Source organism: Staurois parvus, unplaced genomic scaffold (genome assembly GCF_062004578.1).
Source record: "Staurois parvus isolate SC_StPar_1 unplaced genomic scaffold, SC_StPar_1.0 ptg000064l, whole genome shotgun sequence".
NCBI classification, from domain to species: Eukaryota; Metazoa; Chordata; class Amphibia; order Anura; family Ranidae; genus Staurois; species Staurois parvus.
In genome coordinates, this window is record NW_028317860.1 from 3,601,502 (window position 1) to 3,673,590 (window position 72,089).

The window sequence follows — 72,089 nt, forward strand, 5'->3', positions numbered from 1 at the left end:
TTTTTTGCCACAAGTTTTTGGAAAACTGTAGAAAGAAAATATGATTTGTTTTTTTACACATAGATGGCAACTAAAAATATATTTCTACCGCACAGCATGGAAATATTTTTAATTGCACCCGAAAATACATTCTGCTAAGTATGTGGATACCACATGGGAGACTTTTTGCAGCATTAAGGGGCTCAAAACCCACCTTCAACTATTTAAAGTCATAAATTATGCATCTAATTTCCAAATTACCTATAATATTTTTGGAGGCCCTGGAATTCTAGGACAGTAGAAACACAGACAAAATTACCACATTTTGGAAAGCAAACATCAAAAATGTTTTTAAGAGACATAGTAAGTGCTTTGAATATTTCATTTTTTGACACAAGTTTTTGCAAAATGGAAAAAGAAAATAATTTTTTTCACAACTAATTAATTTATGAATATGATATTTGTAACAATGGGCATATGGGCATACTTAGAATTACGCTACAAAATACATTCTGCTACTCCTCCTGAGTATGGGGATACCACATGCATGAAACCTATTTGCAGCATAGCTGCATGTAGAGGCCCAAAATGCAAGGAGCACCTTCAGGCTTTCAAGGTGCATAAATTATGCATTTAATTTTCATGACTACCTATTACAATTTTAGAGGCCATGGAGTGCCAGGACAGTAGAAAACCCACAAAATACCCAAGGTATTTTATAACAAACATCATAGGCATACTTAGAAGTACACTCCAAAACATATCTCTTGATGAAGGGGATACTACATGTTTGCGCTTTTTTCATAGCAACTTCACTTAGAGGGGCCAAAAATACAAGGCGCACCTTCAGGCTTTCATGGGACATAGCATAAGCTATGCATTTAGCTTACTCACCCCTTATCCCATTTTGGAGGCTCCAGAGCACCAGAACAGAATAAATACCCACAAAATGAAAACATTTTGGAGAGCAAACACCACAAGGTATTTGTAAGAGACATAGCGAGTCTTTTGAAGACTACATTTTTTTGGCAGAAGCTTTTGGAAAATGTGGAACAAAAATAAATACGTACTTTTTCACAAAACGTTGTCACTTTATAAATATATTTCACACACATAGCATGAGTATACTTAAAATTACACCCAAAACACAATCTGCTACTCCTCTCGAATATGAGGACACCACATGCGTGAGACTTTTTCAATGTTTGGACTGATTATGTACCTGACATTGCACCTTGTGTATCACAAAACTCAACCTACATTGTATCAAAAACAGTGTTTTGTACTGTAATGCTTGCCTCTGTGAGAGTGGTCAGTTAATTTAATTTAGTGTAGCTTTACCTATAGCAGCCCCTGTTTCTATAAGCCATGCAGATCTAGCCTATAGTCTATTCCCCCAGGAATTATACACAATGCTCTGTTCACTGGCCAGGAAATATAGGTGGCTGAAAAAAAGGTGAACAAAAAGGTACCTGTACTTCCAGGAGTGCAGTTATCCGTGGAGGAAATCTGGAACTGGTGTCAAACAGTAACATGGTCAGTGGGAGAGCCAGAAAGGTCACAGGCATCAGGCAGAGATGTTGTCAGCAAACAGAAATTTAAATTGGCCTAGGCGACAGGCAAAAAACAGGCCAGGGTCAGTTAAGGCTGCAGACAAAGGATTGGCCCAGGCATCAGGTGGAAACATGTTTGAGTAACATACTAGGGTCAGGTCAGGTGGCAGGCAAAGTTGTGGTCAGTAGTCAGGCAAAGGATCAGTCCAGGTGGCAGGCAGAAATGGGATTGATAAACAAGCTAGGGTCAGTTCAGGAGGCAAACAGTTAAGAAAACAAGCAAAAGATTGGTACACAGGAGATTAAATATCTACAAATTGCAGCTCACCAGGCACATAAGAAACAGCTTCACCATAATATTCACCTTCACATTCAACAATATTTTATTGTGGTATGGTAGCGATGGAAGCAGTCCTTTATGTAGAAGCCAGGTTGTAATGGACAGTGAGAACAATAGTAACGCATGTTATACTTTATTCCGTCTTTGGTTCATATAGGCTTTCTTAGGGGGCACAACAACAGTGTGTAGAGAGCTTCATGGAATGGGTTTCCATGGCCAAGCAGCTGCATCCAAGCCTTACATCACCAAGTGCAAGGCAAAGCATCGGATGCAATGGGGTAAAACACACCGCCACTGGACTCTAGAGCAGTGGAGATGTGTTCTCTGGAGTGATGAAGTGTGCTTCTCTGTCTAGCAATCCGATGGACGTGGCTGGGTTTTGCGGTTGCCAGGAGAATGTTACTTGCCTGACTGCATTGTGCCAAGTGTAAAGTTTGGTGGAAGAGGGATTATGGTGTGGGGTTGTTTTTCAGGGGTTGGGCTTGGCCCCTTAGTTCAAGTGAAGGGAACTCTTAAGGCATCAGCATAACTAGACATTTTGGACAATATCATGCTCCCAACTTTGTGGGAACAGTTTGGGGGTGGCCCTGTCCTGTTACAACATGACTGCCCACCAGTGCTCAAAGTAAGGTCCATAAAGACATGGATGAGTGAGTTTGAGGAACTTGACTGGCCTGCACAGAATCCTGACCTCAACCCAATAGAACACCTTTGGGATGAACTAGAGTGGAGACTGAGATCCAGGCCTTCTCATCCGACATCAGTGCCTGACCTCACGAATGTGCTTCTGGAAGATAGATTAAACATTCCCATAGACACACTCCTAAACTTTGTGGATAGCCTTTCCAGAAGAGTTGAAGCTGTTAAAGCTGCAAAGAGAGGGTCAACTTAATATTGCACACTGGGATTTTAAGACTGGGATGCTATTAAAGTTCATGTGCGTGTAAAGGCAGGCATCCCAATACTTTTGGCAATATAGTGTATATTGGCATATGGGGAATTAAAAGTGTAAACCAACACAACTACAATTTAAATATTTTTTTATTCCCAGGTTACCATAGCATAAGGCTGAGATATTGAGATGTTTGGAACGAGCAACAGGCTTTCACTCACATGGTCAGGCATAAAATGTATTGGGACTACTGGCAATGAACCCTTGGGCATACAGGTTACATTTCTCCACAATTACATGTAATAATTCTTCAATTGAGAAAAAATACAAAAATTTAAAGGGAATAAAACTTTATTTTTCCACATGAATATCTGTGTTGTGCTTTAAATGAGGAGGAATGACAGGAGCTGCTGAAGTAGAGGGGAGCTACAGTGCTGTAACACCCCACCACTTGTGCATGCCATTTCACCAGGATGTACTGCACTGCTGGCCACTACACACTGTTGGTAATGCCTGCTGAAATTCAACAGGATGTTTGATGTTGGACCCCTTCATGTTCTGAATTAATATTGGCTGTTACTGAACTGTTGCTTTCCACAGGTTCATACAGGTTGTCCCTCACCCCAACAGCTTCCTAAATTCTGAAGACACTACTTTGATGAGTGACAAAATGTCTTCAGCTCTACAGGTTGCTTTCCATTGAATGTCACTAAAAAGCTATACCCTAATTTAAATAAACAAGAACTTTCACAGATTTCATTCTTATATATAGTATGTTAAGCCAGCAGATTGTGCTCTACAGTTTGTTCACTGCCATTTCATTTTTTTAGTTCTTTACCTAAGTTCTTGAGAGAGGTTCTTGGGAAGGAAAGAGGGGAGAGTGTTGCTTGGGGTATTATTTTAGGGCAGATTTTTGCTTGGAGGGAAAGGGGTTTGTTTGGGGAATTTGTTTTTTGAGGTCCAATGTATGCTAGGGGTGGGGGAATCCACTGAATTTTATATTATACATATACCCAACCTTTGCATTATGTATAATAAATTCTCTTGATCTCTGCAGTTGCTGGTTGATAAGCAGTCCTTAACAAGTCAGTGAAGTTCTTCTGTAATGTAGACATAGACGATAGTGATAGCTCTATATAAGAAGGACGTTCAAGTCAAACTGAGACTTTTGAGTTTATATACTAAAAGAACAGATTTCAAGGAGTGTAAACTGCATTTATTTTCTTACATACTTCCCTGCTACATTTATATACTTATTCCAGTGTTTAACTAGTGCATGGAAAGCTTTGGCAAGTTTGTCAATACACCTGAAGCATCCTAAGATAGCCTACTTCACTATGTCATCATTGTGTTCACCGTTTCCACAGAAAGATTTGTGTCTTGCGTAATTTCACAACAGGTTATGCGCTGATTATCCAGGATCAGGAGTTCCATGTGAAAAATGTTCACAGAAATGACTGCTGTGGGCTGGGAACCACCACGGTTGGGATCATCACTGACGGTTGTATGGCCATCGTTGAAACCTTTACACCAAATGTCTTGCTGCAGCTCAGGATCTTATCACAATACTGTGCTTGAAGTTTTCTGTAGATATGCACAGGTTTTACGCCTTTGTTCAGAAGAAACTTCATCATCACACGCTGTTCCATGCACACACTAACACTGTTGTCTGCCATCTTCATTAACGGTTGGACATGTGTCTTGCCTATCAGTAATAGAACACACTTGCCATTTACCACTGCGTGTAGTACCACCACCCTAGCATCCCTTTTTAGACATGTAAAATTAAAAGTCCCAGTTTGACTTAAATGCCCTTCGTAGCTCCATTTTCTACATTCACCATGGCACCATTCTCCTTATTTGTTATTCTTCTCAGGGTGCCCATAGATGCAAGAGGTCTGTCACAATCCTAGTATTGACCCTAATCTGTAGCCTGAAATGACAATTTATGAGAAAATAAAAATAACATTTACTGTTTGAATTAGACATGATTGAATACTAAATATCTGCTCTGTCAACAACTCCCTATTTCTGAGATCTAAGCTGAAGTATTGAGGAGAATTTGTGTTTAGAATAAAATAATTGCCTTCATCCTCTAAATGATGTATAAAAGATTCCAGTCCAGTGCACAAGTCATTTTAACAGAAGGTAAAAAACATAATTGTACTATTCTGATTTACTAACCATACTAATACTACACTTAATATTTTATTTCCTTTCAAAAGTGCAGATGAGGAAGCTTCTTGTTAATCAGTAGGAACAAATGTAACACATAAAAAGACTCCAATGAATGCTTAATATCATAAAGCAAACATTAAAATGCATTACAGTGCATTAATTTGACTTTTCAAACACTAATTATCATTTTCTGAATATGCTTATAAAGAAAACCATATCTGGCGAAATAAATTGAATTTGTGCACTCTTCTCTGTATTGTAATTAAAAAGAATGTGTAAATTGAAACCATATATATTTCAGGTGTGTATGTAAACAAAGTCAGTAAAGTATAAATAAAATTACCATGACATGTGTGACATAAACCACTTTGGAAGCCAAAAACCGAACCCTTAGCCTGACTGATTCTCAACTGATGAATCATGAGACTGGGCTAAGCATGGTGGCCACATTCTTATCAACTATTTTCAAATGTTGGTAATCTCTACATGTTGAGTGGATTGATTGCTAAGTTCAGTATCTTTGCATAAAGTTCCAAGTCTATTTACCTTCCTTCATTGGTTTACTTAGGGAGGTGTGGGGCACAGTCCACTCCACAACATGTGCTGAATCTCTGGGGGTGTTGTGGCCACATAGTACAGTGCTGCATCTGTTCCACTGACAGCAGCAATTCAGAGCTGCTTCCCTGCTCTGGTCATATGACACAGCTGAAGAGAGGACTTCCCCTCACTCTGAACTACTCCTGAATCTGGTGAGTGAGTTTAAGGGAGGGGTGAGATCTGTAGTGAGGGTGCAGTCTGCACTGGGTGCCAACTCTCTGGTGGTGCTGCGGGCCCCAACATTTCTTTTTTGTGGTGCAATTGCATGAAGCTTCAGTGCAGCACTGTTTTTTTACCCTTGCAGTGACAGCTCAGGATCCTTCTGTGCTGTGATGATATGAAAGCCGAAGGGAGTTTAAAGGAAGGAGGAAATATGTAACAGGGGGCCTGTGCTGGGGGTGGTTTCTGTAATGTGGTGTCTGTGCTGTGGGGGTGTCTACTGAGAGATCTGTGCAGAGTAGGGCCCGATTTAGACCTTGGTGGGTCCGGGGCACTTCTGGTTTGGTGAGCCCTTCATACACAGAGTCGGTTTACATTCTCCATGACAGTCACAAATTTTTAAAATGCATGATACAGCATCATTCTGGGGTCACGCGTGCACACACAAATGCAGTTATAGGCCACCTTCCTTAAGAGCATAGGCACTCTATAGCATTGATTTACTAAAGGCAAATAGACTGTGCACTTTGCAAGTGCAGTTACACTGATTTTCTCCAGAACCTTGTAATTGCACTAAAGTTCTGCCTATTTTCATCATTCTTCAATCTTATGCAAGAAAAATGCTTTATTTTTACTTCTCCTTACACTTGATTGGGATTCTTTTCTTTTTATACAATCTTTATTTCTCCATTATGAATTCACAAACAAGAAGAACCATACAAATATACACATCTGCATGTTGCAAACCAAAAACAGGTGGGTAAGGTGTAGAAGTCTCTTAATTATCAACACAATACAATGAAATAACATTTCTAAACAAGGTAAGCAAAACACAAATTATCCCCCATCACAGATTGCATAGCTGTTTAACTCTCATTCCCTGTTCTGTTCATAACGTTACATAGTCTGGCTGAAAAAAGACAAAAGTCCATCCAGTGCAACAAAAAAAAAATTATAGTCCTATACCCACAGTTGATCTAGAGGAAGGCAAAAACCCAGCAAAGCATAATCCAATTTGCTCTTGCAGGGAAAAACATTCCTTCCTGATCCCCCGAGAGCCAATTGGATATTTCCTGGATCAACGTTACCTATAAATGTTAGTAACCAGTTATATTCTGTGTATTCAAGAAAGAATCCAGGCCTTTTTTAAAGCAATCCACTGAGCTGGCCAGAACCAACTCTTGAGGGAGTCTATTCCACATTTTCACTGTGAAGAAACCTTAATGTATTTGGAGATTACATTTTTTATCCTTCAGACATAAAGAGTGCCCCCTTGTCCTCTGTGATGACCTCGGGGTGAATAACTCTACATCGAGTTCACTATATGAACCACTGATGTATTTATACATGTTGATCATGTCCCCCCTTAATCTCCTCTTCTCAAGAGAGAATAAATTCAGTTCCTCTAATCTTTCCTCATAGCTGAGTGCCTCCATGCCTCTTATCAGTTTGGTTGCCCTTCTCTGTACTTTCTCCAGTTCCCTAACGTTCTTTTTGGGAAATGATGCCCAAAATTGAACTTCATATTCCAGATGAGGTCTTACGAATGATTTGTACAGGGGTAAAATGTATCTGTCTCTCTGGAGACTATATTTCTTTTAATACAAGAGAGGATTTTGCTCGCTTTAGAAACCGCAGCTTGGCATTGCATGCCATAATTAAGCTTGTGATCTACCAGAACCCCCAGATCCTTCTCCACCATTGATTCCCCCAGTTGTACCCCCCCTAGTATGTATGATGCATGCATATTCTTAGCCCCCAAGTGCATAACCTTACATTTATCAACATTAAACCTAATTTGCCACATAGTTGCCCAATTAAACAGTGCATTGAGGTCGGCTTGTAAGTTGGAGGGTCTGGGATGGTCTAAGGATGTTATTTCACTGCAAAGCTTGGTGTCATCTGCAAAGACTGAAATTGTATTTTTGATCCCAGACCCTATATCATTTATAAATACAGCAATACCTCAGTTAACGAACTTAATTCAATACAAAACTCTGGTAACGAACCAAATTGGTCACGAACCAAGGCAAATTTTCCCATAGGGTTCAATGTAAATCAGGTTAATCCGTTCTGACCCCTATGAACATGGTCAAGAACCAAATTTGGTCACCAACCAAATCAAATTTTCCCAAAAGGTTCAATGTAAATAAGGTTAATCCGTTCTGAACTTTTTTTTTTTTTTTTGAACCACAAAAATATGAAACAATCAGTACAGTATAGTATGGAGAGAGAACAGGAAGAGGGTGGGAGGTGGTTATTGCTCATATTGTTCACAATCTGTTCCATGAATGCATGAGGGGTCTGGGAATGGTACACTAGTAGTGGCTTAATCTTCAGATCAGCACTTGCATTCGCACACAGCAAAAGGGTCAATCCGTCCTTCATGGACAGTACCTTTTCCTCCTGCGTGATATAGGTTCTGTTCGGCATCTTTTTCCAGAAGAGCCCTGTTTCATCACAGTTGAACACTTGTTAAGCAACGTATCCTTCTGACTTTATGAATTCCGCAAATTCTTTCTTGTAGGCTTGTGCAGTGGCCTTGTCAGAACTGGAAGCCTCACCACATCTTGTCACATCGTGGATGCCATTTCTCTTGTGGAATTTTTCAAAGCACCCTCTACTGGTTTTAATTTCTTCACTTGTTGCACTTGTAGAGGGTTTTTTTTGCAGTAAATCACTGTGCAATTTCTTGGCTTTTTCACAGATCATAGCTTCACTAATGCTATCGCCTGTCAGCTGTTTCTCATTCAACCACACTAACAAAAGTTTTTCCTCCTCTTTCTGCACTTGCGTCCTCTGCTTGGTTAACATCATTACTCCTTTTGCCACATCAGCTCCTTTGATGGCAGCTTTCTTCTTCAAAATAGTGGAGATTGTTGACTTTGTTATCTTGTACTCCAAGGCCAGATCAGTCACACATGGTCATGCTTTTCTACAATTTCCTTCTTCAACTCAATGGTTATTTTCTTCACGACCTTATTCTTACCATTCTTGCTTTGCACTTATTTTACCACCATGCTTGCTCTGTACATTTTTGTCACCTTCATTACCACTCTGCACGTTCTTGTCACCTTCATTACCACTCTGCACTTTCTTTTCAACAACATGCTTGCTCTGCATTTTCTTGTCACCTTTATTACCGCTCCACACTTTCTTCTTACCACCATGCTTGCTCTGAATTTTCTTTGGAGCCATACTGGATGTTCAGTACAGTACGTGCTATAAATCACACAGAAAAGCTTTACAGCAAGTGTGCACAGGGATGTACAGTACAGTATGTGCTAAAAAGCACACCAACCTGGGGGTACACCACTGACAACCCTAGCCCATTCAGAGATTGAATAATTAGCCACTACTCTCTGAATACGATCTTTTAGCCAGTTTTGTATCCACTTAAATACTGATTTTTCCAAGCTTGTAGACTTTACCTTACACATTAGCCATGTGTGGGGGAACTGTGTCAAAAGCTTTTGCAAAATCCAAGTATACCACGTCCACAGCCTCCCCTGTGTCCAAGGTTTTGCTCCAGCAAGAACTCATCTATGTGGTCTTTTATTAAACTCTTCAGAACTACAGAAGTTAAACTAACAGGTCTATAATTACCTGTTAAAGATTTTGACCCCTTTTTAAATATGGGCAGCACATTGGCCTTACACCAATCTAGTGGTACTATGCCGCCAGTCATTAAAGAGTCCCTAAAAAGTAGAAAAAATTGGCTTTGAAATGACAGAGCTCAATACTTTAGGGACCCGTGGCTGCATGCCATCCGGTCCAGGTGCTTTATTCACCTTTATTCTGTCTAAATATTTCGGGATCATATCACTTGTGAGCCAATGTGGATCATCTGGAGCTGTGTCAATACCATGCCCGTTATGAACAAGAGCTCCCCCCTACTCCCTTGTATACACAGAGCTGAAGAAGGTATTTAATAAATTTGCCTTCTCTTAGTCCCCAGTCACCCACTCTAGATTATTTTGTAAAGGGCCTACATGCTTGGACCTGACCTTTATACTATTCGTTTTCAATTTTTGCGACCTATTTTTCCTTTTTGCATATTCTTTTATATTCTTTGTGATGTTTAAACAATGATAGCATTCCTTCATTTTTATATTTAATAAACGCTCTTTTCTTATTATTTTTTTAGTTTTTTTAACTTTGGCCATAAGCCACATAATTTTGATTTTTAGCCTTTTTGACGTGTTGCTCATGGGAATATATTTTGCAATGTGTTCACATACATTTCTGTGTTGTGTTCATCGATGCCAATATTCCCTCCCAGTCTAAGGCTTGGAGAGCAGCTCTCAGCTTTGGAAAATTAGCTCTTTTAAAGGTGAGCATTTTTATTTTTCCCATATGTGTTTGATGTTTACAGCTAACAATAAATTAATTCATGTAATAGTCACTGTTACCCAGATGTTATTTTATGTGGACATTCGTAATAAGCTCTGCATGGTTTGAGATTACCAAGTCCAGCAGAGCATCATTCCTAGTTGGGGCCTCTATGAACTGTACCATAAAATTGTCCTGTAGTAGGTTTATACATTTTTGCCCTTTAACTGTTCCTGCAGTACAATTGCTCCAATCAATTTCCGAATAGTTAAAATCCCCCATTATTATTATTGTCCCAGTCCTTACAGCCCTTTTGATCTGTGCAAAGAGCTGAGTCTCCACATCCTCATTAACACTGGGAGGCCTATAACAAACTTCAATGATTACCTATGTAGTAAGCACCCCCATGTGCAGTTCCACCCATAATGCTTCAGCCTCATCACACTCTCCATCAACTAGGTCTTCTTTCACACTCGCTCTGAGATAACTTCTCACATAGAGACAGATACCGCCACCTTTTATTTTTACCCTGTCTCTCCAAAAGAGAACATAGCCAGGAATATTAATGACCCAGTCATGTCAAGAATGAAGCCAAGATTCAGCAATACCAATTAAATTATAGCTCTCTTCAGGCACCAAAGCTTCCAACTCACTTATTTTGCTTGGCAGACTTCTGGCATTGGTGAACAAACACTAATTCATTGACACCTTATGCACATGTAAGTAAATCTAGGGTTCCCACTTAGCCTGAAACTTTTCCAATCTCATGCTATGGATGTGCACCCATTTCTCAGCTTCCATAATTTTATTAATTGTTTTACCTATTGTTCCATAAAGGGAATCTATGGCTGTTTAAAAAAAAAACAGGTTTAACCTCCTAGCAGCGTCTAATAGATGGGGGACTATACTCTTTTTGTATGCCCTGATAGAGCCGATGCCATGGAAAAGGCACTCTATGGGGTCATCTTGAATTAAAACTGCAGTAATTTAAAAAATGAATTTCCTAATCCCAGCCCAAAATGGAACTCTTTACCACCTTGAGATCATTATTATTATTATACAGGATTTATATAGCGCCAACAGTTTGCTCAGCGCTTTACAATATAATAGGAGACAATACAGCAACAATACAGTTCAATACAAGAGGGATAGGAGGGCCCTGCTCCTTGGAGCTTACAATCTAGGAGGGAGGGGCTAGTGGTACAAAAGGTAGTAACTGTGGGGGACGGACTGGTTGGAAGAGTAGAAGATTCCATTATTTGCTGAGGGCAGGAAAGGCTTCCCTGAAGAGATAACTTTTCAGAGATTGCCTAAAAGTGAGCATAGTAGGCGATAGTCTGATAAATTGGGGTAGAGAGTTCCAGAGGATGGGGGAAGCTCTGGAGAAGTCCTGGAGAAGAGCATGGGAGGAGGAGACAAGGGAGCTAGAGAGTAGGAGGTCTTGCGAGGAGCGGAGAGTACAGTTGGGGTGATATTTAGAGACAAGATCGGTGATATAATTTGGGGCAGAGTTATAAATGGCTTTATACGTTATTGGTAATGTTTTGAATTTTATCCGTTGGGCAATGGGAAGCCAGTGGAGGGATTGGCACAGAGGGGTGGCATATACAGAACGGTTAGTAAGGTGGATGAGTCTGGCAGCAGCATTCATGATAGACTGAAGAGGAGATAGCCTGTGATGAAGTAGGCCAATGAGGAGGAAGTTACAATAGTCAAGGCGAGATATAACAAGGGAGTGAATACGTTTCTTAGTGGTTTCCGAGGTTAGGGACGGGCGTATCTTGGAGATGTTATGGAGGTGAGGTCTACAAGATTTGGACAGTGAATGGATTTGGGACTGAAAGGACAGATGGGAGTCTAGGATTACACCTAGTACCATGGCATGAGGGGAGGGACTGATGATTGTGTTATTGATCTTGATGGAGAAGTCAGGGGAGGGGGCAAGGGCTGGGGGGAATACTAAGAGCTCAGTTTTGGAAAGATTGAGTTTGAGGAAGTGGAGTGATATCCATGCCGATATGTCACTTAGTAGGTTAGTAATGCAAGAGGAGACTGAAGGGGTGAGGTGAGGGGTAGAAAGATATAAATTGTGTGTCATCAGCGTAGAGATGGTACTTAAAGCCATAGAAGGTTATCAAGTGACCAAGAGAGGAGGTGTAGATGGAGAAGAGAAGGGGTCCAAGGACAGAACCTTGAGAGACCCCTACGGAAAGAGGGAGTGAAGAGGAGGAGGCAGCGTTTTAGGTAATGCTGAAGGAGCGCTGCGATAGGTAGGAGGAGAACCAGGAGAGAGCAGAGTCTCTGAGGCCAAGAGAGTGGAGTTTTTTGAGGAGGAGGGGATGGTCAACCGTATCAAAAGCCGCAGAGAGGTCAAGAAGTAAGAGTATGGAGTAGTGGCCATTGGTTTTAGCTGTTATAGATCATTAGTGAGTTTTAGTAGGGCAGTTACAGTGGAGTGTAGTGAGCAAAAGCCAGACTGTAAAGGGTCAAGAAGGTTGTTGTCAGTGAGGTGGGAGCTCAGGCGATTGTAGACTAAGCGTTCTAGGAGTTTAGAGGTAAATGGCAGCAGGGAGATTGGTCTTAAGTTGTTCAGGTTGGTGGGGTCCAGGGAGGGCTTTTTAAGTATGGGAGTGATGTGTGCATGCTTTAGAGGGGAGGGGAAGGCACCTGTAGAGAGGGAAAGATTGAAGATGTGATTGAGGGAACATAGGATGGAAGAAGAGGGTGACCGTAGTAGTTGTGAGGGGACAGGATCCAGGGGGCAGGTAGTGAGATGGGCTTCTGAGAAAACCTTAGTGACCTCTTCGGTAGTATCAAGGTCAAAAGAGGAAAGTGTTGAGGGAGGTTTAGTATAAGGTATGCTAAGTGGGATGGATGTCTGTGCAGTGGTGATGCCCCTACGAATTGCGTCAATCTTGTTTTTGAAATGATTAGCAATCTCGTGAGCAGTGAGTGAGGTACTGGGTGGAGGTGGAGAAAGTAGAGAGTTAAAAGTAGAGAAGAGACGACAAGGACTGTATGACAAAGAATTAATAGGAGTGACAAAGTAGGCTTGTTTGGTAGTATGAAGGGAGGAATTGTATGTTAAGAAAGCAGATTTATATATGGTGAATGCTTGTTGAGATTTGGTTTTACACCATGATCGCTCCAGCGCATGACTATGTCGTTTAAGATTTCTGGTGTCGTCAGTCTGCCAAGGTTGTAACGGTTGGGGCCTGATGCTTTGTGTTGTTAGAGGAGCAAGTGAGTCTAATGTGGATGAAAGCGAACTGTTGTAGACAGCAGTGGCCAGGTCAGGGCAGGACAGGCGAGAGATTCTGTCATAGAGTTGGTCAGTTGCAGAGTGGAAAGGAGCAGGATTCAAGTTGTGAAGGTTTCTGCAGGTAATTGTTTGCCGCTTTGAGGGATAGGTGTTTGAAGACGAGGACACTGTGAAGGTGATGAGATTGTGATCAGAGAGAAGAAAGGAGGTGTTTGTGAGGTTGTAGGGAGTACAAAGATGGGAGAAAACAAGGTCTAATGTATTCCCATCAGAGTGAATGAAGGACTGTATACATTGTGCTAATACAAAAGATGAGGTTAAGTTGAAGAGTTGGGATGTAGCCGGGTTGTTGACATTAATAGTGATGTTAAAATCTCCGAGAATGATAGTAGGTAGTTCAGAGGAGAGAAAGTAGGGTAGTCAGGTGGAGAAATCATCAAGAAAGTGGGACACCAGTCCAGCAGGCCGATAGAGCACTGCAATCCTTAGGGAAATGGGAGAAACCAGCCGGATGCAGTGAGTCTCGAAAGAAGAGAAGGATAGAGAGGAAGGGTTAGGGAGGACTTGAAAGGTGCTCAGTGGGGATAGAAGCAAACCAACCCCACCACCTTTCTGACCACTGGGTCTTGGTGAGTGGGTCCAGAGAAGGCCTCCATAGGAAAGTGCTGTGGGAGAAGAAGAATCTGCTGCTTGAAGCCAGGCTTCTGTAATTGCTAGTAGGTTAAGGGAGCTGGAGACAAAAAGGTCATGGACAGAGGTGAGCTTATTACAGACAGAGTGGGCATGGCATTCCAGAGCACACATGAAAAAGGGAGGGTAGTTTTTGGGAGCATGGGGACTGATATTAAATTGAGGAGATTGCAGCTATTCCCAGAAGAAACAGGATGCCTGGTGTGGGGGTGAAATACTGGAGGACCAGGGTTTGGGGAGATATCCCCAGAGGTTAGGAGAAGAAGATGGGTGAGGAAAGTAACATGGGAGTGGGATGTACACGAGTGTACATGCCTTCCAGGTCTGGTGTTTGGGTCAGCAAGAGAGTAAAGTATCAGCAGGAGGTGATGAGAGCAGTAGTAGGGAGATGGTAGCAGTGAGGGTGAGATGTACAAGTTTTGGAGTGGAGCAGAGGGGTAAAGAAGTGAGATTTTGGGAACGCAGGATAGTAATATGAAAAGGAGGAGTAGAGGGGACATATTAAAAGGTACACAGAGTGGGGCTCAGACTTGTAGGAGATGTTTCCCAGGGTGTTTGCTTGCAGTCTATCCAGCATGCAGTAGAGTTTCTTGTTGTTGTATCTTCCTGCTGCTTGAGTTATCCTGCTTTAGTTAAACTGCTGTGTTCAACTGATTCTTAGCACTCTATCAAAACAGCACTCATGCAGAAACAGCACCCCATCTGTGACTATGCCCCCTGATCTGTGACCAAACCCCATGAGCTGATCTAAATTTATAGGGAGATGGTCAAATGAGCACTCTTCTCCGCCCCAGTTACGAACTGATAAGGATCACATGAATTGGGGATGGATGTTTCTCAAACACAGACCAGACACAGGCCAGAGTCATAAAAAGAGTGCAACTAGAGGTGAGAACTAATCAACATCGACAAAATATATATACACTATTTGTTCTGAAATTAAAAGGAGTCTATGCGTTATTGCAGTTTACAGTGGAGAAAGCAGATAGCAGCATTTACCCAGAGATAGCAGGAGTCTATGCGTTGTTGCAGTTTACAGTGGAGAAAGCAGATAGCAGCATTTACCCAGAGGTAGCAGGAGTCTATGCGTTGTTGCAGTTTACAGTAGAGAAAGCAGATAGCAGCATTTACCTGTGAACAGCAGGGGAGCCATGATTAGACTGCTGTGTTCAACTGCTTCTTAGCACTTTATCAAAACAGAACTCATGCATAAACAGCACCCCATCTGTGACTGTGCCCCCCGATCTTTACCACCTTGAGATAAGTTTATAATTGGTCTCCTGAATCTTTGTACAGATACAGGAAGTATGTACCAGTCTTAACATGTTACCTCCCTGTAAGTCTGTAAAAATACAGCCACAGCAAAAATGTTGTAATTGATAATATCTCCAAGCATCTAATGGGAACTTGTCATACATCTCCCTAAGTTCCCCCAATGGGCATAGTTTTTTTAACAACAATAATTGTTTGCAAGCCAGATAGGTATCATCTACATAATAAATACAATTTTACACAGTACACTTTTCTTTAGAATATTAATTCTCCCTAGCCAAGAGAAACAAGCTTTATCCCAGTCGGCCAGGACATCCATAAATATTTGAAGAAGATGTAATTTTCTTCATAAATCTGCTGTCAGATCGATACCTAGATATTTAATAGATCGTTTATTTCATGTAAAAGAAAAAGATTGTTTTAGAGAATCCTCTATATACTGGGGTAAGTATAAAGGCAAGATTTCAGATTTATTAGAATTTATTTTATTATTGGATAAGGCCCCAAATTTCTTTAAATCCACCATTAGGTTAGGTAGTGTTATTAATGTGTCAGTGATATAGAAAAAAATATCATCCACATATGCAGATGATTTTGGTCTATGGAACCCACCTTAAACCCATGAATCCATCTGACCTTGCACAGTAACGCCTCTATTACCAAGGCAAACATCAAGGGTGACAGAGGACATCCCTGCTGAGTGCCATTCTTTATCCCAAAAGAGGGAGAGAGGGTACCATTAACCTTGACCTTGGCAGAGGGCTTCCCATGTAAGGCCATAATCCAGCCCAACCTTTTCAGCCCAAGGCTTAAGGCAGTCAGGGTATCTGGAAAAATACACAGTCTACCCTGTCTAATGCCTTTTTGACATCTGTATACAGGAGTAGACTGGGTGTGCTTGTTTTTTGTGTGGAGATCCAATGAGCTAAGTGGATAGCTCTTATTGGGTTATCCTTAGCTTCTCTGCCCCTGATGAACCCAGTCTGATCCACATCAATCAGGGATGGTAAGTAAAGCCTCAACCTAGAAGCTAATAGCTTTTCTAAATTTTTTACATCTAGGTTTAAAAGAGATATTGGGTGATAGCTCGCTTATGATGTAGGGTCCTTGCCCTCTTTATGGATGACTGTTATATAGTCCACAAGGGCCTCTGGTAAGATGTTATTATGTTTAGTTAGAATTAAATAGAATTAAAATAGTCATACGTATAGGGAAGCAAAAGTGGCAAATGTTTACCATACTAGGTACTATTAAAGCCAACTGGTCCAGGTCTTTTCCCTTTTGGGAGATTCTTAACAGTGTCCTCCGGTTCTTTCTGAGCAATTGGTTTCTCCAAGGAAACAACTAGTTCTGGAGACAGTTTGGGTAATTTATCTCTGCTAAATTGCTTTTTCTATTTTTTTTTTTTTTTTTGTAGAGGTATAAGGGTGTTGTATACTGTTGAATATTTTGGAATTTTTTTCTAACTATGTAACGTGATTTATTGAAAATAAATAAAATAGTTATTAAAAAAAAGAAACAGCTTGGCTATCCTAGTTGAGTGGAAAACAGGTTGCCCATCTGGAGAGACCAATTTATGAACATGATACATCTCCCTCCTCTTTCTGAAAGCATCTTCCCAGATTTATTACTATGCTCATAGAACCTATGAGTGCAATACTTCATTTTTTTTAACCCGTTGATCTAGGAGCCGTGACAATTTATCACGTATTTCATTGAGACAACTTTTGTATCTCCGGGGAGTGGGAACATTTATGTACATTTTCTGATTGCTGTATCTCAAGAGATCAAAACCCCTCTGATAACTGTTTTATACCCTTCCCATAGCATCTTTTTGAAAACTTCATCTGTATTATTGATTTCAAATATGATGTAATAGCATCAAGGCCAAGGCCAAGGGGTCATCCAGAATTTTGTCATTCATGCGCAGGGCCTTTCCCTCTTTATTCTACCTGGGGATCCAATTGTAATTGACACAGAGGTATGATCTGACAATGTGATTTGTTCAATAGACATTCCTTCTAGATGATCTAAGTAGAATTAATCAAACTAAATCAAATTAATTCTAGAATACGTCTTGTGGACTTTGCAAAAATATTGCAAGGTCACATGAGATAATGCTGCTTTTCCAGTTGACGTACAGTATCTAGTTTCAGATTGGAGCTCAGATTAAAACAGCCAATTTAGAAAGAACCCCATCCATGTATGTTATTTGAAGGGTGTTGGGAGTACTTAACCAGGAAATGACAATGCTTATGAATAGCTATAGTGACCCCTCTGGCTTTAGGGGTCAGTGATGTGCTTAAATACCATTGACTAAACATATATAAAGGCAACTTAGGTGTAGAGGAGGGCGTAAAATGTGTCTCTTGCAGCATTACAATCTGAGGATTCATACACTTCAATTCTAACCAGATTTTCTTTTGTTTATTTGGGGAGCATGTATATTATAGGAAATAACCTTGATAGAGGCCATCATAGATCAATTGGTAGGGCGGAAATAATCCATGTAATAAAACTGTAACATGCCCCCCCCCCCCGCCCCCAAATAAGTAAGAAAAAAATGGAAAAAAAGAAGAAACACACTGCATATATGCAATACCACAGTCACCAAGTAACACCAAAAGAGAAAAAACTAAGGTCTCACATAAGATCTGATTTCGGGAGATACATTTCAGGCCCCAGCGAGGGTCCCAAATAGACCAAATTCCAGGCACAGGAGTTATACCTATAGGGAGTGTAGGTAGAGCCATAAATGAGTCCCCTTCCCTCCCCCAGACTAAGACAGACCTACACAGAAAAAGAATAAAAAACAAGCAAAACTACCACTCCTCTTGGAGCCCAGCCACTTTATACCTGTGCATTCTACAATGGTATGAGGACCATTGTAGAATGCACAGTGCTGCGTCGTAAGCAGTTTGGATGGGGTTAGTTTCAATAGACCTGATGGTTTTTGGATGGAGGTCCACTGCCCTACTGACACATCCACTGCTTTACTGACACCATCCACTGCTTTACTCACACCACCAGCTGCCCTATTGACATTTCCACTGCTCTACTGATACCATCCACTGCCCTACTCACACCACTCACTGCTCTACTGACACCGTCCATTGCTTTACTCACACCACCAGCTGCCCTATTGACATTTCCACTGCTCTACTGATACCATCCACTGCCCTACTCACACCACTCACTGCCCTACTGACACCGTCCATTGCTTTACTCACACCACCAGCTGCCCTATTGACATTTCCACTGCTCTATTAACACTGTCCTCTGCTCTACTCACACCATCCACTGCCCTACTCACACCATCCACTGCCCTACTGACACTGTCCATTGCTTTACTCACACCACCAGCTGCCCTATTGACATTTCCACTGCTCTACTGACACCATCCACTGCTCTACTCAAACCACCCACTGGCCTACTGACATTTCCACTGCTCTACCAACACCATTCACTGCCCTACTGACTGAAAACGTTCATTTTTAAGGTAGGCTAAGTTCATTTTTATAGTGACATTTATTTTATGGGTAGAAGAATTCTTTTATTTTATTTAACAATACCCATTTAGGCCCCTCCGACTATTAATGCAATTTAGCCACACCCACTGTTTGCAGCAGTGCGATATGTTCACCACATTTCTACTTTCCTTGGGGCACCCAGGGCTATCCAGGGTATTTTACAATCCTATAGTGTATACTACAAAAAAAAATTCCATGCAGGGCTAAAGTATTCTGGTTTAGTTTGAAAAAAAGGTGCCATCCCTACTCGGGCCCCAACCTGCTGTTTAGTAGCAAGTACAACTTGTTGGTAGAGGCCCAGACCCCCAAACCAATGAGTTGTTAACTTACTGTATAGTGCTCAGCAGTCAGGGTGCCCAAGGTCTTGAATCCTGCCCATGAAATCCTGTAATCCCTGCATGTGTTCTTGCCCAGCATGTATAGAGTTAAACTCTTTCAAATATCTCTTCAGCTCAAGCTTAAGCTCAGCTTGTTTGCCTGACTGCTTTACTCTGTGATAAGAAGCCGACACATGCGCACTTGCCTCAGGGGAGCAGAATTGCATGGAAAGCTGAATTTCATGCTACACTAATCAATGTTGCCAACAATAAAAATGGCAGCCAACCTTTTTCGCTACAGGGCATTTCTGCAGCCTGTACAGAAACCCGTGCAGACTTTTTATTATCTCTGTTTGGAGGTTCCTATGTAACTGTGGTTTTACCGCTATGGTGTTGCATGTTTTTTTTTCATATTTTTGCATGTTATGCACTGAGCCATAGACTTCTGTTATATCCTGTGGGTTTGGTGAACTTTATGAAAGCGCACCAGGCTCCGATCCATAGGTGTGCCAATAGCTGCTCCTACATCAGTTTCATGTAAGGAATAGAAGAGCGGTCAGCCAAATGCCAGGTCAGCAGCAACCTCAGCTTTATTACATCTGGTTTTCAAGGCTACAGAACTATGAGGCTCCAGCCTCCGAGCCTGTCGCCTATTTCCAACACAGCAGCCCACCAATTGATCTCAATTTACACAGCCCATAATTGCAGGGTGCAGGATCATCTTATTTGGTCCTGGAATAACGGACATCTTTCTCCCTCACATGGCAGAGACCTGCCCCCCGCTTTACCACATTTACATTTACTAAGAAAAAAGAGTGCAACTGCACTTTCAAAGTGTGTAGTTTATTGGCCATTAGTAAATCAAACCCAGACTGTACACTTTGCAAGTACAGCGGCTCCAGAGCTTAGTAAATTAGGGGAAGCTCTGCTGACTTCCATCATACAAACATTTGCAAACAAAGATGATTTTATTTTCCTGGCATGTGATCAGGTAGTCCTTGCAAAGTGAAGGTTCATACCATTTACTAAGCTCTGGAGCAACTGCACTTGGAAAGTGCACAGTCTATTTGTCTTTAGTAAATCTACCCTTCTTTATGCCTTTAGTAAATCCTCCCCAATATGCTGTACATTTCTTACTCCTGATTATTGCATTCTAACTACAATACTCCTGAAGTCCTTTTTTAGGGTAGGCTGTGTGTAGAAAAGCATATGTAATGTAATCAATGTCTAAATGTTAAGTTTGCACTGTGATGCAAAAATGGCTGCTGGCATTAAAAAAATTGACATATAAAAGCTAAAAACACAAACAATATATAAATATAATAAATAGTATAAAAATAAATATGTACAATATATGCAGCACCAAATTAAAGTTTTAATGAACCCCGGACCCTGCATTCACTCTATCTGTTCTCCCACAGTACACACAACATGAAAGTGCAATTTTTTTAGTAAATATAAACTGCTAAATACCTTTTCTCATCAGCAGTTAGAGCAGTCTTGTGACTTCAGCTAAGCACTGGTTAAAGCTTGTAGGAGGAGTTTTCTCTAGGAGGATGGAAATCCCCTGACCTCTGTCTGGGCAGTCCTGATTGGCCCTGTGCTGATCACATACACTTTCCCAAGGAAAAAAAAACCCTCTCTAGCAATACACATTTAAACAGAGCATGTGCAGAAGGGCACAGTTCAGTCTGTTTTATCAGCCTGGACATTTGAACAAGAGGAGGGGCAGAGAAGAAAGGATCAAACAGCCTTTTTACACAATGCAGAGGATTAACCCTTTAGGTTCCACAGTGAGTATAACAAACATGCTTTACTGCATATACAGACTGATTTTACTGTTGTGGGTTTAGTAACACTTTAATTACAATGTTCCAAATACCAATATTTTCAAGTGCAATATGAATATAAAATCACAATATATGTATAAGCACACATTAAAAAGTAATAAAAAGTAATATTACAAAATGTGCTTAAGTGCCAAAAAAAAAAGTGCCTATTAGTCTTTTTGATCAAAATCCAAAGCAACTTTCATGAACTGCAAATCCTCCACCAAGTAATCCAAGCAATTATCGGATCCTTCAGTGTATGGGTCTTAATCATCAAATGCCACCACTTTTGAAAATAGACATCAGCAGAAAAAATGCTACAATGAATGTAGCAAATACAGCATGTATCTCAAGTAAGGGTCATCTCAGGTAATGCATACACCAGCCCACATCATTCTCTTCTCTACAGCAAGAGAGTCCAATTCTGCCTGTAGCAAACAAAGAATGCAGCAATAGTGTAGCATTTATTTAAATTAAAGGTTCACATACATAGCACATATATTTGATGACTGATAGAAGAACCTAAAAACAATTCACACAGAAAGCTGCTGCCGACCTGGATCATGCAGCGCTATGACGTCAGCACACAGTATCCACCCTGATGACTTCTGCTACACTCTCGCTTGTGGCACAGTAATTAAAGCATAATTTCTGGTTAAAAGGGGGATTAGGTGCATGTCATTAAGCCTCTCCGACTGTTAGTGCAATTTAGGCGCACTCACACTTCGACACAGTATGCTTCTGAAATTATTTTGTTTGTGTATGTGGGGGGGAGGGGGGGTTAAAAAGATCCACCCCGAGTGCCAGATATGCAGGGTATGCTACTGTTAAACAAAGAGGAGGGGGTGCCTGTTCTCCTTCCTCTTTGTCCCTCTAATGGAGAGGACCCTCCAGAAGAAACCTTTGGATACTGCTGGAACCTGGAAGGTAAACATTTAATCATAGTAAATACTATTTTTATGTATTTAACATTTTTTTACAAGTGCTGTTTTGTTTACTCCTGCTTTTCATATCACACCTGTTAGCTGGTAAAAGTCCAAAGGAGCCCCTTTCAAAGCAACCTGCCATGCTAAAAAGTGTGCAGGTAGTTATCAACATAGCAGTGTCACTGCACACTTGCCTCTATTTTGCTATAGAGCTACCAGCCTGCATGCCTGGCATTTCAGGCTTGTTAGTTCTTGGAGGAAGGTAGGTACACAATTTTTTTTCTTTATTTACTTACATTAAAAAAAATATATAATCATGGGTGTGCTAAACCTTAGCTGACAACCCAGGTTTAGCACTTTCCATTGATAATTACTGCATTTTAGTAGAAAATGCAATGATTTGATGACTCAGTTGGCACAGAGCATTGTCACCCTATAACAGTAAGCACCTGAACAAGCACAGAAGAATCATCAGCTTTTATTTTTAAAGAATGCTGCAGATTAAAAAGTTTGAAAATGTGAGAGTGTTAAATCTCATATGAGAATTTAGTGACTGGGATACATAAACTTTAAAAAGGCATTGTTACAAAGACAAACACTGTGTGAATAGTGATGGTAACTGTCATTTCCCATTTCCCAGATTTCCCATTTCACAAAATAGTTCTATGGCAGTAGCATGAAAAGATTCAGCTTCTATAATCCAAAACTTGCATTAAGCCAAGGAATTAGCTCTTCAAGCAGAGCCTTCGCACAAAGGTGTTTTGTTTTGTGAAGTATTGCTTTTAACGTTAGATCATTATTAACCACTTCTCGACCGCACTATAGCAGAAGTACTGCAACAGAGCAGCAGGAATGTGCAAAATCAGGTATATATACGTGATTTTGTATTTCTGGGTAGGGGGCGGTCAAGCGCTCCCTACCTGTGCCGCTATTGGCTCCTCGGCATGTCAATAACCGGGTCCCGGACACCGATTATCAGCCAGGACTCGGAGATCATCGGCGGAGCTGACAGGGGAGAGAGATCTCTCCCCTGTCAGCACAGCAGAGCAATACAAAGCAGCTTGTCTACACAGTAAAACACACACAGCACCCTATGTAAAACAGCACACAATTAACCCTTTGATCACCCCAAATGTTAACTCCTTCCTGCCCAGTGTCATTAGTATAGTGTCAGTGCTTTTTATCAGCACTGATCACTGTATTAGTGTCACTGGGGATGTTAGTGGCAGTTATCCCCCCCCCCCCCCGCAGTGTCAGGATGCCTGCTGCAGTTGCACAGTCCTGCAATAAGTCACTGATCGCTGCCATTACTAGTAAAAAAACCCTAATAAATTCCAGTATACACTGCCATTTATAGACTTATAACTTTCACAAAAAACAATTAATTTACACATATTGACTTTTTTTTTAACAAAAACATGTAACAGAATATATTTTGGCATAAATGTATGACGAAATTTGATTTTTGTAAATTTTTTTATTGCACATGTTTAATAGCAAAAGTAAAAAATAATGGGTTTTTTTTTTCAAAATTGTCTGTCTTTTTTTGCTTATAGCACAAAAAATTAACAACGCACAGGTGATCAAATAACACCAAAAAAAAATCTGTATTTGTGGGGAAAAAAGAACATATATTTCATTTATGTATAAGGTTGCATGACCACGCAATTGTCAGTTAAAGTAACACAGCGCCGTATCACAAAAAATGGCCTGGTCAGGAAGGAGGGGTAAATCCTCTGGAGGGCAAGTGGTTAAAATGCATGTAAGGGCAAAAGGAGCAAAAATAAACAAACAAATAAATAAAAAACAATAGAGATAGAAAATCGAACTGGAGAGGCCAGGTAGTATGAAAACAGAAAATAATTCAAATGCAACATAGTTTAATGTTGTCATGTGGGTACAAACATGTCCTTGAAATATATATTTCAGAGTGTTTGGTATTTTTCAATGTCACACACTTCTAGCTCCCACTGTCCAATCGCAGTCTGGTAATCTTCCCATTAAATCTCAGGCATTGCCAAATAAAAATGTCAATATTGGCTTATCCAGTATCTGTTTTGACATATTACCTGCTTGAAGACTAAAGCCTGCAATTATTGGAATTAGATCAAACTCCTCAGTTGCTGAGACATTTATCTATATGGCAGCAGCAGCTGCAGTTACTTTATTATCCTGCCTACTTTCTCAGATAAGGCTTTTTGACCTAGACCATAATTTTATCATGAATGATTAAGTAATGATTACTATTTTTTGAATATCCTAGTCTTTTGAGCTTTAAGAGCTTTCAATGTCATGTCCTTTCATCCAACTTCTTGGTATACGTGGCATTTGCAATTGAAAGAAACTGCAAAAAAATAACAGTAAAACAGGCAATCATGTTGAATCTGTATGCAGCCAAAAGTTGCCTTTTGTTAGGGTTTAGATGTCTGTTGTGTATTAATTAGGGTAAAAAACTTAAAGCTGAACTCCAGGATAAGTAAATAATATCAAAAGATAAGAGACGTGTATTTCTACTGGAATCTTTGTGTGCTTTGTGTATTTCTTCCATGTCTGTGCAGTAATCCAGTGTTGCCTCTGTGCAGGAGCTTCCTGTTATCAAGACCAGCCATTGCTGCTCTCTCTCATTGTGCAGGGTGACTGGTCTTGCCTCTGCCCCCTCCTGCAGTTTTCTACAGGCAGCCTGTAGTGGGTGGAGCCTGCTGGGTCCCTCCCTCAGCTGTGCACTCTGCACTTAGCGCACACAAAGTATCAAGTTTCTGTGCCATGAATTCAGCTTTACAGCCCAGCTCTGGGCACTATTTTAGGATATTTTTAGCTGTTTAAAGTGTTACTAAACCCAGGACCCTGCATCCACTATATCTGCATCCACTGTCTCCCAGAGTACACAGAACATGGAAATGCAATTATTTTAGTAAATATAAACTGCTAAATACCTTTTCTCATCAGCAGTTAGAGCAGTCTTGTGACTTCAGCAGGTTAAAGCTTGTAGGAGGAGTTTTCTTTCTACTCTAGGAGGATGTAAATCCCCTGACCCTCTGTCTGGACAGGGCTGACTGGCCCTGTGCTGATCACATCCACCCTCCCAAGAAAAAAAAAACCTCTCTAGCAATACACACCAAACTGAGAATGTGACCATGGTTTCAGTCTGTATCAGGTGGTCATTTCAACAAGAGGAGAGGCAGAGAAGAAAGGATCAAACAGCCTTTTTACACAATGCAGAGGATTGACCCTTTAGGTTCCACAGTGAGTATAACAAGCATGCTTTACGGCATACACAAACTCAGCACAGTGGCTTAGTGGTTAGCACATCTGCCTTGCAGTAAATGGTTCATGGGTTCAATTCCTGACCATGGTGCCTTCTGCATGGAGTTTGCATGTTCTCCCTGTGCTTGCATGGGTTTTCTCCAGGTGCTCCAGTTTCCTCCCACACTCCAAAGACATGCTGGTAGGTTCCTGCCTAGACTGACCCTAATATGTGTATGTAAGTTAGGGACCTTAGATTGTACACCCCTTGAAGGTTAGGAACTGATGTGAATGTTCAATATATATGTGTAAAGTGCTGTGTAAATTGACAGTGCTATATAAGTACCTGAAATAAATAAAATACAGACTGATTTTACTGTTGTGGGTTTAGTAACACTTTAACTTCAGACAAACACTGAAAGAAAAAAAACCTTTCCAGCTACCAGAATTCAGACCTTTGAGAACGTGAGACAGTGGGGCTCTATTGCATTGTGTAGCGCTGCCATCCCAATATGTTTTAGTCACTGGGAGCAGGAAAGAGGTGAAGGGAAAGCACCAGAATGGCCTTTAACAGTGTAATAAACGTTGACACAATATCTGCTCCTTCCGAAAGTAAAATAAATCATTTTGAGCAGGGTTATTGATTTATTTATTTATTTTTGTTACTGTGAAAATTAAAAAAAAATAATAAATGCAGTGCACCCCCTAAGGAGTCACTAATGATGACCAAATTTAGTGCAAACACAGCAAAGCACACAGCATTTCTTTCTCTCTATCTTTGGCTACATCAACAGTCCAGGGAATGTCTTTTGTGTCTTTACTGCAGACTAACCTAGGATGGGGTGGGGTAGAACATAGTATACCTCAGAAAGAAAACTCTGAGTTATAGGACAATTCTCTTCCTACTGATCACTCACTGCATTACAAAGTAGACGAAGCAGACAAGATAAAGCTCCCAAGGAAATTACCACTGGCTGTGTAATCACTAGTGCCTTTTTGGAGAACATAGATTTGCACACAGTGACTAGGGCTCTAAATTCAGCTCCGTACTCACAATGCCACAGGATTAGTTGCCTCCTTCCATTATCCACCACACAATCTTCAGTGAGGGAGAAACAAAACCCACAACACAACAGGACAGCTGGACATTCTCCTTCAACTTCCACCGGGTACTCTTCAGTGACCTCTCCAGACCAAAACCCTAGACTAGATTTGAAATAGGTTTGATTTGAAATATGCTGGGACCTTGAAGACCATCAAGTGGCATTCCAGCAGGCTGCATGCAGGAGAAGAGGTCCCTAGGCAGGGTCTCCTCCTGCAAGAATGGACACAGGACCAACTCAACTCCTGCTCCAGGCCTCAGAGTATTTATTGACTCTCCAGCCACCTACTGGGTACACCTCCTCAGGGATTGCCTGGGTTCTGATAAATATTCAGACTGTCCTGTTTTTCCTCCCACTGTGATTCCAGAACCCTCTAGAATGCAGGGGGAATAATCACACCAGCAGACTGTGAGACACTGAGCAGACTAAAGCCATCAACAACTGCTCCACTGGCTACAGAGGAGCCAAATCAAATTTAGCATGCATCCTAAACCTCAACTAGAAGATTGCTAAATAAAGTTCCTTATACGGCTGGAACAAGGTGACCTAGTACCCAAAGGAAACTATTAAAGTGCAACCAATACTGCCCTTGTATTATGAAAATAAATATCAGAGTAATGTATAGTATGTTAAACCACTGTATAAATAAAATCACCTCATCAACTCAGATAATAGATACGATATACGATAACAGATAAGCCCATCATTTATAGTCTGATAATAATATAAATTTATATATAGACACATATACCCTAATTAGCCATAACATTATGACCACTGACAGGTATTGTGAATAATACTGATTATCTCATTACAATAGCATATGAAAGTGGGTGGGATATATTAATCAGCAAGTGAACACATTGTCTCTGAAGTTGATGCATTGAAAGCAGAAAATATTGGCAGTTGTAAGGATTTGAGCAACTTTGAAAAGAGCGAAAATTGAGATGGCTAGATGACTAGGTCAGAACAACTTCAAATTTGTGGCACTTGTGGGATGTTTCTAGTCTGCACTGGTCAGGACCTATCAAGTGTTGTCCAAAGAAGGAAAACTAGCAAACTTATGACAGGGTCATGGGTGGCCAAGGCTCATTGATGCAGATAGGGAGCAAAGGCTGGCTCGTGTAGTTCAATCCAATAGGAGAGCTACTGTAGCTGAAATAGCTGAAAAGTTAATGTTGGTTCTTATAGAAAGGTGTGAGAGTACACACTTCTTTGTGGTTTGTTGCATATGGGGCTGCATAGCAGCAGACCAGTGAGGGTGCCCATGCTGATCTGTGCCCACAGCCAAAAAAGCTTACAATGGTCACATTAGCATTAGAAGTGAACCACAGAGCAAAGGAAGAAGGTGGCCTGGTCTGATGAATTCAAGAATGGTTTGAGGAACACAACAACATGTTTGAGGTATTGACTTGGCCTCCACATTCTCCATATCTCTATCCACTTGAGTATCTGTGGTATGTGCCAAAAATCATCAAACCTTCAGAGGTGTAGTGGAGTCATGAGTTATGATGGGTAGTCATATTGTGACTGCAAGGTAAAGGGTGGGATAATTACCCGGTGAGGAAAAAAATGTAACTTTTAATTTGTTATTATTATTAATACTATTATTATTCTCATCATCATCATTGGTATTGTTATTACTATTATTATTTTGCATTGCATTAAAAGTGACGGGTGAATACATAAGTGAAACAACTCAAATACATATTTTCTCCCCAAAATAATAATTTTTAACTTTAATAAGTACATTTTATGTAATTGCTGTGTATTTGGCACATTTCTAAAATGTACACATAAGTAAATTGTAAACTCAAACGTAAAGATTGTTTTCATCACCGTCAGAGGAATTTATTTACACAAGCTCTTATGACAAGACCTCTGGATCAGAACCCATAACTGTAATTAACAGTTGGCTTCAGCCAGCACTTATCAATGATGCATTTTATTTTTTTTTACATTATTTCATATGTTCCTTCTGCCAGAGGATTTAATTGGAGGTTTCACACTCCAGATTGGTGCAGTCATCTCTGTTACAAATTACCCCCTCAACAGTTCACACTTGACAGCTCTATACAAGTTCGGATGTGGATTGACATTCTGGGATGGCTTCTGTGCTGAATGCTTCTCACTTGATTTTTTTCAGCTAACAGCTGTGATAAAATCTCTGGCTACTTTTCAGAATGTAAAGCATCATCTAAGGAAAATATACTTCTATGTCATCATCATTATTAACATGGCATTAATATATACTACTGCTGTTGATTTTGTTGCTAGCTAACATTACACATACAGTAACTATAAGTGGCATATCATTACAATATACCCTATTGCTGTATATATCTGAGGTTAAAGACTAACTCAGCCCAAAGCTGATAATTTAGTTGTAGGTAAGTTGAATCATGTTCTGGCTTATTAAATCCCTCTCTTGAGGACTCAATTAACTAAATATCCCCACCAGAATTTTCACTTCTATCAAACTGCCATGACCAAAATAGAGGTAATATGCTTCCTCAAATGAGTTTCCTACATATAGGTATGTAATGATATAAAACGTCTTTGAAGGATTACAAGATTAGTGGATGTTTATGGCAGCTTCATGATATTTAGTCTTTCAAGTCTGCTAATGTAGAAAGTTCATACAGGTAAATCCTGATCTTTAGCTTGGCATAAAAATAATGCAGTGTGTTCAGAGGATTTGGGTAGAACTATGAAGGAGATATCTGCAGCAATAGGCATACTGCCTTTATGAGGGATAGGAGCAAGTGCCAGGAGAATAGCAAGTAGGTTGTAGTCAGTGGTGTATTTTGGTTTTGTGCTGCCCTAGGCAAGACTAAAATCGGGCACCCCCCATCTAAATTTGTCCCTCCCTTTGCTGTTTAAGATCCACCTCTTCAGGACAGGAGCATGATGGTGGGCAGTGTGACATGGGGGAGGGGTTGTGGGACAGGAGGGGGGCAGCATGATGGAGGACCGCAGGACAAGAAGGGGGCAGCGGAACAGGAGGGGGGCAGCATGAAGGGTGATATCAGGACAGGAGTAGGCCATCGGGACAGGTGGGGGGTAGCAGGACAAGAGGGAGGCAGCGTGACGGGGGGCAGTATGATGGGTGGGGAGGAAGAGGGAAAGGTGGGGGGCACGGGACAGGATCGGGGCAGCAGGAAAGGAGGAGGAGCGCAGTGGGACAGGAGGAGGAGCGCAGTGGGACAGGAGGAGCATAGAAGGACGGGTGGGGGGCAGCGTGACGGGGGCCAGGGGACAGGAGGAGGAGCGCAGAGGGACAGGAGGAGGGCAGAGGGACAGGTGGGGGGCAGCCTGACGGGGGTATGGGACAGGATTGGGGCAGCAGGACAGGAGAAGGAGCGCAGTGGGACAGGAGGAGCGCAGAGGAACAGGTGAGGGGTAGTGGGACAGGAGAAGTGCAGAGGGACAGGTGGGGGGCAGCATGACGGGGGCATGGGACAGGATTGGGGCAGCGGGACAGGAGGAGGAATGCAGTGGGACAGGAGGAGAGCAGAGGGACAGGTGAGGGGCAGTGGGACAGGAGGATTGCAGAGCGACAGGTGGGGGCAGCGTGACGGGGGGCATAGGACAGGATAGAGGCAGCGGGACAGGAGGAGCGCAGAGGGACAGGTGGGGGGCAGCGTGACGGGGGTATGGGACAGGATTGGGGCAGCAGGACAGGAGAAGGAGTGCAGTGGGACAGGAGGAGTGCAGAGGAACAGGTGAGGGGTAGTGGGACAGGAGAAGTGCAGAGGGACAGGTGGGGGGCAGCATGACGGGGGGCATGGGACAGGATTGGGGCAGCGGGACAGGAGGAGGAATGCAGTGGGACAGGAGGAGAGCAGAGGGACAGGTGAGGGGCAGTGGGACAGGAGGATTGCAGAGCGACAGGTGGAGGCAGCGTGACGGGGGGCATGGGACAGGATAGAGGCAGCGGGACAGAAGGAGCGCAGAGGGACAGGTGGGGGGCAGTGTGACGGGGGTATGGGACAGGATTGGGGCAGCGGGACAGGAGAAGGAGCGCAGTGGGACAGGAGGAGCGCAGAGGAAGAGGTGAGGGGTAGTGGGACAGGAGAAGTGCAGAGGGACAGGTGGGGGGCAGCATGACGGGGGGCATGGGACAGGATTGGGGCAGCGGGACAGGAGTGCAGTGGAACAGGAGGAGCACAGAGGGACAGGTGTGGGGCAGTGGGACAGGAGGATTGCAGAGTGACAGGTGCGGTGCAGCGTGACGGGGGGCATGGGACAGGATAGAGGCAGCGGGACAGGAGGAGCGCAGAGGGACAGGTGGGGGGAAGCGTGATGGGGGCATGTGACAGAATCGGGGCAGCAGGACAAGAGGAGCGCAGAGGGACAGGTGGGGGGCAGTGGGACAGGAGGATTGCAGAGGGACAGGTGGGGGGGCAGCGTGACGGTGGCATGGGACAGAATACGGGCAGAGGGACAGGAGGAGCACAGAAGGACAGGTGGGGGGCAGTGTGACGGGGGCATGGGACAGGAGGAGTGCAGAGGGACAGGTGAGGGGCAGTGGGACAGGAGGATTGCAGAGGGACATGTGGGAGGCAGCGTGACGGGGGCATGGGACAGGGTAGGGACAGCGGGACAAGAGGAGCTCAGAGGGACAGGTGGGAGGCAGCGTGATGGGGGGGCATGGGACAGGATAGGGGCAGCGGGACAGGAGGAGCACAGAGGAGCAGGTGCGAGGCAGTGGGACAGGAGGTTTGCAGAGGGACATGTGGGAGGCAGCTTGATGGGGGGCATGGGACAGGATCGGGGCAGCGGGACAGGAGGAGCGCAGAGGGACAGGTGGGGGCAGCGGGATGGGGGCATGGGACAGGAGGAGCACAGAGGGACAGGTGAGGGGCAGTGGGACAGGAGGATTGCAGAGGGACAGGTGGGGGGCAGCGTGACGGGGGCATGGGACAGGATAGGGGCAGCGGGACAGGAGGAGCACAGAGGGACATGTGGGAGGCAGCAGGACGGGGGGCATGGGACAGGATCGGGGCAGCGGGACAGGAAGAGCGCAGAGGGAAAGGTGGGGGCAGCGTGATGGGGGGCATGGGACAGGATAGGGGCAGCGGGACAGGAGGAGCACAGAGGAGCAGGTGAGGGGCAGTGGGACAGGAGGATTGCAGAGGGACAGGTGGGGGGCAGCGTGACGGGGGCATGAGACAGAATACGGGCAGCGGGACAGGAGGAGCACAGAGGGACAGGTGGGGGGCAGTGTGACGGGGGACATGGGACAGGATCGGGGCAGCGGGACAGGAGGAGCGCAGAGGGACAGGTGGGGGCAGCGTGATGGGGGGCATGGGACAGGAGGAGCGCAGAGGGACAGGTGAGGGGCAGTGGGACAGGAGGAGCGCAGAGGGACATGTGGGAGGCAGCGTGACGGGGGCCATGGGACAGGATAGGGGCAGCGGGACAGGAGGAGCAGGTGAGGGGCAGTGGGACAGGAGGATTGCAGAGGGACAGGTGGGGGGCAGCGTGACGGAGGCATGGGACAGAATAGGGGCAGCGGGACAGGAGGAGCACAGAGGGACAGGTGGGAGGCAGCGTGATGGGGGCATAGGACATGATACGGGCAACGGGACAAGAGGAGCGCAGAGGGACAGGTGGGGGGCAGCATGACGGGGTGCATGGGACAGGATCGGGGCAGCAGGACAGGAGGAGCGCAGAGGGACAGGTGAGGGGCAGTGGGGACAGATGGGGAGGTAGTGGGACAATGTGGGGGACAGGAGGGGGAAGTGGAACAGGTGTGGGCAGGGTGACAGGTGGGTGCAGTGTGACAGGGGGCAGTGTGATGGAGGGGGGGCAATGAGACGGGGAGGGAAGTAGAACAGGTGGGGGGCAGTGTGTCGGGGGGGACAGTGAGACAGGAGTGGGGAAGCACCAGTCCTCCAAGCACTTACCTGTCCAGCAGCGGCTCCGCCAGATGGTGTCAAGATCTCTCCAGGAGGGGGTCTGTGTCCCATCTCCCCCAGGATCTCCAGTGGCGGCTGCAAAAGAACGGGGGGCTCCTCCACCCTGTCCTCTTCGTCTTCCTTCTCCGGTGGCACCTTCCGGCCATCCTGCACATCCCGGTGCATACTGACAGTAGGACCCGGCCCTCAAGCACTCCGAGCGCACACCGGGGATCCGCCCACCACTCTGCTCTCCTCTGCAACTGGTCCCTTGGTCCAGATGAGCCTTCTTGTGTGTCGGCTTGGCTGTACCCCCACCCATGGTGGCCCTGCTGCTGACATACACAGTGTCCCTTCTGCTTGGGGGAGGCAAGCCACCCCCCTGTAAACTGCCACCCTAGGCAAAAACCTTGTTTGCCTTGCGGCAGATACACCCCTGGTTGTAGTACTCCTGATGGGCAGGCTGTTGAATACAATCAGTGTTTACCTTGAGTAAGATAGGCAAGTCCTTTTGAATTTATTAGTATGACCCAGAGTTCCCTATTGGTTGGCCACTATTCGCTAAGGCAGTGTTTCTCTCAGTGTTTTTCAGTCAAGGCACCCTTTAAAATTATGGACAATCTCAAGGCCCCCTTTAAAATTCTGCACAGTGTCGAGGCACCCATTCTAAAATGTAAAAAACTATACTACTAGTTTTACATAATGCTACAACATCCACACACATAGGACTCCCAACATTGCAGGTGATTTATTCTTCCAAAACAAATATACCTTTGCACACTACAGTAGTACTGACTAGAATTTCAATGTTTCTCCCTCAATTTTTCTCCGTCACTCAGCTTATGTGACCCCAGTGCTGACAGAGGGGCAGGGAAGGGGCAAACAAGGATGCTGTGCAGTCACCAGACATCCTACTTATCAACTGATGACATCTGGGTGTTAGGATGCCAGCAGCTAGAAGATCATAAGAGTGCACAATGAAAACCTGTAGCTGGGCAGGCTGTTGAGTACAAGCAGTGTTTACCTTGAGTAAGATAGGCAAGTCCTTTTGAATTTATTAGTATGACTCAGAGTTCCCTATTGGTTGGCCACTATTAACTAAGGCAATGTTTTCTCACTGTTTTTCAGTCAAGGCACCCTTTAAAATTATGGACAATCTCAAGGACCCCTTTAAAATTCTGCACAGTCTCGAGGCACCCATTCTAAAATGTAAAAAACTATACTACTAATTTTACATAATGCAAAAACATCCACACATGTAGGACACCCAACGTTAGAGGTGATTTATTCTTCCAAAGCAAATATACCTTTGCACACTACAATAGTACTGAGTAGAATCTCAATTTTTCTCCCTCACTCAGCTTATGTGGCCCCAGTGCTGACAGAGAGGGGCAGGGAAGGGGCAAACAAGGATGCTGTGCAGGCACCCAACATCTTCCTCATCGACTGATAACATCTTTGGTTGTTAGGATGCTGGCAGCTTGAAGGTCATAAGAGTGCACAATGAAAACCTGTAGCTTTGTGGCACCTTTTTCATAGGCTTTTTTGAGTTTGGGCAAGGACACGGGCCCCATGATCCCCTATTGCCCGGGGGTCCCATGAGTTGTCAGTCCGCCCATATATATATATATATATATATATATATTTGAATAACACTGATTATCTTGTGACAATGGCATCTGAAAGTGGGTGGAATATATTAGGCAGCAAGTGCACATATTGTCCCAAGGATCAAATTGTAACAGCTAGACAACTGAGTCACAGCAACTCCAAAACTATAGCTCCCGTGGGATGTTCCCGGTCTGCAGTGGTCAAGACCTACAAAAGGTGGTCCAAAGAAAGAAAGATGGTGAACCAGTGACATGGGTAGCCAAAGCTCATCGATGCACGAGGGGTGCAAAGGCTGGCCCATGTAGTCTAGTCCAATAGAAGAGTTACTGTAGCTCAAATTGCTAAAAAAGTTAGTGCTGTTCCAATAGAAAGGTGTCAGATCTCAGCACATTGCAATTGCAATGCATGGCTGTAGACCAGCTAGAGTGCTCATGCTGACCCGTGTCCACAGCCAAATTTGTCCACAATAGGCACATGAGCATCAGAACTGGACCATGACCACGGAGCAATGGAAGAAGGTGGCCTAGTCCAGTGGTGGGCAACCTTTTTTTTCAACTGAGCCAAATCTCGCCAAAACCACGATTGAAATTTATTTTGAGAGCCACATTTTTAAAACTGAAAATACATAGGATGGTACACTGTTTTTAGTTTCAATAAGTTTTTATAGTAATTCATCCCCCATAGTAATTCATCCCCCATAGTAATTCATCCCCCATATAGTAATTCATCCCCCATAGTAATTCATCCCCCATATAGTAATTAATCCCCCATATAGTAATTCATCCCCCATAGTAATTCATCCCCCATATAGTAATTCATCCCCCATATAGTAATTCATCCCCCATAATAATTCATCCCCCCTATAGTAATTCATCCCCCATATAGTAATTCATCCCCCATAGTAATTCATCCCTACTATAGTAATTCATCCCCCATATAGTAGTAGTAAGTAAGTAGCAAGTAGTAAGCCAAGTCCCCCCTGTGTCAATTCACTTACCTTTGCTCCGCGCGTTCCTCTCGCCGTGTTCCCGCGCCGTTTCGGTCTTCAGGACGGACTGTGAGAGGAGCCTAGCTCCTCTCACGTTCGTCATGTTGTCCCGCCTACACACATCCTGACAGCCAATCACTGGCTATCAGGATGTGAGTGGCAGCGAGACTGGCCAATCATTGCATTTGAGCGCGCTGCCCTGGCTGTTTTTTTTTGGATCACGCTGCAAAGTCCCTGCCGCCCGAGAGGAGGGAGGGGAGCGGGCGCCCGGCACAGAAGAGCCGCATTAAAGCGTGTAAAGAGCCGCATGTGGCTCGCGAGCCGCGGCTTGCCGACCACTGGCCTAGTCTGATGAATCACTTTCCCTTTTACATCATGCATATGGTCGGGTTCATGTGCACTGCTTACCTGGGGACATCAGGATGTGCTATGCAAACAAGGCAAGCTGGCGGAGGCAGTGATCTGCTACTGATGGCTTAGTACCAGATACCACAGCTACCTTCAGATGTCTAGTGGAGTCCATGCCTTGATGGGTCATAGCTGTTTTGGTGTCAAAAGGGGGACTTGCCCGATATTGAGTGGTAATGTTTAGGTTGGGTGGTCATAATATGTTATGGCTGATTGGTGTAATGATTCACATTCTTGCATTTTCACCCTGATGCATTCTCCATGAAATTCAATAGTGCTTTAAACAACGGCACATCAATGTGCCAAGATGTGCATTGACACAATCTTAACACATGTTGAGATGTTTTTGATGTTTTTCTCTTTATTTCCATGGAAAATGTATTTTGCAAAAAAGATGTGAATCCAGCTAAAGGGCATGTCTATATATTATATGGGTACATTTATTACAGAGTCGGTATATTCAAATGTTTATGTTCAAGTACCACTGTATTCCTTTTTCCTGCTATTTTTCAATAAAGTACATAGATCCATACACATCAGATTTCTTCCTCTGGAGGAGTTCGCATTCTGTTTCCCATAATTCGGTTATATGCAGACTAAACTAATGTTTGAGAAAAACAACCTAAAATGAGAGAAAACTTTAAAATCTGGAGAAACACTGTAGAGCATATAAACTCATATGCAAAAAATTGTTCTCATTGTTTTTCAATTGAAACAAAATCAACCACTTATTAGAAAATTACAACGCTAGGCTTTAACAAGTGGTGTGTATCTGTGTGGGATACATAATGTATATGGGCCATTGAATAAGTTTATGAAGGTACACATCCACCTGCCTACCTGTTGACCTAGAGGAGGTTCTTCCAGTGAAGACACAGGACATCAGAGGGTCCTTGTAGCCCAGGCCAACAGACCACCAGGAGGATTTATACAGGAAGGGTCCAGGGGTGATCCGCAAGGCTCTGTGGCCCTTAGGGGTCGCTGAGTGGAAGTGAGAGGCCATTGCAGCCATTTTTGGGAGCACCAACCGGTGTGTTGTGCATTCACAGTATGTTGTTTGCATGACCAAGGAGACTGAAGCACTGTTGTTGTATTTACACCTGTTGGACTGTGTTATACCATTATTACTTTATGGTCTATGTTATTTTGAGCACGTAGTGTGTCTTTATCCCTCCACAGGGATACTCTTTACACAGTTTTGAGTCCCTATTGTGGGTACTAGGGGTCACTTGGTTTGTATACTATATTGGGACTGGGCTCACTACATATAGGTCACTTATTAGGTCATCTGGACCTTGTGCGCTGTGATCACTCATTGTCACTTATATTTTATTCTCAAGCGCTACACCATTTTTGCATCTATTAATACTGTATACTAGGTTCAAGGAATGCTTCAACTGTTTATTATAAATTCTTTCTTAAGTTTTGAGTTTCAGCACATATATACCATATAAAACAGATATCAGTGAGAATTTGAAATATAAAATATATTGGGGTAGAGATCCTTGTTAAATACTGGATTTCAGAAAGGGGGACATACTAAATTTAAAGCTGAGAATTTCTGTACTGTAGGTCTTCATTTTAAACTAAGATTGCAATATTAAAAATGTTCACTAGATGGCGGTACAATTGAACAAATCATTATTGAGAAAGTAATAAAAGTTGCAGGGATTTGTTTTGTCCCATGTTACAAAGTGGGGCAATTACATTAATTAAGGGTTGTAGTGCACGCATATGAAGAATGCACTTTCATAGCTAAAATAAGGACTTAACGTGTATTTGTAAATAATTAGGATTATAGTTCAGTGTTAGTTTAATGGTTACATTCTGCATATTGGGATACTCTGGAAAAAAGAATTTGCTGTATGTTATTGGCTCAAACAGGGGCGGACTGACCATTTGGAAACTCGGGCACTGCCCGAGGGCCTGGGGTCAGTAGGGGGCCCCATGAGATGCCCCTGGTACCTTTTTCATAGGCTTTTTTGAGTTTGGATAAAGACACAGGGGCCCCATGATCCCCTATTGCCTGGAGGCCCCATGAGTTGTCAGTCCGCCCCTGGGCTCAAATATATAAATATGGGCTGATTTTGGTATAGTTAGAGTGCCCTTGGCTCTTTTAGGATACTTGCACACTGTACTAATGTATGAACATTAGATTCCAGGCAGAAGATTCTTGCATAAAAATGAAGGGATAGGTATAGTAAATGAGACTATTTGCGTGTTTTTGTGCATGTGCACATGCGCATAAAAATTATTTTATGCTACATTCACATGCCTGAGCATTGTTCATGTATTTTTCTCAAGTATTTTTTTCCAGGCGTTTTTGAGCTTTTTTTATTATTATTATTTTAGCCGATTTGCAAATATTATAGGTGGTTTTCAGGCTTTTTTCATTTAGGCATTTTTGCTGTGGCCAATAGAAATAGCTGCTGTTTGAGCTGAAAATGTCTGAAAAAAAGCTTGAGAAAATGTTCATTTCCATTCAAGCCTATGGGGACAAAATGCTCAGATCTGCCTGAAAAGAAGCGCAAGTACTTTTCTGAGTGACAGGCGTTTTGCTTCAGATGACAGAATGCTCAAGTGTGAACAGGGACCATTGGAATTAATGGGATTTTACTTGTTGAGCATTTTTAAACGCTCAAGCATGAACGGGGTCTTAGCTTTTCCTGTGATGTGTTGTATGTGCGTAACATTCTGTCCAGCATAGCAGATTTTTAAATATATATACAGTATATAATTTTTTTACTAATCTATACACAGCACAAGTTTATATAAATGACTACACTGTATTATAAGTAGCATCCTCAGCAACAGTTAAAGGTAAAGAATCCCAATATACCTCCTATAAGGAACAAAGAACAGAAAGACATATGACTGTTGTTAATTGAAAGGGGTTTAGTTTTTTAAAACAATATGTAACAATTGCACTAAAAAAAATCCCCCCTCTGTTGTTGCATTTTTGTGCTGCTGATCTCCTGCAGCCTCTTTGCAGCCATTTGTTGTCTACATGCATTTACTACACTGATGGCTGCATGGCATGCCTCAGTGTAGTGAACAACAGTGGACAGTGCTGCATAATGTGTTGAAACAACCACTGTAGTCCCAATTAGAATCCTATGTAATAGATGAAAGCACAAGAGAACAGTTAGGAGACAAAGACAGAGCGCTGTCACTTTATAATAGGAAGTACCTGAACAAGAATCCCCAGATATACAACAATCACCTAAAATATTGAATATAACTTTAGAAACTACAATAACATGTTAAAGCTTGTATGAGATGTTAGTGACTGGGTTTACATAGATTTTAAGCATTTTTAGTTAACTATTATTTAGTTAGATATTTGCTATAATTTGCTTGCTGTTAATGGGAATCATGTATAAACATCTGTAAATAAAATGTACTATTTTGTCATGGTAGATGGTAGTCAGCCGGTTTCTTACAGTTGCAAGAAAAAGTATGTGAACCCCTTGGGATTACGTGGAGTTTTGCATGAATTGGGCATAAAATGTGCTCTGAACGTCATCTAAGTCACAACAATAGAAGAACACAGTCTGCTGAACATAATACTACACAAACATTAGATGTTGCCATGGTTTAATTCCACATAACATGTAAACATTCACAGTGCAGGGAGGAAAAAGTATGTGAACCTTTGGACTTAATAACTGGTTGACCCTCCTTTGGCAGCAATAACCTCAACCAAACGTTTCCTGTAGTTGCAGATCAGACCTGCACAATGATCTGGAGTCATTTTGGACCACTCCTCTTCACAAAACTGTTTCAGTGTAGCAATATTCTTGGGATGTCTGGTGTGAATCGCTCTCTTAAGGTGATGCCACAGCATTTCAATTGGGGTTGAGGTCAGGACTCTGACTGGGCCACTCCAGAAGGTGTATTCTGTGCTGTTGCAGCCATTGTTTTGTTGAATGACTTGTATGCTTTGGGTCATTGTCCTGTTGCATCACCCATCCTCTGCGGAGCTTCAGTTGGCGGACAGATGGTCGTACGTTTTCCTGCAAAATGTCTTGATAAACTCTGGAATTCATTTTCCCATCAATGACAACAATCCGTCCAGGCCCTGAGGCAGCAAAGCAGCCCCAAACCATGATGCTCCCTCCGCCATGTTTTACAGTGGGGATGAGGTTTTGATGTTGGTGTGCTGTGTTTTTCTCCACACATAGTGCTGTGTGTTCTTCCCAAATAACTCAATCTTGGTGTCATCTGTCCACAGTATATTCTGCCAGTAGTGCTGTGGAACATCCAGGTGCTCTTTTGCAAACTTCAAACGTGCTGCAATATTCTTTTTGGACAGCAATGGCTTCCTCCGTGGTGTCCTCCCATGTACTCCAATCTTGTTTAATGTTTTCCTTATTGTAGATGTGTCAACAAAAATGTTAGCATGTGCCAGAGATTTCTGTAGGTCTTTAGCTGACACTCTGGGATTCTTCTTTACCTCATGCAGCATTCTGCGCTGTGCTCTTGCAGTCATGAGAGCTCTTTTCTGCGAGGCATGGTTCACATCAGACAGTGCTTCTTGAAACCAGTAAACAAAACAGGTGTGTGCTTTTTAAGGGCAGGACAGCTGTCAGCAACACATCCAATATCATCACACTGATTGGAGTCAAGGTTGGCTCACTCCTGGCTCCATATAGCTCTGGGAGAAGTCATTAAGCTAGGGCCTCACATACTTTTTCCTCCCTGCACTGTGAATGTTTACATGTTATGTGCAATTAAACCATGGCAACATCTAATGTTTGTGTAGTATTATGTTCAGCAGACTGTGTTCTTCTATTGTTGTGACTTAGATGACATTCAGAGCACATTTTATGCCCAATTCATGCAAAACTCCACGTAATCCCAAGGGGTTCACATACTTTTTCTTGCAACTGTATATGTCTTAACTGCTCAGTGGTGAATGCCTCCTGCCATACACTGATCAGCCATAACTTTATGACTACTGAGAGTTTAAAGTGTATGTACAGAAACCCTCACCTTGCAAAATAACCCATTCAGTTTAAAACCAAAATGAAAAGAAAAAATGTTTTTTGTATAGATATAAAAAAGCATTATAAACACTTTTTCTCACTTTTATATAGGTGACCACATTCCCTCTGTTCTCAGCTGCATACAGTGGGGCAAAAAAGTATTTAGTCAGCCACCAATTGTGCAAGTTCTCCCACTTAAAAAGATGGGAGAGGCCTGTAATTGGCATCATAGGTAGACCTCAACTATGAGAGACAAAATGAGAAAAAAAAATCCAGACAATCACATTGGCTGATTTGGAAAGAATTTATTTGCAAATTATGGTGGAAAATAAGTATTTGGTCAATATCAAAAGTTCATCTCAATACTTTGTTATATATCCTTTGTTGGCAATGACAGAGGTCAAACGTTTCCTGTAAGTCTTCACAAGGTTGGCACACACTGTTGCTGGTATGTTGGCCCATTCCTCCATGCAGATCTCCTCTAGAGCAGTGATGTTTTGGGGCTGTCGCTGGGCAACACAGACTTTCAACTCCCTCCAAAGGTTTTCTATGGGGTTGAGATCTGGAGACTGGCTAGGCCACTCCAGGACCTTGAAATGTTTCTTACGAAGCCACTCCTTCTTTGCCCGGGTGGTATGTTTGGGATCATTGTCATGTTGGAAGACCCAGCCACGTTTCATATTCAATGCCCTTGCTGATGGAAGGAGGTTTGCACTCAAAATCTCACGATACATGGCCCCATTCATTCTGTCCTGTACATGGATCAGTCGCCCTGGTCCCTTTGCAGAGAAACAGCCCCAAAGCATGATGTTGCCACCCCCATGCTTCACAGTAGGTATGGTGTTCTTTGGATGCAACTCAGCATTCTCTCTCCTCCAAACACGACGAATTGTGTTTCTACAAAACAGTTCTATTTTTATTTCATCTGACCATATGACATTCTCCCAATCCTCTTCTGGATCATCCAAATGCTCTCTAGCAAACTTCAGATGGGCCCAGACATGTACTGGCTTAAGCAGGGGGACACGTCTGGCACTGCAGGATCTGAGTCCCTGGCGGCGTAGTGTGTTACTGATGGTAGCCTTTGTTACTTTGGTCCCAGCTCTCTGCAGGTCATTCACTAGGTCCCCCCGTGTGGTCCTGGGATTTTTGCTCACCGTTCTTGTGATCATTTTGATCCCATGGGGTGAGATCTTGCGTGGAGCCCCAGATCGAGGGAGATTATCAGTGGTCTTGTATGTCTTCCATTTTCTAATTATTGCTCCCACAGTTGATTTGTTCACACCAAGCTGCTTGCCTATTGCAGATTCAGTCTTCCCAGCCTGGTGCAGGTCTACAATTTTGTTTCTGGTGTCCTTCGACAGCTCTTTGGTCTTCACCATAGTGGAGTTTGGAGTGTGACTGTTTGAGGTTGTGGACAGGTGTCTTTTATACTGATAACAAGTTCAAACAGGTGCCATTGATACAGGTAATGAGTGCAGGACAGAAGAGCCTCTTAAAGAAGAAGGTACAGGTCTGTGAGAGCCAGAAATCTTGCTTGTTTGTAGGTGACCAAATACTTATTTTCCACCATAATTTGCAAATAAATTCTTTCCAAATCAGCCAATGTGATTGTCGGGATTTTTTTTCTCATTTTGTCTCTCATAGTTGAGGTCTACCTATGATGCCAATTACAGGCCTCTCTCATCTTTTTAAGTGGGAGAACTTGCACAATTGGTGGCTGACGAAATACTTTTTTGCCCCACTGTAAGTGCTGGGAGGGAGAAACAGCAGCACACTGATCTTTCCAGTAAAAGTCTGGGGGGGGGGGTCGTCAGGACAAATCTGATCATTGCAAGAGAGTAGTCTGAGTTCCCAGCAAAACTAGAGAACTGACCACACTGTGTTCTCATGCCTAGTGTAGACATTTTTTAATGGGAGAGCAGAGCAGAACAGCAGGAGGGCTGATACAAGGGGAACAGGATACTTTTTCATACAAGTACATGGTACAGCAGACACATATTAGTATTATGGAATGTTGGGTTTACATTCTCTTTAAATGAATAACATTGATTATTTTGTTACAATGGCATCTGAAAGTTGATTGGATATATTAGACAGCAAGTAAACGTGGTCCCCGACATTGATGTGTTGAAAGCAAAAAAAAAAAAAAATGGGCATCATTCTTTTTTGTGTATGGGGCTGTATAGCTGTAGACTGGTCAAGGTGCCCATGTTGACCCATGTGTACAGCCAAAAGCACCTACAATGGACACATGAACAGCAGAACTAGACCATGGCGCAATGAAAGAAGGCCTGATTTGATGAATCATGTTTTCTCTTATATCACGTGGATAGCCAAGTCCATGTGTGTTACTTACCTGCGGGAGAGATGTCACCAGGATGCAGTATGGGATGAAGGCAAGCCAGCTGAGGCAGTGTTATGCTGTAGGCAATGTTCTGCTGGGAAACCTTGGGTCCTTCCATTCTTGTGGATTTTCCTTTGATATGTACCACCAACCTAAACATTGCTTCTAACCAGGCATACCCATTCATATAAACGGTATTCCCTGGTGGCAGCGGCCTCTTTCACGGTAATGCACCCTTCAATGCTGCAAAAATGGTTCAACAATGGTTTGTGGAACACGAGTTTGAGGTGTTGACCTGGCCTCCAAATTCTCCAGATCTCAATCCAATTGAACATTTTTTGGGTGTGCTTGAAAAACAAGTCCAATCCATGGAGGCCCCACCTCACAAATTACAGGACTCTAAGGATCTGCTACTGATGGCTTGGTGCCAGATACAACAGCAAACCTTCAGAGCTCTAGTAGAGTCCATGCTTTGACAGGTCAGGGCTATTTTGGCTGGAAAAAGGTGATCCTACTCAATATTAGGTGCATGACCATAAAATTATTTCCGAAGTCTGTTTCTGTACATTTTGGAGTTTTAGTTGTGCCTATCCACATTTATTCATTCCAACTCTTCCTATTGCATTCTACATAATGTAAAAAAAAGAAAGAAATCAAATGGAGAGAGCGGAATTCTCTCAGAAATTATAATGCCCACTCTAGATTTGCAGACCCAGAACGTTTGCACAGACATCTTTATTTTATAAATCATAGGCTCTATCGTTTTCATGTACTTCTTCCATCTGAAGTACCTGGTTGATCCAACCAGTCACCTTTCTACCATGTTGTAAACTGGCCACACAAAGCACTGAAGCCGATGCTGTGTTAGAAAGGTCAGTTTTCATCCTTTGGCTAGCTATTCAGATATACAGGACACTGTGCAGACACATAGCATGCCTTTGTTCAACTGTCACCCCCCCCCCCCAATCACAGCCTGCCACATTAACACGACCCCTGCTCAAACACAGCATATTTCCTCAGGCTGAACAGACTATGGAATACACTATGGGCTTATTTACTAAAACTGGAGAGTGCAACATTTGACGCAGCTCTGCATAGAAACCAATCAGCTTCCAGGTTTTATTACCAAAGCTTAATTACACAAGGTGAAGTTAGAAACTGATTGGCTACTATTCACAGCTGCATCAGTGAGTGCTCCAGTTTTAGTAAATCTACTATGTGTCTGCACAGTGTCCTGTAACTCTGCCCCCAATATTAGGAAGAAGAGATCCATGGTCACATGATAGAGATGTTTGACCTTGCAAAAAAGGTAAGAAAATGGTTATGGTGTCTACATAGTTATACCTGTATTAGAAAGTGTCTATAATATTGTATGTTCACAATTACTTTACAGTAGTACAGTTACAGAAACAGTTTGAAAAAAACTTTTAGATGGTCATCTTAGTGAACTTAATATACAGTGATCTGGGAAATGATAGTGACAAACACATACAAACACACTCCCACACTGGTTGAACTGAATGGACTTGTGTCTTTATTTGACCTGGTCAACTATAGAACTATGTAAGTCTTGTTAGCTTCACACGTAAGTGTTTTACGATGCGTTTTGCATTTTGCAGAAACGCACTACAGCTCATTTAACATGATTTCCTATGGGACATGATCTCATCTCTGAATTTTCACCCAGTGCATTTTTTTGGAAAGAGTCAGGGACTTTTTTAAAAGATAAGTTCACCTTTTAGACAAAAATAATAAATGCACATTATTTTGCAGGTAAAAAAAATGTGCATTTATTACTTTTGTCTACAGGAGCCTGGAAAGCATTGCACCAGTGATCAGTACATCGGTGATGCCATGCAGGTCTCCTGCAGACCTGTCAGAATATCTGCTTGCCATATGGGATGTATGGGTAAGCAGATATTCTGACAGGAAGCTTCAATGAACTACCACGGAGCTCCACAGTGCCATGGTAGTTCATTGAAAACTACAAGTGCACAGCCGCTAAGTCTGCCGGCACTTGCAGTTCATTAATTCACAGAGGTCCATGAATGAGTGACTGCGCTGTTTTCACATTTGACAGATAGTACGGGGAGAAGTTTCCCTGTACTATCTGACAGGGGGGAGGGGCAGCTGCAGCTATGGGAACATGTTACATGTTTCACCCTAAAAACAGGTGCAACATGTAACATGTTCCCAAAGGTGAACTTATCCTTTAAATGCAAAATGTTGCATCTTGGTTCAATAGACTTCAATGGAGACACTGCAGAAATGCATGCAGAGCATTTTTGGTGCATTTTTTGACGCGTTTTTGATATGTTTTTGATGTGTTTTGCATTTTAATTTGCCCAGCAACAAGTTGTCAAAAAGAACCCCATAAAAAACACAAAGCACATCAAAAATGTGTCAAAAACACATGTGCAAAAACGCAAAACACACCGCAAAAAGCACTGCAGAAACAGATCAAATGCAAATTGCATAGGTGTGAACCTAGCTTTACATTTTTTTTTTCCTTTTGGTAGAAAGGTTTTATCTACATGAATAAAAGATGCTCATTGTAAGCACCCCTATCAGTGTTAAATGTCTTAACCCTATACCTGCCACTTTGGCTGGACAGTTTGGTCTGTTAAAGGAAGCTGAAAAATAACAGAATTATTGGCCATATTGCCTGGTGATAATAAAGGAAAAATGTTTAAAATGTCTAAAGAAGTCCTAAAAAGAAAACTAATGCAGACACCATATTTAAGAATCTTTATTGTGCAATATAATTCACAGCATGTGATCCATCTTAAACTGCATCATCTGTTGCAATTTTGTATTTGTATGCATGAAAGGCTCCATTATCACAGGGCATGATTCTGCTGATATGAGTATATAAGGACTCTCCAGAGCCATTTGCATCTACCATTGTGTGGAAACTGCATGGGACAGATTACAGGATTTTCGACTCTCCTGTCTTTTAGAGTGTATGCTGGGTGATGCATTTACCTGCAGAATTCGCCTACAGTTCAATGTGCGTTGCAGTACAGTGAAGGCTACATGAGAATTAACTTTATGAATGAAAATATTTGCAGCCTTCATCATTGTTTGGAGATGTGTCCACAGTGAATACATCCATATAGAAAGTGGTGTGAAACAATGCTTATTATCCATTTTTTTAATAGGGATCTAGACTTATTTGGAAGCTGCGTTCATCTCTTAGATTGTAAGCTCCAAGGAGCAGGGACTTCCTATCCCTCTTGTATTGAACTGTATTGTTGCTGTATTGTCTCCCGTTATATTGTAAAGCACTGAGCAAACTGTTGGTGCTATATAAATCCTGAATAATAATAATAATAATAATAATAATGGGGGCGCATGCGCGGCCAGGATCGATGGCGGCCGCACTTTAAGTGAGCTCCGCTCATTCCCGGCCAGTAAAGACTCACCCGACAGCCGCTTCCACTCCTCTTCAGCTGTGGGTGAGTCCTACGTACCCCGCACCCGGCCCGGCACTTGAGGAGACTTGATGGGGAAGATAGGGCGCTGGAGGCCCCCCTCCCCGCAGTCACGTGACCCGCGGCCGTCGCCGCTCCGGCGGTTCCTCTCCAGGCCGCAATCCCCGGCCTCTAGTATGGCTGGGAGCCCAGGAAGGGATCGCGGCCCCCCGGTGGTCGCAGAGGGTACTGCACCCACAGATGTTCCAGCCTCTGCCCTGACACAATCACTGCTGGAGGACTATGAGCCCCAGCATGCTACTGGGGGGGTTGCGGAGCAGTCTGCATCAGGGAAGCATCCTCCCTCCATCCAGGCACCTCAGCAGGCCACCTCATCAGCTTCCCTCACATTGTCGGCGTTGGATGATAAGTTCCAAAATTTTTTGCGCAACATTACTGCGTCCATATCCACGGAGGTGGGAAAGCTGGCCTTGGAGCTTAGAGGGGAAATTGCCCAGATTGGAGACCGCACGGACAGATTGGAAAACGAGTTTGATAATTTGGTACAATACGTCCACGTACTGGAAGAAGATAACGCCTACTTGAAGCACTCCATGTCCCAAATGCAGCTCCAGCAAGAGGACCTGGAAAACAGGGAACGGCGCCAAAATATCCGTATTCGCGGTATGTCCGAGTCTATTGCAGATGCACAGCTGCACCGTCATCTTCTGTCCTTCTTTACTGCCACTGCCCCCTTAGTTCCAGTAGCAGATTGGCGTATGGATAGGGCTCACCGCTCCTTGGGCCCAAAACCTGCTGAAGGCACCAGATCTCGCGACGTTATTGTTCGCTTTCATTTTTTCCAAAGCAAAGAAGCTCTACTTTCTGCTGTTCGTCATAAATCATCGCTGGATTTTGAGGGTGACAGACTCCAACTCTTCTGCGACCTGTCCCCGATTACGCTGGCTAAGCGACGAGACCTGAAGCCGATTACCATGCACCTTCAACAACACCGTGTCCCTTACCGTTGGGGGTTTCCCTTTCGGTTGGTCGTAAATAGGGACAATACCCAAGTTGTGCTCCGTGATCTTCATGAGGCGGACTCCTTCCTAAAACGCCTGGGACTTCCGCCTCTGTCAGAGGATGGGTCCTCTCTGCCACCAACTCCGTCTCGTCTGTCCGCCACCCCCAGCGGGATTTGGACCCCGGTTCGCAGAGGTCGGAAGAGACCTTCACGTACCCCACAACGTCCGCGCCATCCTCGGTCAACTGATCCACCTGCTTGACGAATCTCTGGGGCTACCTTCTGGATCTGGTGATGAACCTTTTCCTCCTGGGTTTTTGGTTCTCTCTTGCACTTTTTTTTTTTTTTTTTTTTTTCTTCTCTACATAATTTTCCCACGGGTTTCCCTTATCTGTCCGGCCAAATTGTGTTGGGTGCTTTTTTCATTTTTGATTACTTTTTCTTTGCTGGCCGGGTTTGACGTCCTCTCCGATGTTCTGGTTGTCGTGCTGCTCCCGATTTTGTCTAGCCATAGGCCTAGACGACTTGGGTCACATTGTTGCTCCCGAGTTTATATCCTTGCGGATACTTATTTCTCTGTTTTTTGTTCTTTACACTATTGCCTTGCAAAGTATTGTGTTCAACTGTTTGATGTTTTTTGTTTTTTACTGTATTACATCGATGGTATTCCATTCATTTTTCATGCTATTACATGTAAAACCGTTGTCGTTATTTTATAATGGCTTTGCGGTTTCTGTCATATAACGTCAAGGGCCTCAACTCCATTCAAAAACAGTGGATGGCTTTGAAGGAATTCCGATCCTCAGGAGCAGACATTATTTTTGTCCAAGAGACCCATTTCAAATCGACTGGCTCTTTCCGTTTTGCCTCGAGATTTTTTTCCCAAGCGTACTCGGCCTTTGATCCCTCTGGGAAGGCCGGGGTGGCAATCCTTATTGGGTCACACTGCTCCCTTCGGGTTGTTTCCTCCAAAGTTGACCGTCAGGGTCGTTATATTATTTTAGAGTGTATGCTTGGCGAGACTCCCCTTGTTCTGGTGAATTTATATGCTCCCAATACAGGTCAACTGCAATTCCTGTCCCAAACGCTCGCTAATCTGGATTCCATTACTACCTCACAGGTGATTGTAGGGGGTGATTTCAATCTGATTGTTTCCCCTCATAAAGATAGGAAGGTGCTTTTTGAAGCCACCCCCTCGAAGCGGCAATGCTCCTCTTCAAAATCGTTTCGTAAATTGATTAGGGAGCATCGTCTCTTTGACGCTTGGCGGATTAAACACCCTCTTCATAAACAATTTACATTTTACTCCAACCCTCACCGTAGCTATTCGCGCCTAGATCATTTTTTCATCTCTGCCTCTTTGCTCCCACTTCTGGTTTCCTCTGAAATCAATCCCATCACTTGGTCTGACCATGCCTCTTTGACCTTAAATCTTTTTTTTCCCCCTGCTGTGTCCAAACCGTGTCACTGGCGCCTTAATGAGACATTTCTTTCCACAGATCATCTTAGGGATGAATTGTCACGGGGACTCGATTCATATTTCACTCTTAATGTCGGTTCCGTAGCTTCTTCTTCATCTCTGTGGGAGGCCCACAAGGCGGTTTTTCGTGGACTTTGTATTTCCATGGGTTCTCGTTTAAAAAAGTCCTCGGCGAGTGCTAGGGCCTCTCTCATACAACAGCTCTTGGTGGCGGAACGTCGGTTACTGAATAGGCCATCTATTTCGGGGCTTCAGAGGGTGGCATCTCTACGTGCCCAAATTAAAGCTTTTGACTCCAGTAAGACTGCACAGTCTCTCCTTTGGGTTAAACAGAAATTTTACGAATTTTCTAACAAGCCACACCGTATGTTAGTCAACCGTCTCAAAACTCAGTCCCCTTCTACGATGCCCGATCTTCTAATACAGCCAGATGGAAGCCCTACTTATGACCCTCGGGCCATGGCAACACTTTTTGGCTCATTTTATGGGAAATTATATAATTGTCTGACCCCGGACCTTCACCCGTCTCTCACACAGTCATCATTTGACAATTTTTTTGACCCCTTGTCACTTCCGAGAGTAACATCCTCAGACATGGACGCCCTTAATGCAGACATTACACTAGAGGAATTATTGGACACAATCAAACACCTCCCTTCTCGTAAAGCCCCGGGACCGGACGGATTGCCTTACTCCTACTATAAATCTTTTATTGGTATTTTGGCCCCGCATCTTCTCTCCCTTTACCGAGATCTTTTTAAGGGAATCATACCCCAGACTGACTTCTCCCGTGCATATATCTCGGTTATCCCTAAGCCTGATAAGGATCACTCTATCGTAGATAACTATCGCCCTATTGCCCTACTTAATTCCGATTATAAGATTTTTACTAAAATCTTGGCCAATCGACTCTCCGGTATTATCTCCAAGCTCATACACAGGGATCAGGTGGGCTTTGTACCTGCCAGACAGGCTGCAGATAACACCAGGAGATCTATTGATCTGGTTGATTTGGTCAATCGTTCCTCTACCCCTGCTGTGTTATTGAGTCTGGATGCTCAAAAAGCCTTTGACCGTTTAAGCTGGCCCTATATGTTCATGGTTTTGGAGAGATTTGGTTTTAGGGGTTCATTTGTAGCAGCTTTGAAGGCCCTTTATTCATCCCCTTTCTCACAGGTCAGATTAGCCTCCTTTCTCTCACCGCCCTTTCAGATGTCAAATGGCACTCATCAGGGCTGTCCACTCTCTCCCCTGCTGTTCATTCTCTGCCTGGAGCCATTGGCTATCGCCATCAGGTCGGATCCGGATATCCGGGGAATACAATCCCATTCTCGTGAGTACAAATTATCGTTATTTGCAGATGACATTCTCCTTACACTTACGAGTCCCCACACCTCTTTACCGATTTTGCACAAAACTTTGAAACAATTTGGGGCTTTATCAGGCTATAAGGTCAACACGTCCAAAACTGAGGCACTTCCAATACATGTTTCTCCTGACGTTCTTTCCTCCCTTCAGGCAGCCTTTTCCTACCGATGGTGCACCCACTCTTTAAAGTACTTAGGTACCAACCTCACCTCCTCTTACCAATCCATATATGAGGCCAATTTTCCCCCACTGTTTGTAGCAATTTCTCGCTCTCTGAAACACTGGGATGCCTTGCCCATTTCCTTCCTCGGTCGTATTAATGTCCTAAAAATGACCGTGCTACCCAAACTTTTATATCTGTTTGCAACTCTGCCCGTACCCGTTCCTATGTCCAAGCTCCACTCCCTTCAGAAATCTTTCTTACACTTTATTTGGCACAACAGGCGGCACAGGATTGCTCGTTCGGTTCTGCTTTCCCCACGTTCTAGGGGAGGCTTGGGAGCGCCGGATATAATAACATACTACTTTGCAACCCACCTTCGCTTTCTCATGTCATGGTCCACCCACTACCCTCCCGATACATGGACTGAGATTGAGTCTTTGCAATTGTCCCCTGTTCATCCATGTTCCCTTCTCTGGTCGACCTCAGCAGTGGAAGTCCTTTCTTTTCGACACTTATTCCTAGGTCCCATGCTTTTCTCATTGAATGTTTGGCAGAAATGTAAGGCTAAATTCACATTGGCCTCTGATTGCTCCCCACTGACAAATATCCTTTATAACCCTAATCTTCCAGACAATATGGCCAAGTCCCGGATGTCTCTCTGGGTAGGATCTAACCTTTTTCAACTACGTCACTTGGTACACCCGGTGACTCGTAAGTTGCATTCATTCTCGGATCTCCAGAGGAAAGCCTCTCTACCCTCTCGCCATCTGTATATATACCTTCAAATACGCCACTTTTTCTCTACTCTATCTCCCTCATTGAGCTTAGGGAAACCTACCCCCTTTGAACGTCTATGTATGGAAGGTCCCCACCAAAGGGGTATTGTCTCTAGCACCTATAAAGTTCTTATGGAGGCCCCCCCTTTGTCCAATGACGCTCACCTCTATATGCGTAGATGGTCTCAATTTATACAACGTGATATTGACTTATTGTCATGGAAGAAAATATGGGACAATGCATCTAAATCCTCTATTTGTGTGGTTTTTAAGGAAAATATATACAAGATTATGATGTTGTGGTACAAAACACCAGAAGTTCTTCATGTTTATAATCCGAGTGCTTCTCCTGCTTGCTGGCGCTGTAGTAGAGCTTCTGGCTCTCTTTATCATATTTTTTGGACCTGCAGCTCCATTGCTCCTTTTTGGGAAGAGGTTCGCTCCTTGTTGCAATCGTTGTTGCATGTTTCTCTCCCATTTGACCCATTGCATTTTTTGCTGGGCTTGCCATTCCCGGGTCTACCTAAACTAGCCAGAAAACTTGCTGCACATGTGCTAACAGCGGCCAGGAGAAGTATTTCTATGTGTTGGTTATCCTCTACTCCACCTTCATTGCCAACTTTGTATAAACTTATTGCCGATGTAAGACAGATGGAGTGTTTGACTGCTTCACATAGTGGTTTGTTTCCTGTATTTGAGATGATCTGGCTCCCGTGGGATAATTTCTCTTCCTCTATGCTGGCCTGAAATGTAAGACCCTGATTATTAACGCACTGTTAATATATGACTCTATTGGTCTTGACTAAATGTAATCCTTGCCATCGATGTACTTCTCTGTTTTGCTTGTCTTTTTTGTTTTTCTCTCCTTGTTTTCTGTAACATATGATTTCTTTGAAAACCAATAAAAATTGTTAATATAAAAAAAAAATAATAATAATAATAATAATAATAATTTATATATACCTGTGCCTTATTAAATTAGAAGCATTATTGGATAATCCTTTTAAAGTGGTTCTAAAGACTCAAGATTTTTCACCTAATGCATTCTATGCATTAAGGTAAAAAGTTGTCTGGATGCAGCCCTCTCCCAGCCTCCCCTAATACTTGAGCCCCATCTTGATCCAGCGATGTGCACAAGAACAGCAGCTCTCCAGGGTCTCGCTTTCATCATTGGCTCACACAGAAGTGGAGCTATTGGCTCCTGCTGTTGTCAATCACAGCCAGTGAGCCAATGAGGAGAGAGCAGGGCCGAATCTGAGCCAATGAGGAGAGAGCAGGGCCGAATCGCACTCTGTGTGAATGGACACACAGAGCGCGGTTTGGGAGCAAGCCTACTTGGGTGCTCGAGTGCTCTCATAGGCAGGTGGGGGAACCCAGGACTGCTGGTGGGGGACCCAAAAAGAAGAGGATCGGGCTGCTCTGTGCAAAACCATTACAAAGAGCAGGCAAGTATGACAAGTTTATATATATATTTCTTTATAATCTTTACTTTAGAATCACTTTAAGGCTGCAGCCATTTCAAGCATATCAGGAAATAATTATATAAATAAGTTTATTCATACATGAACGATAGTTTGTCTATCCTAGAGTCCTATAGGTGTCTAAACTCTTAAAGCCGAATTCCAGGATTAAAATGTTTGCATAGGTACATGCTAACAATTTAAAGTATGTAAGTAAATATTTTCCACTTTGCAAAGTAGAGTAGGGAATAGCCAGAGAGAGATAACTTTGATGCAATTGGCCATCTTGAACATGTAATGCAATACATGACAACAAAAAATAACAGTTTTAATGCAAAGATTTGATAAAAAATATGCAAGAGAACCAGTGGGGGATTAGTTAGATAAAGACTAAAGACTGTTTATTCTATATAGGCCAGACCAATTTTCAAAATGTACATGTGTACCCACTGATTTGTCAATAATTCTGAGATTCCAAATGCATGGTTGTACATACACAGTCCATTGTAAGTGTGCATGTGCCATACCTGTGGAATTCCTGTCAAAGGGGGGAATCACTGTAGTAGTCACCCACTGTCCTGCAGCTACCTTGTGTGTGGGAACAGGCACCATTATTATTATTATTATTATTATTATTATTATAAGCAATATATTACAGGTACTTATATAGCACTAACAATTTACACAACACTTTACATACTGCATATATTGTACATTCACGTTAGTCCTTACCCTCAAGGAGCTTACAATCAAAGGTCCCTAGTTCCCGTTTATACATGCTAGGACCAATTTAGACAGAAGCCAGTTAACTTTCCAGCATGTCATTGGAGTGTGGAAGAAAACCAGATGTCATGTAACTTGGTTGGAGGCTGAACTGATGAGAGGGCTTCCCTTGCGGCTCTGGTCCGAACATCCCTAAAGTTGGTGACAGAGGCTCAAGGCTCAAAGAAGTACGGGTGTCAGTAGATTGGTAGCAGGTAAATGCCAGGGTCAGAGATATAGTCAGGATGAGCCAGGGTCATACATGATGAGGCAGAAATGTGGTCAGGTAGAAGGGTCAATACCAAAGAAGCAGACAGAGCAAGGTCCAGTAACAGGCTAAGGCCAGAGCCATGGAAGCAAGCAGAGAATAGTTAGAGGTAAGCAGAAGTTGGTATCCAAATCCACAGAGGGAGGTTATGAACTAGCCAGGTCAGCAACAGGAGATCAATCAGCATAAGCAGGAACACAGGTCAAGGGGAAGCTGAAGAACATCTAGTGATTAGCACACAGCAGGGTCTCCTTTAAATAGGCAGCTTGGCGCCAATGCTGGATATTAGCCCAAGCTCCTTTGTGTGCTGATACATGTGCATGAGCATTAACTGCATGGGAATTAACATTAGCTGCATGAGAATGAGAACTAGCTGTAGTATTAGAATTAACACTAGCTGATCCAGTATTAGTCCTCTGACAATTAGAATTAACGCTAGCTGATCCAGTATTACTCCTCTGACAATTAGCATTAACGCTAGCTGATCCAGTATTACTCCTCTGACAATTAGCATTAACGCTAGCTGATCCAGTATTACTCCTCTGACAATTAGCATTAACGCTAGCTGATCCAGTATTAGTTCTCCGACAATTAGCATTAACGCTAGCTGATCCAGTATTAGTTCTCCAACAATTAGCATTAACGCTCGATGATCCAGTATTAGTCCTCTGACAATTAGCATTAACGCTCGATGATCCAGTATTAGTCCTCTGACAATTAGCATTAACGCTAGCTGATCCAGTATTAGTCCTCTGACAATTAGCATTAACACTCGATGATCCAGTATTAGTCCTCTAACAATTAGCATTAACGCTCGATGATCCAGTATTAGTCCTCTGACAATTAGCATTAACGCTAACTGATCCAGTATTAGTCCTCTGACAATTAGCATTAACGCTAGCTGATCCAGTATTAGTCCTCCGACAATTAGCATTAACGCTAGATGATCCAGTATTAGTCCTCCGACAATTAGAATTAACGCTAGCTGATCCAGTATTAGTCCTCCGACAATTAGCATTAACGCTAGCTGATCCAGTATTAGTCCTCTGACAATTAGCATTAACGCTAGATGATCCAGTATTAGCCCTCTGACAATTAGCATTAACGCTAGATGATCCAGTATTAGCCCTCTGACAATTAGCATTAACGCTAGATGATCCAGTATTAGTCCTCTGACAATTAGCATTAACGCTAGCTGATCCAGTATTAGTTCTCCGACAATTAGCATTAACGCTAGCTGATCCAGTATTAGTCCTCCGACAATTAGCATTAACGCTAGCTGATCCAGTATTAGTCCTCCGACAATTAGCATTAACGCTAGCTGATCCAGTATTAGTTCTCCGACAATTAGCATTAACGCTCCATGATCCAGTATTAGTCCTCTGACAATTAGCATTAACGCTAGCTGATCCAGTATTAGTCCTCTGACAATTAGCATTAACGCTCGATGATCCAGTATTAGTCCTCTGACAATTAGCATTAACGCTCGATGATCCAGTATTAGTTCTCTGACAATTAGCATTAATGCTAGCTGATCCAGTATTAGTCCTCTGACAATTAGAATTAACGCTATCTGATCCAGTATTAGTTCTCCGACAATTAGCATTAACGCTAGCTGATCCAGTATTAGTCCTCTGACAATTAGCATTAACGCTAGCTGATCCAGTATTAGTCCTCTGACAATTAGCATTAACGCTAGCTGATCCAGTATTACTCCTCCGACAATTAGCATTAACGCTAGCTGATCCAGTATTAGTTCTCCGACAATTAGCATTAACGCTCGATGATCCAGTATTAGTCCTCTGACAATTAGCATTAACGCTAGCTGATCCAGTATTAGTCCTCTGACAATTAGCATTAACGCTCGATGATCCAGTATTAGTTCTCCGACAATTAGCATTAACGCTAGCTGATCCAGTATTAGTCCTCTGACAATTAGCATTAACGCTAGCTGATCCAGTATTAGTTCTCCGACAATTAGCATTAACGCTATCTGATCCAGTATTAGTCCTCCGACAATTAGCATTAACGCTAGATGATCCAGTATTAGTTCTCCGACAATTAGCATTAACGCTAGCTGATCCAGTATTAGTCCTCTGACAATTAGCATTAACGCTAGCTGATCCAGTATTAGTTCTCCGACAATTAGCATTAACGCTAGATGATCCAGTATTAGTCCTCCGACAATTAGCATTAACGCTAGATGATCCAGTATTAGCCCTCTGACCATTAGCATTAACGCTCGATGATCCAGTATTAGTCCTCCGACAATTAGCATTAACGCTAGCTGATCCAGTATTAGTCCTCTGACAATTAGCATTAACGCTAGATGATCTAGTATTAGTCCTCTGACAATTAGCATTAACGCTAGCTGATCCAGTATTAGTCCTCTGACAATTAGCATTAACGCTAGATGATCCAGTATTAGTCCTCCGACAATTAGCATTAACGCTAGCTGATCCAGTATTAGTCCTCTGACAATTAGCATTAACGCTAGATGATCCAGTATTAGTCCTCCGACAATTAGCATTAACACTAGATGATCCAGTATTAGCCCTCTGACCATTAGCATTAACGCTAGCTGATCCAGTATTAGTCCTCTGACAATTAGCATTAACGCTAGCTGATCCAGTATTAGTCCTCTGACACCAGAGTACCTGGAGGAAACCCACATAAGCAGAGGGAGAACATGCAAATACCATGCAGGTAGTGCTGCATATGGGATTCAAACTGACAACCCTAGTGCTGCCAGATGGAAGTGCTAACCACGTAGCCACTTAGCACCATGCATTATTCTCAATAAATGCAAGACATTCTCTCATTCGATGAGGTAGAGGGCCTGGGTGCTGATATCAAAATCTCCACCTCATCCAATTAGAGGATGCCTTGCTTTCATTGAGTAAATTGCAAGGAAACCTGTGAATAGCACCTGTGCCAAACAAGTGACCCTTGGTGTTCACTATACAGCAGGGAAGCAGCTCAACACGAAACCCAGAAGATAGCAGTGGCCACTGTAGTAGAGGTGACTACAATGGTAACCCTCCACTTTTATAGGGATCCCATTGAAATGGCATATACATACTTACTGTAGCTATGAAAAATCCATACCTGGAATTCAGTTTTAAAATTTGTGATTATGACATAGAAATATGCTTTGTACAGTGTACTTTTGCCTACAAATATGCACTTACAAGCATGTATCTTAGGAACAGTGTACCTTACACATAAGTATGTATGAGCTTTATACTGCTATCAGCAATAGTTCCTTGTCCAATGTGTGATGTGGGACCTTGCAGAATGGTTTTAAAATAGTAATCTTTATAGCAAATAAAAACCTGAGAATATTTGGTTATTTTTCAGTTTCTTCTCATAAGCTCGAAAGAGCAGGACCCTCAATCCCCTCATGTTTTGCATTGTATTGGTATTGTTCTGTCACATGTTCTGTCCCCCTTTGTAATGTACAGCGCTGAGCGAACTATTGGCGCTTTATAAATACTGTATAATAATAATAATAATAATAATAAAGAAAAACCATATAAAGCCTTTCTTGTATGTAATGGCTCCTGGATGCCATCTGGAGTATGGCTTGCAGATGGCAGCAGAGAGCTTTAAATGGTACTCTTCTTCCTTTGCACTGCAGCATTTTAAAAACATTTTTTTTTTTAAATGGGGGGAGTTTTTGGAGTGAAGAGACACATTTATCAAAGCAAAGAATACCAGAGAATCACTCATATCACTAGACATACACCATGAAATCAATGCAAAGCATTAACATAGCAGTGAGAGCCATGCTTGAAGTTCACTCTAGACAAGTGAAGAGGTTAAGATAAAAAGACATTCAGGCAAAAAAAAAACCCAAGGTCATATGTTGGTGTAATCTGTCATTATGTCCTGGGTGGCTCATAAGTAGTAAGGTAGTCACACCCTGCTTCATGCCCATGTTAAATATTCTTTGTTAATAAATCATCCTCATTGCAGTCTGTCCTGTTGGACTCACTAGGTTAACACGAAGCGTATTACTAGCACAGGTTTGCTGATTACCAAATCAGCAGGACCAAGAATCCTCAAATTATTTACATCCTCCAAACAATGCCCTGAGCAGGTTGTACAAATAGCATGATGAATTACACCAGTGGTATCAAGGGTAACATTGTATTTGTTATTTTCAAACGTTGCATATTAAAAGAGAAGAATAGGAAACCTTTTTTGTTTTAATCATACTTACCTAGGTCCAATGCTAGATCTGTCCCCCACCAGCTCTAAGGGTGAGAACTCAGTAATCACATGACCGTTGATCACTAGTTATCACTGCCTCTGTGAGCTAAGAGTGGTGACGGTCAGTCACCACTCTCTGCCCCCCATGCTCTCACTAGAGCGCTGGGCTATGGAGGGGGAGGGAGCCACTGGCTCAGACTCTCAGCGGCTGGTGAGAGGCTGAGCCAGGTGCCGCTCCAGACTCTGGGGTGGATACCAACCATATGGTTGTGATCCTTCCCCAGCCTGGACTGGTTCTGTGACATCAGCTGTCAGCTGAAAATGGGTCACAGGAGTGCAGAACTAACTGCACTCTTCTGAACCATAGGAGAAGCACAGCCAAAAGAGCTTTGGCTGTAATTCTTAAATTTTTGATGGCCTATTTATTTTGGATGTTGGCAGGGTATATCCCTTGCCCTGATACTTTGTGCTAAAAGGTTTCCCTCTTTTTTATCTCAGAAAGTGCATTTACTTTATCTGAATCCGTGTTTGTGGACTACAAGATGGCATACCTGATTACCTGTACACACATACACATGACCATTTTGCAGAACTTAGTGTCAATTGTCTTAGGGACAATTCAGGAGAATCACTGAAATTCTAACTTTTTATTCATCTGAATTTTTATGTTAAGTCTGAGAAAAGTAACACAATTTAGCAATCCTAGCACTCATAAATGTTTCATGTTCTGTATAACATTTTGATGTTATACAGACTGGACAAATGTGCATGTCTTAATCAGGACTAGAGTTATATTTTCTCTTTCCAGAGCCATCTACCGTATGCAGAACAACAGTTGATTTTGGGTATTTTAAGCTGCATTACTTCTGGTCGCACTCTGGTGGTTGATGTATGCCACCACCAGGGACAGACTGACCATTTGGAAACTCGGGCAGTGCCCGAGGACCTGGGGTCAGTAGGGGGCCCCATGAGATGCCCCTGGTACCTTTTTCATAGGCTTTTTTGAGTTTTGGCAATGACACAAGGCCCCATGATTCCCTATTGCCCGGGGGCCCATGAGTTGTCAGTCTGCCTCTGCACCTGCTAGCAGATTAACCTTCTTCATGATGCAGCAAGGTCAGCGATCAGCAGACTCTCCTTGCTTCCTCTCTTTCCACGGTCTGGTCCAGTCCTCCCATAGTCAGTGCACTCTTTCCAGATCTCTGCCCTCTCACTTCCTGTATCTTCTCCCGGGCTTCAATATATATACGCCCCCGCCCACACACCAGCTCACACCTATTGAGTTCGGTGACCCAGGCTTCAAATGAAGGTGGATTGGGTGAGGTCCACTTAAGAGCTACCATCCTGCATGCTGAAATCTAGTGATCTAGTAGTTTCTATAGCTAGGTATTCATTCATGAGGGAAGAGTATAAATAGTACAACTTGTGTGAGGAAAACAAAGATATGTTAAATGAATTGTAAAATATCATCCCTTGCATCATCTACATTGGGTGGTAAGTTTTCCTCCCATCTTCTACACATAAGCAGGAATATGAACAGGAATCTAGTAACAATTCAGAGACCAATGGCATAGGTCCCTTAATGGGCCCTGCTTAAACTACTGTGTCAAAGAAGGTAGTGGGGGAGATAGTAACAAAAGGTGCATTATTTTGAGCTTATGTGTGCAGTATTGTGGATACTGGAAGAATCATTTCAGGTCTAAGTCAATTTCAGAGGACAGTTGTTTGGTAGTTTTAAAGCCGCTATTCATAATCAGCTGAGAGTCCAGCCTGTTCCCAATTTCACAATCCCTGTAATTTAACAAGTTTACAGTAGATAGGAGTAAGCCTAATGTATCCTGTAATCCCCAATAGATTATTGGTTGCTTTCCAAATCTTCTTTATCAGGAATATCATAACTAATAGTGATTGTAGTTTGGAGCAGGAAGTTGTTTCAAGTGCATGTGATGGCTTTTTTGCCTTGGAATAGTATTGTGGATGTGGGTTGGAGCATTCAAACCAGTTATGTGTTGGAGTTGGGCAGCAATAAAATAGACCCTAGGCAACCAAGGGCTTTGGGATTTTGAAGGAATTCTAATTTAGTTCTTTGCTCCATGTCAAATCCCCAAAGACAGTGTTAAATCTTTTGAAATAGTAGTGTAAACTAGATTATAGCTGATAGCTGCTGTGGAAATTCTTTCTTTGTTGCTGTTGTATTATCCTTCTGTAGTGGGGACAGGTTTAAACTGAATATTCATTAATTCAGAAGTGAAGCAGCCATCTTAAAGGATACCACTTTGCAATGCACATCTGTGGAAAATCTCCAGTACAGGGGGCTGCATGGTGATTGAGGCAAAGTGCAAGGAGAGAGTGAACAGGGCTGCTGTTGTGCCACCAGCCTGGAGAATGCAGGGAAAAAGACACTATTTGAACCATGTTCTGCTACAACCATTTTCCTGTGTTGGGCCGCTGAGATAGAGCACCACATAGTTGCAGTGCAGAAGGAACAGGAGTGTGTGGCCAGAGCTTTTGCGGGGGCCATATGATGCTGGCCTGTCCAGGAGAAGAGCATATCTATGTCTTTTCTTTTTTTTTTGTACCATAGTTTGCAGAATTGACTAACGTAATTCACTCCCATAGACTTCAATAAGCTTCACTGCTATATTCAGGTTTGCCGAATTTTAAACTGAATTCACTGAACCTTAGGATTGAACCTGGGCAGCTCTGATAATACTCAGTGCCTACAGACATTGAATGTCTGTCTGCCACTCTAGTATCATAACCTGAGATGCCATGGGTGATTTGCTCTGTCTGCAGCACACAGCATTGGCTAAAAGGTATAAAGTGTGTTAGGTAAAGGTGCCTATAGACTATAGAAGGTAGTCAACTGTGAAGTTGCATGTTTTTTTCATTCTTTTCCTTTTCTATTTTTTTTCTTTTCCCAGATAGTTTTCATTACTGTAACATAAAGGCAGACAGCAATAATATCCTGACAAAGGTCCTAACCGTTTACAATTTTTGTTAATGTCCAGAGAGTAAGGGTCTATTCACACCTCAATGCTGTGCACTGCAAATCACACATTGTTTTGATAGGCAGTGCATTGTGGTGCATTAAATAGCCCAATGATGTGACTGCATTTTATTGCAGCTCAATGTGCAAGAAACCAGTCAACAGCACTGCAGCACACTAACACATAGGGCCAGATTTAGACCTTAGGGGGCCCAGGGCACTTCAGGTTCAGGGGGCTCTCATACACAGAGTTGGTTTACAATCTCAATGACAGTCACTCATTTTCAAAATGCATGACACAATGTCATTCTAAGGTCCTGCCGTCATAGGCTACTTCCAATGCAAGGCTTCATGTACATGAGCCTACCCTGACCGCCGACCACGGGAAAACGCAAATTGCGGCAAAACCACAGTACCGCAGTTGCCGCTTTTTGTGTTTTCCCATGGTCAAAACATTCCTATCCTGAATGCGATTCTTCCACGCTCAGGAGAGGGAGGTTTAACCTCACCTAAATGTGGTAGCTCCTAAACTCTGCTAAAAGCCCATGTGTACATGGACACATAGGCTTTTATGGAGTTGAGTTTAGGAGCTTTGGCAAAACAAAAATGCCAAAAGCTCCTAAACTCAAGTTTAAGAGCTGCTAGTGTTTATGAAGCCTAAGTGCTCTATGTTGGGTTCACTTGAGCTGCCAAAATTCATTTTTTAAAATTATACAATATACAAGGTCAACAAGATGATGGCATTCAAATATTACTGCCCAAGATACACTTAATAAAATAAAGTAATGTTTTAATAGTATATGTTTCTTATTGTTTTATATAATTTTTATATTGTTTTATATTATTTTTGTATGGGAGGGGCCTTCTGTCAGGGGGCCTAGGGCAGTTGCTCTTTTTTCCCCCTTCTAAATTCAGCACTGCTAATACATGAATGCATGTTCCATGTGTTACATCAATGCAAATCACTTATGATGGATGATGCTTCTTGCTGCTGTAAAGTTTTTCTTTCTTGCCAAATTAGCAGGTCTCCTTACCACTGGCCCTGCAGGGTCCTATATAGCCACCCTTCTGTGTGAGCTCCCAACCAAGAGTGGACGCTGTGTGCTAGTACCCCGAGCGCATACACACACTCGAAGCCTAGTTTGACAAGCCACATCTCTGCTTCTTCTTCCTCCATGCTTATTGATGGACAACTGCTGGAGACTGCACTGCATAGTGTCACTCTGTACACTTGCTCAACAGGAAACTCTGGGAAACCGCACTGAAAAAACTGGAGCAGATTGAATTGATGATTAAGGAATGTAAGTGTTTATTTGCTACATATTATTATTATTATTATACAGGATTTATATAGCACCAACAGTTTGCAAAGCACTTTACAATATAAGGGAGACAGTACAATTACAATACATTTCAGTACAGAAGGAATAGGGCCCTGCTCGTGCAGCTTACAATCTAAAGGAAGGAGAAGGTGATACAAAACGTGATAGCTGCGGGGGTTGATCTGGCGGAGGTGATTCAAGTACAGTTCTTAGGTGGAGGTGGGGTAGGATTCCCTGAATAAGTGAGTTTTCAAAGATCGCCTAAAGGCAGACAGGGTGGGGGCTGACCGGATATGCTGTGGTAGGGAGTTCCAGAGGATGAGAGAGGCTCTGGAGAAGTCCTGGAGGCAAGCGTGGGAGGAGGTGATGAGGGAGCTAGAGAGGAGGTTATCATGGGAGTGGAGTGGGCGATTTGGGTAGTATCTGCAGATGAGGTTGGTGATGTAGCTAAGGGAAGTGTTGTGGATGTCTTTGTAAGCTGTGGTTAGTATTTTGAATTTTATACGTTGGGTTAGTGGAAGCCAGTGAAGGGATTAGCAGAGAGGGGCAGCAGTTGCTGATCGGTTGGTAAGGTGTATGAGTCTAGCAGCAGCATTCATAGTAGACTGAAGGGGGGATAGCCTGTGTAACGGTAGACCATTGAGGAGGGAGTTGCAGTAATCGAGACGGGATATAACCAAGGCGTGTATAAGTTGTTTTGTGGTGTCATTGGTCATGTGCTCGATGGATGAATTCTCCTGGTGGATTATTGTATTTTGACAGCTACTTTTGGTGTATTTCAGAATACCCAAACAGCATCTGCTTCTGATTAGATGCAGCCCGTTTGGTCGACATGAACCAGGCAAAATTAGGAACTGGGCGAAAATTTGCACATTGTGTGGTTAGCTTAATGTTTGGAATATTTGTTGTTTGTGAAAGTACCAGGAAATTTTTACATTAAATGTACAGCAAAAAAAAGTATGATTTATGCTACCTCGCAGGTAAATTCACCAACCAAATCAGTACAATCTTCAAAAAAATTCTTAAAGGTTCAGAAAAATACCTGTTGATCTGCCAGAAATCCACTGAGCTCCTAACTTCCCATTGGGAACTGACAATGCTGTTGCTGCTACGCTGAAACACCAAGCATTGTTGTCAGGTCTGCCTGAGTTTTCCCCTGCTTGACTATAAAACACCTCCTCCTCACCCCTTCTCCAGACATGAAAGTTGTGACAAGCAGAAATGTGCATGTATTACAGAGATGTACTGAATATGCCTTTGTCCAGACATACACTCAAATGTTTTGAAGTATTAAGCATTTAAGCATAAAGGGCTTCAGATTACAATAATACTTTTCAAATCATTATTGAAACTGTAAGTGCCATATTTGTCATACATGTTCTTTTGTGCGAGAGAAAAAAAAAGAAGTATTCAGGATTGCCATTGCTTCTATTTCAAACATTGTAATCAACTGATTTCTTCTGCGTTACTAGAGTAGATGAATCATTTTGTATCTCCAGTCCACTAAATGGCTCTCATTACTCCACATCCACATAAATTAGCATTTCTATCAAGGAATATAACAAACAGCATAAATGTTTGTATTCATTAAATATGCTCATACACATAAAGAGGTCTATTTATTGCAAGTTTGCTAGTTTATTTCTCTTTTAACCATTTCCATTTTGACTTGTATGGCAGATAAAGAAAATCTACCGCAAGAACAAAAAGTAAATATTTTGCAGCAGCATACCAGTCCATATATGTTGTAACTGCATTTGTTTTCTTTTTTTCACTAAGAACATTTTTTTAACAAGTACAGAAAATGCCAGTGGCTCTTGTCAGCCATTGAAATTCCTTATAAATTCTTGTGAGTTGAACTAAAATCACAGACAATTTTTATTTTCCTTCTAAGCTATCTTCTGTATACTACACGTCTCTGCATACCAGGGGCGGACTGACCATTTGGAAACTCAGGCACTGCCCGAGGGCCTGGGGTCAGTAGGGGGCCCCATGAGATGCCCCTGGTACCTTTTTCATAGGCTTTTTTGAGTTTGGGCGAGGACACAGGGGCCCCATGATCCCCTATTGCCCGGGTGCCCCATGAGTTGTCAGTCCGCCCCTGCTACATACAGTATGTAAAAAAGATGGATAGAGAAGGATGTATTTGCAGTCCAAATCAGGTGAGCAGCGTAGTCACAATGCTGCTCCTCAACAAATATATTTGAATGAGCGTGCATAGCCATGATACAGTAGGACGTGTGTTATTTGTCGGATTACCAAATAAAAATAAAGTGAAAAAAAAGCCTAAAAAATTAAAAGTAATGGAGCCACTAAATCTATTGACTTGTTGACTGCAATATGGCATTTTTGTTCTTGGGTTTAGATATGCTTTAAGCATTTGATTTTACTCCTCAATTTACCATTAGAGATTTTGTCTTGGCTAATGTTTTACATTTAATTCAATGATTTTACCGCATTTATCAAGTGTACCAAAACGCATGTTACTATAGAAGGATCTTTTCTTTCTATTTCCTTCCACTTCTTCTTTCCCTTGATCTTTTCTTTGTAGAGCAATGTAATCTGGTATGCAGGCTGTATACTAAGGTAAGGGTCTAGTGTAGATTTTGGGGAGTAACCCATTTTATTTCTTTTTTTTTACATACTCCCTCAAATCCATACCAGACCCTTATCTGAGCATGCAGCCTTGGCATGGAAATGGAAGGGTAGAGAGCATGCAACCTCATGCTCCTAAATCATAGCAGAGTGCATGCCCTATGTTCATATTAAACAATTGGCCCAAAGCAAAACCATTTCCATTGTAAACTGATGAGGCTACATTGTGCATTGTTACTGTTGTAGTACTAGCTACATACATTAAGAAACATTGTGTTCAGGCAGCAATATGAGTGACTGTATTAATTGAAAAAAGTACAATGCTTCTCCTGAATGGCTCAATTGGAGCTGAATCTGTCATATTAAAAATGTCCATAATATTTAATTACTGGCTTCTTTTTTAGAACCTAAAAACAGCATGCAGACCCCTTCAAGGGTCTACTGTGTATTTTGGTGGACCATTGGAAGGCATTGGATGGGTTTGTGTGGTTTTTGTCTTTGTAAACTGCTTTTTTTTTTTTGCTTAGAGTAAAAAATACTTGCCATACCCTTTGAGTCTAGTATTGATTTTAAGGGGGATTCCCTGTCAAAAAAAGAAATGTGTGAGGTCCTGCTAAAAATCCTTACCAGACCCTTAACCCAAACAGGAAAGGTGGTGGGGGAAGATTTTGCCCCTTCACCTCCGGAACCATATCAGGCCATATGCCACATGGAGGAGTGCTTGGTTGATGAGGACAAGGGCTTCTTCCCCACAGCCCTGGCCAGTGATTGTGGGAGTGTAGAAGCAGGGGTCTTATTGGAAACTGGAAGCCACTGTTATTATAACAGCCCCCAGATATTGCAACGTCTATGTGAGCGAGTAAAAGATACTTAGTATCCCTACTCATTAAAAAAACATGTAAGTTAGATAAAAAATCCTAAACAAAGTCCCTCATTTTAAATCTATCATCAATCACAATGCCCGCCAACTTGCTGAAGAAAAAAAAAAGGATTCCAAGGCCAAGGATCCCAGTACCACTAGTTGAATGAAAGCTCCCTCAGTCATCAGTTATATAAGGGAAGAAGTTGGGATAGTTACATAGTTAGTCTGGCTGAAAAAAGACAAAAGCCCATCCAGTTCAACCATATATAAAAAAAAAATATATAATCCTACACCCACAGTTGATCCAGAAGAAGGCAAAAAAAACCCAGCAAAGCACAATCCAATTTGCTCCTGCAGGGGAAAAAATTCCTTTCTGATCCCCCAAGAGGCAGTTGGATATTCCCTGGATCAACTTTACCTATAAATGTTAGTAACGTATTATATTCTGTGTATCCAAGGAAGAATCCAGGCCTTTTTTAAAGCAATTCAGTGAGCTGGCTAGAACCAACTCTTGAGGGAGTCTATTTCACATTTTCACAGCTCTTACTGTGAAGAAACCTTTTCATGTTTGGAGATTAAATTTTTTTTCCTCCAGACATAAAGTATGCCCTCTTGTCCTCTGTGATGACCTCAGGGTGAATAGCTCTACACCGAGTTCACTATATGAACCACTGATGTACAGTATTTATACATGTTGATCATATCCCCCCTTAATCTCCTCTTCTCAAGAGAGAATAAATTCAGTTCCTCTAATCTTTCCTCATAGCTGAGCTCCTCCATGCCTTGTATCAGTTTGGTTGCCCTTCTCTGTACTTTCTCCAGTTCCCCAATGTTCTTTTTGTGAATTGGTGCCCAAAATTGAACTGCATATTCTATTGATAGTGATGACATCAAGGAAAGAATATGGCCATGGTCATAGTTAGGCAATTATGCAACCACCTGTAATCCCTGCCCATTTGCTTATGTGGCTGAGAATTCCCAGCAATGTAAATGGGCCGAGTGATATCAGTGCTTAGTAAGGACACAGTGGATGTATGTTTAAAGTTCTAGCTAAGCATTGAGCCCAATGACCATACTGCATTTGGTCAATTATGTCACCTGGGTTGCCTTCCAGCTTGTTTACAATTTATAACAAGTCGGCATGCAGTAGGATAGTAGTTGCTAGGATGCCTATCGCTGTCTGTTCCCTAGCAACCAATGTCATGGGCAGCTGCTGGCATCCTAGCAACAAATTATGCTAGCAGCCTGCACAGTGGGATGTTGTCATTTACTGGCCATAGAATGACTTCATGCTATTGCAGAAGGCAGGTGAGCAGCCCAAATAGTTTTGCCAGGCACTCAAACTGTGAACAGTTAGGGTTCAGTGGGCACTGCCCTGAACCCTACCTTTTTTTGGATAGAGTGGGAAAGGATTAGAACTCTTGTCAGGTTTTTCTGTCAGGGAGATTCACTATCTCTATTTATGCTATTATCTATGTGCGAGCACGGGTTTAGTTGGAACTACAGTTCAGAGAGAAGGGGAAAGCTGTCACTCCAGGCCACTGACACCCAATCAACTCTGGCCAAGACATTCTCCAGCCTGCAGCTGCATTGCCATTTACCTAATATGCCCATATTACATCAATAATGTCATGAGCATCTCCACCCCTTTTTAATGTGCATCTGCAAGGCAGGGAATGCCCTGGCCTCAGTTGAGCATCAGTGGATAGGAATGACAGCTTTTTTATTTTCACAAAAACATGTAACATTTTGGAGCCATACATCAACCCTTCATCAGGTAGGCAGTCACTGTTCGCCTGATGAAGAGGCTGATGTATGGCTCTGAAATATTTTTTTTTTGTACAAAATTAAAGAGTATCCCTTTAAGCATTCAATGTGTCAGGGATGTTCTACTACTAAGGTTCTTTGTAAGCAGGCCCTGGAATGTTAAGAAATGTTGTGAGCGCAAGAAGTAACCCTCAGTCTATTTACTGTCCTTGACTTTTGTATTCAACATAAAAATATCTGCTTTATTTTCTATTAGTATATTGACCTCTTCTGAGTACATGTATTTTGTAACACTGCACACAAACCACATTTCAAAGTTCTGCTATGCGATGGTTAAGCATAAGGTCATTATTGTTGTTTACCTAGCATGCCCTACTCAGTTTTATAGATAAAAGCTTGTTCTCGTAACACAGCAAAGTGTTTTTTTTATATTCTTTTGCTTTACTTCCACTGCACTGTATAAGAAAAGTATTTATATAATGCAAATTTTACTGTGTTCATGCTATAAATGTTAATGTGTGAGTTAGCGAGCGCACCTTATAAAGCTGCTGGTGCACAAAAAGGAACCACAGAGCCTTTCTAAGAATATGACATAAAAATGGGGTGTGCAGCGCTATACAAATAAAACACACTGTCATAAATATAACAAAAAGTGAAAAAAGTCCTATAAACTGAATGACAAACAGTCCGAGGTGATATGGTATCAGTCCAAATAGGTATATTCCAGTGATGGAGTATATATGACTTCAATCCAAATGGGTATATTCCAACATCCCAACATGAAGGTGTAGAAAAATTGCCCACTCACCGGAAGTGCAATTTAATGTGCACATAGAAATTCCATGAAGCCGAAGGTCCCGTGAAGGTGCGGCCTGATGGTAAAGGTGTCCTCTGGTGGTTAATGGGGTGACTGCTGCCAGAGATGATGGTCCGGACCTATATCCCAAATCCTCCAACCTGGGTGGACTCCTAAAATGCTGGGCTGAGATGTGGAGGCTCAGTGCCAGGTAATAGAGATGAAAACGCTCATGGTGTAGTATTGTGAAATGTATTTATTAGGGTATATATCATTATGGTAAACAGTAAACGTACAGGGTGATAATAACCTATACAAGTATAGTATGAATGAGCTCTTGAATGCACTGACCAGTGGATAAAAATGATGGCCACCGGACCTCCTGATCCGGTGGCGTGACGTCAAGGCGTGCAGAGGCTCCTCCTAGACGCGCTTCGTGTAATAACACGTCTCCTGTAGGGGTGATGCCATGCACGCCAGACGTCTCCTTACTCCTATTTATAAGTTAAAATTGCGCCAAAAAAGGGGCCTGGCGCCGTTTTGCCGTTTATCGGCCTATTGCGCATGCGCGGGCGCCATTTTGCCGACTTTTCGGCCTCATGCGCATGCTCGGGCACCATGTTATTGCTGATATTAAGATCATCTAAAAATGGCCGGCGCGCGGTCCACTGCGCATGCGCGAGAGTTCCGGCGGCCATTTTATTGGTTTGAAGGTAAGTTTAAGATCCATTCAACTGCGCATGCGCGAGCCGAACGATCGTCACATATCTGATGCCTTCAGATCAGTCTAAATGGTAACGTCTCCAGCTGATGGCCAGTGTGTACCAGACTTTGCAATTTCAAAATGATAAAATTCTTGTGGTTGTGGGTACAAGTCCACATCAGATATATCCATATAGTAAATGAATATGAAAAATATGCAAATGAAAATGTGCATATAAAGGGGGACGTTTATGCATTTACTCAAATAGTAGTGGCCATTTTATTGGTGATCTGAACTGAGCCCAGCCAGTTATCAGGCAAAGATCTCCCCTAGCGTAAATGAATGGGCCAAAACCAGATGCGTGAATTAAAAGAATATACTATAACGATAATACATGGAGATCTATGATATGTGGCATATTGTCTTAAAAAATATATAGCACATTATGATAATAATAATAAATAAAATGAATAAGACTATAATACTAAATGAATCATATGAAAAGTATATATAGCACATAATAATAATACTAAAAATGAATATTGTGGACATCACTCTAGTATACATCCCTTTTATAAAAACCGGTAATTAAAACATATGTACGTGTAGTGTGTTGGAAAAAAAGCCCTTTCTCATAGTGCAGGATATGTGTATAATGCCAGATTCAGCTGTTGTCTATATAACAGTTGATGTCCACTTCAACGTTATGTCCTAGAGGAACCATGGATTTCATTTCGAAAATCCATTTCGTTTCTAGACGTGAGACTTGTCTAGATTTATTGGTGCCGCGCCAGTGGTGTTGTGCAATATCGATCCCTATAAATTTAATGGAAGAGGGATCTTTATGATGAAATTCCTTATAATGTTTCGAAAGCGAATGTTCGCGGAAACTCCTTTTAATATTGTATACATGGTCGCGGAAACGGTCACGTAGTCTTCTGGTCGTCCTGCCGATATATTGTTTCCGGCAGGGACATTCCAGAAGATATACCGCGTGCCGGGTATTACAAGAAATAAAGTTGGAAATGGTATAGCTCTTGCCTGTTGTAGTCGAGGTGAAGGATTCAATTTTCTTCTTTGACATCCTACTGTGTTTACAAATCTGACACTTTTTGCACGGGAAGAAGCCTTTCAGGTTACTAAATAAGCTTGGACGGGGTGGGGGGTCAATTATGTTGGGTGCAATCATGTTGCATAAAGGTGGTGCTCTCCTAAAAACAACTTCTGGATTGGTAGGTAAGGCACCAGCAAGGATGGGATCCGCTCTGAGTACCTCCCAATTTTTCTTCATTATATTGCGTATAGTTTTATGTTGAATAGAATATGGGGTAATGAACGGGCAGAACATACTCTTTTTCAATGTAGGTGGTCCTGAGAGCATGTCCTGCCTGTTCATACGAGCCACACTGTCAATCTCTGCATCTAAAGTGTCTGCTTTATAACCCTTATCAAGGAATCTCTGTCTTAAAATCCAAGCTTTGTCTTGGTAAGTATCAATTTCAGTGCAATTACGCCTAATCCTCATAAATTGGCTTCTAGGAATACCCGTCAGCCAACGTGGATGGTGGCAGCTGTCAGTAGGGATGTATCCATTCCTATCCGATGGCTTGAAGTATGCTTCGGTAATGCAGTAGCCTCCCTTGTTAATAATAGAGATGTCTAGAAAATTAACTCTGTCCATACTGTATTCATAGGTGAGATGGATATTCAAACTATTGTAGTTCAATGTGCCAAAGAAATTTACCAGGGCCATTTCTTCCCCCTGCCATACTATGAGAATGTCATCTATATACCTCTTATAGAAGAGTAATTCTGGCCATTCCCTGGAATAGATGTTATCTTCCTCCCACCTGGCCATAAACAGGTTGGCCAGGCTGGGGGCAAACTTGGCCCCCATTGCAACGCCTCTGGTTTGTAGATAAAAAGTGTTATTAAACCAGAAGTAGTTATTACTCATTGCAAAATTCAATAGATCCAGAATGAATGTTTTATGAATTAAGGAGATATTTTCTGCTAGACCCAGGTAATAATCTGCTGCCATCATTCCATCGTTATGATTGATGTTGCTATATAACGAAGTTACGTCCGCTGTAACAAGGAAAGTTCTGAGATCGGGGTCCCAATTAAGTGTACCGATTTCGTTTAATACCTGTTTGGTATCCTTAATGTAGGATGGGGTAGATGAAACCAAAGGTTGTAAAAAGTGGTCGATGTATTCACCGACTTTAGAACACAGCGAACCAATTCCGCTGATTATTGGTCTGCCCGGAGGATGTACGGGATCTTTGTGTACTTTAGGGAGGTAGACTGGAAGTCTTGGTGCCTTAGGGCATAAGTAATCTTTTTCCTTATTATTAATGACATGATGGTCAAAGCCCAGTTTAATAAGGCTCTTCAGAGACTTTTTGTATGTGATAAGCGGATTTTTTGAGAGTATGGTATAAGTGTCCTTGTTGCCAAGGATCTTTAAGGCCTCAGTGATGTAATCTGTTTTATTCAAGACCACTACGCCTCCTCCTTTGTCTGCGGGCCGAATGACAAGGTCTTTATTATTTAGTAGAGATTTAAGGCCTATATCTAGGTCTTTAGGGTTGCGTGGTTGTTTTATTCTAATTGCTTCAACATCCTTAATAACTAGTTCTTTAAAAATGTTGATGTATGATTGTTTGTATGGTGGGGGGTTAAATAGAGATGCGTTTCTGAGATTAGAATGATGGGAGTTACTGGTTAAATTATTGGACCCTGTGGGCTTACTCATAAAATGTCTCTTAATTAACAACTTCCTTGTGAACTTGTGAATGTCCACATAGGTTTGAAACTTATTAAGTTTCGATTTAGGTGCATATTTTAAGCCTTTGTCTAAAACCTTAAGTTCCTGTGCTGTCAAAGAGGTGCCACTTAGGTTGTATATGCCTTTACCCGTTATGTTCTCCTTTTCTTTGGGTCTATTGACCCTCTTTCCTCCTCTACATCCTCTGTACTTGCACTTCTTTTTCTTGTGCATCCCCCTCCTAAAAAATGTGGACGTGGTTGTGAATCCATATTATAATTGTTATTATGATGGTTATAGTTATTTGGGTCATTCTGATGATCATTATGGCCCTTGTTATGGTTGTTGTAATTCCCATGATTATAAGTATCGGGATAAGTTACTCTTCTCTGTGGGGAGTGGTAAGATTGTCCATTATGATGGGAGTTAGGACGTTGAGGACCTTGGGTTTTCCTAGGTGTACTATGGTAGTAATTTTGATTCCCTGATTGTTTATATTGTTGTTGATGGGAAAATTTGTTGTTGTTATTATGGTTACGTTGTTGTTGGTGGGGAAAATTATTGTTATGGCGTGGTTTCTTAGACTGAACTGGGTGCCATCTCATATCTCTTGAGCCAATATTCTCATCCTCCATATTGTAGAGAGGTTCGAATCTGTTTTGAATGGGGACGGATGCAACATTGTTGTTAGTCATGGGTCTCCTAGATGGTCCATATGTGTAATGATTATTCTCCCTTGTGTGGGGAGTACCATGCATGTTCATGGGAGTTGAAGAATTTTCCTGAGGGGTATCTATTTTGGGCATTTGCCACTTAAATACTTGCTTCTTTTGGTAATCACTAGTGTCCCTGGAAAATTTCTTACGTTTTTTGTTTTTCTGTGTGCGTTCTACACCTTCTAGGTGTGCT